The sequence below is a fragment of the Saccopteryx leptura genome, chromosome 5 (genome assembly GCF_036850995.1).
Source record: "Saccopteryx leptura isolate mSacLep1 chromosome 5, mSacLep1_pri_phased_curated, whole genome shotgun sequence".
In the NCBI taxonomy this organism is placed as follows: Eukaryota; Metazoa; Chordata; class Mammalia; order Chiroptera; family Emballonuridae; genus Saccopteryx; species Saccopteryx leptura.
Window position 1 is genome coordinate 79,212,824 of NC_089507.1, and position 72,089 is coordinate 79,284,912.

General features: G+C 36.9%; 1 non-coding gene and 1 pseudogene across 1 annotated transcript; one reads left to right on the forward strand and one right to left on the reverse strand.

Annotated features, from left to right (window-relative positions):
• Positions 1-32,240: 32,240 nt before the first annotated feature.
• On the forward strand, positions 32,241-32,347 carry LOC136407268 (U6 spliceosomal RNA). The gene has a single exon (XR_010751825.1). It is a non-coding gene; the product is annotated as a U6 spliceosomal RNA (small nuclear RNA).
• Positions 32,348-49,277: 16,930 nt separating this feature from the next.
• LOC136406516 (small ribosomal subunit protein uS2-like) lies at positions 49,278-50,139 on the reverse strand (annotated as a pseudogene).
• Between the last annotated feature and the right edge of the window lie 21,950 nt (positions 50,140-72,089).

A 72,089-nucleotide genomic window follows, 5' to 3' on the forward strand; every position in this document is an offset into this window, starting at 1 on the left:
AGTAATGGCATAAATGGGAATTCATTTGGAATAGAATAATTCAGAGTGCTGAAAGTCAAAATGTTCCTATCTAAAGGGAAAAATAAGTTTTATTATAAAAAATAAATAATATATTAAACATTTTTAAATTCCTGTTTTCTTTTTTTGAAATAAAATGTCTTTTCTCTCAATGCAAAATATTATAAACCATTATTAATGAGTACTTCTAATTTATGCCTTATACTGATTTATACCTTTAGCTATAATTATCAGACATTTTGTATTTTCAAAATAATTTTATATTGGCACTGGCCAGTTGGCTCACTGGTAGAGCGTCAGCCTGGCATGCAAGAGTCCTGGGTTCGATTCCCAGTCAGGGCACACAGGAGAAGCGCCCATCTGCTTCTCCACCCCTCCCCCTCTCCTTCCTTTCTGTCTCTCTTTTCCCCTCCCGCAGCCGAGGCTCCACTGGAGCAAAGTTTGCCCGGGCGCTGAGGATGGCTCTGTGGCCTCTGCCTCAGGCACTAGAATGGCTCTGGTTGCTGCAGAGCGACGCCCCAGATGGGCAGAACATCGCCCCCTGGTGGGCATGCCGGGTGGATCCCGATTGGGCACATGCAGGATTCTGTCTGACTGCCTCCCCGTTTCTAGCTTCAGAAAAATACAAAAATAATAATAATAATAATTTTATATAGAACTTTCTTATTATCTAGAAAACCACATATTGAATATAATACTATGGTACTTATGAAAATGTCATTTTCTTTTTTTTTAAACTTTTTTTTTTTAATTTTTATTTATTTATTTTTTTTTGTGGCAGACACAGAGAGACTCAGAGAGAGGGACTGATAGGGACAGACAGACAGGAAGGGAGAGAGATGAGAAACATCAATTCTTCGTTGCAGCTCCTTAGTTGTTCATTGATTGATTTCTCATATGTGCCTTGACCGGGAGGCTACAGCAGACCGAGTGACCCCTTGCTCAAGCCAGCGACCTTGGGCTCAAGCTGGTGAGCCCTGTTCAAACCAGATGAGCCTGTGCTCAAGCTGGCGACCTCGGGGTCTTGAACTTGGGTCCTCCACATCCCAGTTCGATGCTCTATCCACTGCGCCACCGCCTGGTCAGGCGAAAAATGTCATTTTCTTAAAGATAACTTCTATAGAAGAATAAATCTATAATTCAAAACTTTAAGAAAAAGTGTCAGTGGAAATTCAAACTAATTTTTTCTTACTATGATATGTAAAGATGCAAAATCATTAATTTTTTTGATTATGCACATGCCACAGATAGTTTTTTGAAAACTCAAATAGTATTATAGAGCAGTGGTCCCCAACCTTTTTTGGGCCATGGACCGGTTTAATGTCAGAAAATATTTTCAAGGACCGGCCTTTAGGGTGGGACGGATAAATGTATCACGTGACAGAGACAAGCGTCAAGAGTGAGTCTTAGATGGATGTAACAGAGGGAATCTGGTCATTTTTTAAAAATAAAACATCGTTCAGACTTAAATATAAATAAAACAGAAATAATGTAAGTTATTTATTCTTTCTCTGCGGACCGGTACCAAATGGCCCACGGACCGATACCGGTCCGTGGCCCGGGTGTTGGAGCCCACTGTCATAGAGGATAAAAACTTCTTTCTACCATATTAGATTCTATAAAGTTTCCTAAGAGTTTTAAATTAACATAGGCTAGATAAACAGAGGGAAGTATACAAATTTTATTTAATATATTTATTTATTCATAGTAGTCTTAAATTTTTTTTACTTTAAAAATATTTTGTTATGCAAATAGAAGTAAAAACAAGGAAGTACAGTTTTGCTAGTCAACAATTATTAATATTTGGCTAATAGTTCTAGTTCAGCTCATTGTCTGTTTACCTCTCAATAATATACATTTTATCTGACTGTTAGGCGGAGAACTTGTCCTGGCCTCTGGAAGCTGGTAGATACAGAATTGTGTGCCTGGCTCTGGAGTGGAAGTCTAGACTCTTGAAGAAGTTGTAGAATCAGAATAGAAAAAGGATAAAATATGAAACAGCCTTTTCTCTAGTCTGTGGTTTTTAAAGATGCAGTGTTTCTCCCATGTGCCCCAGATTAGACTGTAGGTTCAACAGAGATGGAGCTCTCTTGCAAAGAGTGTGTTGTCTGAGGGTCTGAAGCAAACTCAGACAGAAAGGTGCCATACAAGGGTACCATCAGAATGGAAACTAAAGGAAAGTCAGAAGATATCAAATGCATTGCACCCTTCAAAAGTAGATATGTGTTCCTGGGTATGGGTGTTGTGGGAGGTGGGAGAGAGGATGGTCACAAATGAACAAAGGAGAAAGAGCTCATCTTTTAATACATGCACACAAAGAGCCCTGATGATCAATTACAGGAACATTTGTCAGTAAAGACTTCATGCTTTTGTTTCCACTCTTGTTCCATTTACTTAGACAGAGTCAAGTAGAGCTTTTGAAAATTACTGGGGGAAGAAAAGTAAGGAGTTAAATAATCCAACAAAGATTTCCTTTCCCATGATATATAACTGAGTTTGAGTTAGGCCTTAGGAGAAGCTTCAAATTAAATGTGAGAAAATAATATTTGATTTAAGTCAGAGGGTACTTTTTAGTTGCTTGAGTAGTATGATAAATTCAATATATGTACAAGATGCATGAAAAGGTCAGGAGTCTGCTCTATCACATAGAAACTGAGAAGGGGTAGTAACAAGAAGTGGGAGGCAAAATAAAAGTATTTACTTCTGGCTCCATATCATATCCAGGCCTTTCAAAACACCTATTTTTATTTGACTCTGCATCCACACAGTTTTACACAAGGGCTCAACAGTTTACAGAAAATATAAAGGATATTTGAAAAATCTGGGGTTTTTTTGTTTGTTTTTTGAACCTACCCTGTTTTCTACACAGATGGCCACCTGAAAGCAAATAACTTCTTTTTCTGGGAAGACCCATTTTCAGAGCAAGATATGAATCTTGGAGTGACTGTATTCAGGAAGAAAACTTAAAATATGTTTTGTCAAAAAAAATATGTTTTGTCATTTTTTATTGTGTTCCTATTTAGAAAATTATTTTAAATTTTAAAAATAACTGTTTATTTTCCTACTAGGGTGGTGATTTATAGTTTAAGATGGGTATCTATAACCAATTCTGAGCTGACTTCCACTGAAAATAAATGTAAAGTTCAGAAATAAAACCAAAACAAAAACAATACTCAACACTACAAACTAAGATAATGTGCTGATAGAGAGCAAAAGAATTTTTTTATAATTTCTAAATTTACAAAGTTTATTCATATGATTGCAATCTAAATGTCATTTTGATTTGTTTGCAATGCACCTACATTATTACTTACTTAATACATTTCTTGAAATAAGATAGACTTTTTTATTTATCCTAACACTAAACAATAATATTTTTGTTACTGTTTTTCTTCTATCAAGAGATTCAAGTCTCTATCAAAATGTTTAGTGAAGTGTATATAATATAAATTAAACAACCATATAAGACAGCATACATCCTTAATTTATTTTCATTTCTTTTTAAAATCTTATGTTTTTGCTCTTTTGAGACACAAGACAAGCATCTTCCTATAGGGGGTAAGTTATCAGCAAAAATCATAAGACATCTGTTTAATTTCTCTAGTGAAAGACTATTGGCAATAGTCTTTCTACAAGAGAAAAACTTTTCAAACCTAAGAAAAGTCTATTATTTACAATTTCTCTGGTACTTAAACTAAACATTTAGGCCATTTGCTCTTCACTAGTTTTGTTATGCCTTCTTCTTCTGTTCTCATTTTAAGTGCACAAGTATGTCCATGAATATACATGTATATAATGGATTTCTTTCTTCCCTCATTCTCACTCCTCATTTGTAAACAGATATTATTACTACATCTGAGAATGCTTAAAAGAAGTTCCAGGAAGTATGATTAAATATACAGATTGACAAGTTTATTTCACTAAATTTGAGCTCTTTAAAATGTTTTTATATAACGTACTGTGATAAAGTCTAAATATTTTTTCAGCCAATGTTTATTACTTTTTTCTTTTTTAATTTATTGGATGACATTGGTTAATAAAATTATATAGGTTTCAGGTGTGCAATTCAAGGACCATACAATTTCACTTATATGTAGAATTTAATGAACAAAGTAAACTAACAAACAGATGCATCAAGAATAGACTGACAGCTGTCAGAAAGGAGGTAGCTGTGGGACTGGGTGAAAAAGGTAAAGGAATTAATCAAAACAAACAAACAAACGTAGACACAGACAATAGTGTGGTGATTACCAGTGAAAAAGGGAGCTGGAGGAAGTGGAAAGAGGTACAGGGGGGATAAATGGTGCCGGAAGGAGACACGACTTGGGTGGTGAATACAATACCATATACAGATGATGTGTTATAGAATATTTGTTACCTTTATTGAACATATCAAAATATTGTGTATCTGCCTTGTGCAAAATGTTATGCTTATGCAGTGGGAAATGTAATAATGAATAAATTCTGAAAACAATTCAACTATAAAAACTTGCTATTCATAGTAACAGATATATGAACATAGATGTAGGTGTAGGGGTTCTAATGAGTCACTCCACTCCAATATATTCCTTCAAAAGTAAGCTGATTGTTTTGAGCTAAAGGCAACTAAGACCTTGTGGGCTTAAATGAAAACCTAGCCCCCCACCCTTAACTACCTAGAATAATTTGAATTAAAGTATTTGTCCATAATAAGTGATTATCAGAGATACTTTTTTTTTTTTTACATATCTATAAGGATAGGGCAAATTTCTAGTTATTAATTATCTGTTTTTACTTCCCTTTAGTGACTTTCCTCCACTTTGAAGCCCCAAGGTGATCCTAAACTCAGAATGTCATACATATCACATTTCCCTTTTCTCATTTTTGAACCTCTGATTTATGTGGGGTCTCTGACTCTCTCATGTATTTGGGGTTTCCATACATATGTATGTAACTAGATTTGGTCATTTTCTCTGGTAATTTTGTCTCATGTCTATTTGATAATTATACCAGCCAAAAGAGCCTTGAAAGTAGAGATATGTTTCTTCTTTCCTCACATAGACATAAATATAGATAAATAAATTTTATAACATTAATTTTTTTCTTTTTTGTTTTTTTGTTTGTTTTTAGTGAGAGAGAGAAACAGACAGATAGGGAGGGAGAGAGATAAGAAGCATCAATTTTTAGTTGCAGCACTTTAGTTGTTCATCGATTGCTTTCTCCTATGTGCCTTCACCAGAGTGCTCCAGCGAAGCCAATGACCCCTTACTCAAGTGAGCGACCTTGGACTTTAAGCCAGCAGCATTTTGGGCTCAAGCCAATGACCTTTCGGCTCAAGTCGGCAACCATTAGGTCATGTCTATGGTCTCACACTCAAGCCAGGGACCCCACATGCAAACTTGTGAGCCCACACTCAAGCCTGTGACCTAGAGGTCAAACCTGGATCCTCCGTGTCGCAGGTCGACTGTCTATCCTCTGTGCCACTGCCAGGTCAAGCCATTAATTTGACTTTAAAAAACATGTTGATATACTAAGAAAATTATTTTCAAAACTCTAGAGACACAGAACTTATGAAAGCGTTATAAAAAGAGAGAGGTATAAAATATCTCTTTATTATTCAATGTCATCAAAAATTATTGCATATCATCTAGCTTCTTGGTACCAAAAATAACTGAAATTTAAAAAGTTTAATTCCTTTTTTTATATGCCCCTTTTTTTCTTCTCCAGGTATAATAGTTTGCTAATATTTTTCTTTTGTTAGATTTTTTTTTCCAGCCAAAGGTTCCTCTTAAAATTTGCTTAGATTTTCCAACAATAATGTGCAGAATCCAAAATACAATATCTGCTTATCATTAAAAAGTTATTTCTTAGAAATTATATTAGAAATATTCTCTATAAATGATTTTAAACTTATAAAATAGAAAGTATATTTTTATGAAATATAAATATCCACTAATTTTCTCTTCTTTCACAGAAATGTTTAATAAAACATAGCAAAGAAATACATTTATATAAATGTAAGGAAGGAAAATTACATCTATTGGAGATAAAGAGATAAAAAACATTTATTAAATCGGTTTGCTTTTTAAAGATTTATTGCTACTGTACAGACAAAATGCATTCATCATAACTGCAATTTTACTAACTGTTCATTAGGGTTATAAGCATATTTCAAAAAGAAAAAAACGAACAGTAAAACTACATATTCTCTTTTATTTAAATTTATCATGCTAAATAATATTAAACACTTTTCATCTAATTTGCTTTTTATTGATGTTATATTTCTAGCTTCATTCTAGTAGAAATATCTCAGAAAATGTTTCCAAATCTCCAGTTGTCTTCATAAATAAAAAGCCTAATATAACAATCAGCTAAATAATTTATATATATATAAACTATACTGCATATATAGTATCAAGTATATGTAATTATGTAACAAAATATAAATTTACAACATGTACTAAATCTAATTTTGAAAACTCCTGTTCATTACTCAGGTTTTAATGATCATTTGTGACCTGTTTTACCTCATACTGTTGCATTATAAAAACCAGAAAGCAGAGCTTCTTTATTTCAACTACTAAAAAGTTTTATCTCGCAGGTAGTAGAACATTCTCCAATGTATTTACAGATTAATTTAAAATAATTTAGAACTACTGTCTTCTGAGGACTCACATTAATCATCCACATGCTAATAATGCTTTTTAGAAGAATCTGTTAATGATGATTTTATGTGAAAAGAATTCTTGGTATATAAATGGCAGGAATGCAAACAATTTTTGTAGACTCAATTTAATTTCCACAAGTACAAGGAATGCACAGACATTCTTGTTCTTTGATTGTTGTTTATTATTTTTAAAAATATTTTTTGCTTCATGTAGTTTTTCATTAATCAGTTAGGAGTTCAAGAATTGAGACGGTCTAATACCCATTTCAAAACCTAACCCACATTTTTAATTATGAACATGTAGAAAGATTGAAAGAATAGTTAAATGAATCCCCATAAACACTTTAGCTAGATTCACCAAATATTACCATGTGCAGTATTCTCTCATTTTCTTTTTTTCCGTCCTGCTCTTCATATGTGTTTGTTTCTAAACCGTTTGAAATTAACTTGGAGACATCGTTATTCTTATACCCTAAATAGTGTAACATATGGAAACATACTGCTCTGTAAGGCCAACACCATAACCACACTTAATAAATAAAACATTGAACTTATATGATCAACTTTAATGCTAATGTAATATGAAGTTCACATTCAAAACTTTTTAATTATCTTGATAATGTTTCATTTGCTTAAATCTACAATCCTATCACAAATCATGCATGCCATTTTGTTATTTTACTTTTTAAGTTTCGTAAAGAACAGTTCCCCATCTCCTGTTGTCTTTCATAACATTGATAATGTGAACAAACAGTACTGGTCAGCTGTTTTACAGAATGTCTCTCTGATCATCTCCACATAAAGAGATTGAATTTAAATATTTTTGGTAAAAATATAGTATAAGTGAAATTCGACATATATACTTCTCATTGTGTCACATCAAGGACCAAGGACATATGATGTCTCTTTGTTCCATTGTTGAGAATGAGATTATGTCGGTATCTATCAAATCCTTCCATTATACAGGTACAGTTTTCCTTTGTAATTAATAAGTAATCTCAGTTCCAATGGCAGCCATTTAGGTTTTAGTAGGCATTCATGATAGTTGTTTGATTTAAATTTGTACTGGAAGTTGTAAATTCAAAATTTCTATATTTATTATTTCTTCCACATTTATAGCTCTCAAATTTTGTTAAGAAGAATTTTATTTTATACTTATTTTCTTGTTCTTTTGTATCTGTCTAGGCTCATGGATTATTTTTTATCCAAACTAGTATAATACACTACTGTTATTCTTCTTTTTTTAACTATTTAATTTGAAATAAATTTAGACTAAAAGAAAAGTTGAAAAATAACAGCATTCCTTTTTACTTCCAACTATATTTCCCTAATGTTAACATCTTCCCTAACCATAGAACAATGATCAAAACCAAAAAATTAACATTAGTACAGTACTCTTAACTAACATAGAGACTCTATGTGGATTGCAGTCTTTTCCCCCACTAATAGTCTTTTACTGTGATGGGACCTACTCCGGGATCCCACATTGACTTTTAGGCCTTTTTTATACTTTCCTTGCTTTTCATGAACTTAACACTTTGAAAGCACATTGGTCAGTTATTTTGTGGAATGCCTCTCAATTTGAGCTTGTGTAATGCATTTTCATGGTTAGATTATGCTTATGCATTTTGGGAAAGAATACTACAAAGTGATTTGTTCTTTTCAGTATTTAATCAGATGTTACATGATACGATGTTATCTTGTCCTGCAATTCAAAATTTGGTTAAAAGTTATTTTCATTGTTTCTCTACTATTATTATTTTTCTCTTTGTAATTAGCCAATATCTTGAAGATGATAGTTTTCTGTAGTGTGGTTTCCTAATGGTAACTTTTTATTTTCTTTACTGCTTCTATTTATAATAACTGGAATTAGGTATTTTTGTACCTGCACGTTAATATTTATTTGTCTTGTTTTAATAACTAGGAGTGGGATTGATGTGACATATACCTAGTGCTTGTTTTCAACAATGGCTATATCATTTTTCATTTTCATTAATAATGTATGGGAATTCCAGTTGTCCCACATACTCTTCAAGACCTGATATTAAAAATATATGTATATGATTTTAGTTATTTTAATAAGTTTATGTGCTATCATATTCTGTGTGTGTTTGAGTGTATGTTTTAATTCAGTGTAAACACTACCATAAACAAGATTTCTATTCCTCATTCAGCACCTCTTCCCCACACACATTAGCCCCTGGTGATCCATCACAGATCTGGAATAATATATAATATTTTGAGATGGGCTTCTTTCACTCAGAATTGGGCATTTGAGATTATGTATATGAATAGATAGATAATTGCTCATATAAAAATGTAGGTAGTATTGCATTATTAGAATGCACTATAGTTTGTCTATTCAGAAGTTGAGATACATTTAAGTTGTTTTCTCATTGAGGTTTTAATAACATAATTTGAAAATAGAGGTAGTTTTATTTCTTTCTTTCCAATATATATATATTCTTATTTTTTTATTTTATATTGTGCTGGCTGTGATTTCTGGAACCATTTGAATGAGAGTGGTGAGAAGAATATAACATGCTTTTATGTACTACCATTTTTTTGCTTTAGGTTTAATTGTTCTTATTTTACTTGTTCCTTAAAGAAAAGATTTAGGTTAAGATTTAAGATTATTATTCTCTTCTCATATAACTACCCAATACTTTAAATACCTAATAACTGTTTTAGCCACATCTTGTAAATTTTTATATGTTGTATATTTATTTTAATTCAGATCAAAATATTTGGTAATTTCCCTGAAGATTTCTTATTTGACCCCTGGGTTATTCATAAATATTTTATTTACTATCATGTTTAGATATTCTAGATTTATTTATGCTACTGATTTTAAATTTTATTCCATTTTGAGCCAAGAATATACTTTGATTTATATTTTTTTGTTTGTTCCACTTTGTTTAATGACCTAGAAATGGTTTATATCATTGAAAATTTCAAAGCCACTTGAGAAAATGTTTTTTCTACAATTGTCAAGTGAAGTTTAAATTTGATCAATTTGATTGATTATGTTGTTTAGTTCTTTTACAGCAAGGGTCGGGAGCCTTTTTAACTGAGAGATCCATGAACATCACATATTTTAAAATGTAATTCCATGAGAGGCATACAATATGTTTAACACTAAATACAAGTAAATGTGTGCATTTTATGTAAGACCAACACTTTTAAAGTACAATAAGTCTCTGAATTCTTTTTAATAATGTTGTTATGCTGTTGCTAACCAATGATGAATAAAGTAATTCTTACCATTAATGCAACTTCTGGTGATGACTTTGTAGTATGGTTGATATGTGGTGAGGTTAAACTTCATGGAGGCTTTGAGACTTCCATCCATTAAACGTATCGTAGGTTGGTCTTAATGTTCTTTAGATGTGAGAAAAAATGCTCACATGCATATGTAGTGCCAAACATTGTCAGTACAGCAACACTCACATGCTGCAGTGTGTGGTATGTGACAGGAAGCGCGTTCCAAGTTTTGACAATTAGCTGGTCCATGGGTTGAAGTTTTTTCATTTCTCCCCACTTGTGTTTGCTCACCAACTCTGCTTTCTGTCATGCAAGTCTTTCCAAATTTCATTCAGTGACTTGAACTTATTCACCCACATGTCTGAGGCCTTCAGGTCAGCAGCTTGTAGCTCATAATCTCTGATGGAGACACCAGGGTTGTAACTCAGGTCGGCGCTGTCCACTGCACACTCGTGTGGATGGGTGATGAACTTAAAAAGATGAGTGCACTCACAAAATTCTCCAAAGCACGCTTTGAATGACTGCAGGAGATTAGATGTGAAGCCTGCTAGCTGCTGGAGATCAAGATGTTGAGCAGGCTCACTTGCTGTGCATCCATCTATTAAGCTCCCAGTTTTTCAAAGTGTAGTAAATGACCTGTTTCAATATCAACAATGAAGAGTTCCAGCTTGTTTTCAAATGCAAACACTGCTTGTTGAAGGGATAAGATTGTATTTCCAATGCCTTGCATTTTCACATTGAGCTGGTTCAGATGTTCAGTCATGTCCACAGGATAGTAGAACTTCGGGAGCCACTCAGTGTTAGCTAACTCAGGATGCTCGATGTTTTTATTTCAAGAAAAGTTCAGATTTCACTCAAAGAAGCCTCAAAACAGCTGAGCACCTTCCCTCTTGACAACCAACGTACATTGCTGTGCAGAAGCAGACCAGGATAATTATTCCCAAGACTATACTTTCAGGGATCATTTCTATAGTTTGTTGATAATTATTCCCAACTTCATCCAGCAGTGTTTTAAACTGGCAATTATTTAAAGCTCAGGCAACAATAAAGTTGACCACCCGAATGACCAGCAACATCACCTCACCAAGCTGCTTGCCACACATCTCAGCACAAAGCACCTCCTAATGTAGGATGCAGTGAAAATTTACGATGGGTCTCTTCATGTTCCCAAAGCACCACTACAAATCCTCTGTTTTTCCCCACCATGCACGGAGCACCATCAGTACACACCAAAATAAGTTTATCCATCGGTAGATTTTTTCTTTAGCGAACTCAGTGAAAGACTTGAATAAATCCTCCTCTCTTGTCTCTTTCATAGGCCAAATAGCAAGATTTTCCTCATCTAGTGTGTCAGCAACAGCATACCTTGCAATCACGCTGAACTGGGATAAAAACGGCTTACGTCTGTTGACTCATCCAAAGCGAGAGAAAAGAATGGTGCTGCATTTATGTCCTTCACATGTGTTGCCTCAATTTGATTTGCCATATGATGGTATGATCGTGAACAGTTCTTGCCGACAGAGGCATGTCTTTTATTCATTTGATTATCTTGTCTTTATCCGAAAAGTTGTCAAAAAGTTCATTGACAACATCAAGCATGAATGTTTTGGCATACTCCCCATCTGTGAATGGCTTTCCATTTCTCACAATTGCTAAAGCACCAGCAAAGCTAGCCAAATTCCAGTCACCTTGTTGGGTCCAAACATGGAGCTGCTGCTGACTAGCTTGCACTCTATACAGTAGCTCTTGACATGTTTTCTTCCAGCTGTCCCCTGCTGGATATTTTGATGCAAATGTAGTATGGCGTGTGTCAAAGTGTTGCTTTATATGTGACCGTTTCATTGATGCAATTTTATCTTTGCATATTAGATACACTGCAGAACCTGCTCTCTCCACAAAGGCGAATTCCTGTGTCCATTCCTGTTGAAAAGTACGATACTCCGGCCCTGGCCGGTTGGCTCAGTGGTAGAGCGTTGGCCTGGCGTGCAGAGGTCCCGGGTTCGATTTCTGGCCAGGGCACACAGGAGAGACGCCCATCTGCTTCTCCACCCTTCCCCCTCTCCTTCCTTTCTATCTTTCTCTTCCCCTCCTGCAGCCAAGGCTCCATTAGGGCAGAGATGGCCTGGGCGCTGGGGATGGCTCCATGGCCTCTGCCTCAGGTGCTAGACTGGCTCTGGTCTCAACAGAGCGACACCCTGGATGGGCAGAGCATCACCCCCTGGTGGGCATGCCGGGTGGATCCCGGTCGGGCACATGCGGGAGTCTGTCTGACTGCCTCCCATTTCCAGCTTCAGAAATATACAAAAAAAAAAAAAAAAAAGTACCATACTCCTCATCTTTTAGCCACCTTCTTCATCAAAAGGGTTTCTGCAATTAGCTAGCTGACTACTTGATTAAAAGGAGGGAAGTTTACTTCCTGAGATTACAATGATCCGTGTACGTTATGCATTATCCAATAAAAATTTGGTGTTGTCCCAGAGTACAGCTGTGATTAGCTCCAGCCACCTGCAACCATGAACATGAGTGGTAGGAAATGAGTGGATTGTAATACATGAGAATGTTTTATATTTTTAACGTTATTATTTTTTTATTAAAGATTTGTGTTCAAACCAGATGCAGTCATCAAAAGATCCACATCTGGCTTGCAAGCCATAGGTTCCTGACCCCTGTTTTACAGCATTACTGATATTCTCTGTTTTCTATGATTTCTTAAAAAAGTAGTGTTTAACTCTCCAAATTCTTTTTATTTTATTACTCAGTGTTTATTGCTAGATATAGTGATTTTATTTCTTTACTTAAAGTATAGTTTCAAATGTTAAATTAATTTTAAAAGCTGTTCTTAAATTAGTATCCATATAATTATATAAATAATGTATTATTATAGTAACTAAATAGATTATGATATTATCTTTACTCTAAATAATCTAAATAGATTAAGCCTATCACTCTTGCGTCAAATAATTTCTAATTTTTGTTTTCCTTATATGTATATTAAAATACCTAAATTTAGACATAAATATATTTTCAAGAAAAGTTAATTATAACATGAGATGTTCTTTGTATGTTTAGTATGCTCTATTGAAAACCTTTTCAGTATATTTTGAAAATTGAAGCCTATTGTGTCTTCATTTATAGATATAAGTTCTATATCTAAACCAAATTTCAACTATGCTATCAACCCAATATACAAGTCCTAGAGTTCACAGAATCATGTGGTATTTAATTAAATTGACTTCATGATATATTACTGTATTATAAAAAACCCAATAAATCAATCCCATTTATAAATCAGAGCAGGGAATATTTACTATATTCTTCCATGTCTTAATGGTTGTATTATCATTCATTATTTTGGTTGCTTATATTACACAAAGAAAAAAACAAAAAAAAAAGACATTATTAAGAAAAGTAATACAAGTGACTCTGATTACTTTTCAGGTAAATTAATGTAATTCTAGTCTTCTTAGTGTTTATCATCAAAACAATTACAATGTTCCCAGTTATCTAAGTTCCAAGTCTATGTTAATTATTGTAAAGTGTATATATTTTAAATCCTTTAAAGGTGAGAATTATATTTGTGCAAAATATTATTAGAAATGAAAACACAAAAAGGTGATAAATATCACTTTTATTTTTAAATAAATCATCATAATAAATCAGTAAAAATCTTGACTCTGTTGAGGAAAGCAACAGTTCGATTTTTGAAATTATCAGTGGATCTTCTCCTCTGTTAGCCTAGAGATCTTTTATTTTGGATGTTCATACTGAGAAGAAGGCAATTCCCACAGAGAAATAGCCATTACTTCATTTTAACAGCTATACTAACAATCTCAAAATAATCTTAAATTCCACATCTGTATCCCTGCCAAACTGTGTGAGCATATCTCCTTTCAAGTGTTAACTTGCTCAGCAGGCTCTGGCCACCCAGAATGACTATTTCTTGATGACCAGTGCTCTCTCATTTAGGGCTTTCACACTTGTACTTTCCAGAATGTTCTACTCTAAAAAATCCTAAGACTTTTATCTTCCTCTTAGATCTCATTTTGTTTAAATATAAGCATATTATTTACCCTGCTTATTTTTTTTCATACACTTTTATTATGACATCACATACTATATATTTTTTTTATTCTAAATACCATTAACATTCAAGTTCCATGAAAATAAAACTGTTTTGTTTAATTCTGTATCTTAAGAGTCTAGAACTCTACTAGCAGGTAGTAGTCATTAAAGAAATACTATTTTGTGAATTTATTAGATGAAATAATGAGAAAATGCTCTAAACTGATGTATATAAACTTATACTACTATTAATTGTTCACCCACTTTTGTCTTGAGTATATATTTGTACACTGTTATTCATATGAACCTATACCATTTGAGTTGCAAAGCAAGGCAAAACAAATACAATTCAGAGGTGTTCACGTCTTTATCCATAATACTTTTTCAAAATATTCTAAATATGTAAATAGCCATGACAGAAGAATAATAGCACAATATATTAGCTAAACAGAAAGCACACATTAACTCATGTGTAGTCTTTAATATGTTAAAATATGTTACAATATTTCAGTGTTTTGAAGATTCTTTGAAAATATTATATGTATCTATGATATTTGATTCAAGCGCCTTTGAAACCCCTTGAAGTATCTTTACAGAACCATAAAACATCACAGAGCACGAATGGGAAAACTTTTTGGTGAAAAAACCTAGGTTACAAAAGAAATGACTTTCCATTTGACCAGATTAAAAAAGGAAGAATGCAAATTGTTTCGGTGAAGGCTATTTTTTATAATACAACTCTTTTTTTTTTCCTGTATTTTTCTGAAGCTGGAAATGGGGAGAGACAGACAGACTCCCGCATGCGCCCAACCGGGATCCACCCGGCATGCCCACCAGGGGGCGATGCTCTGCCCCTCAGGGGCGTCACTCTGTTGCGACCAGAGCCACTCTAACGCCTGGGGCAGAGGCCGAGGAGCCATCCCCAGCGCCCGGGCCATCTTTGCTCCAGTGGAGCCTTGGCTGCGGGAGGGGAAGAGAGAGACAGAGAGGAAGGAGAGGGGAAGGGGTGGAGAAGCAGATGGACGCTTCTCCTGTGTGCCCTGGCCAGGAATCGAACCCGGGACTTCTGCACGCCAGGCTGATGCTCTACCACTGAGCCAACCGGCCAGGGCTATAATACAACTCTTAAACATAAGTCACTGTCATAGAATGGGGCTATCATAAAACAAAAGGACTTCAGGAATGCCCTTTTGCCTTAAGGAGAGCCCAAAATCTAATGTCCACCTGTGCTACTAAACCATTTATGATTTCAAAGAGGAACCGATCATTTAGGTTTGAAAACTAGACCTCTTCTACTGACATTGGTACTTTAATCATTAAAAAGAGAGAAAGAAATTAGAAAAACAAAACAAAACAATTCAGTATTTATTGAATGTCTACTATATGCTAAATAAGGAGGCACAAGATTGGCTACAAAACAAATGACCAATTCATTCAATCAACATTAATTTGTTGAGTTTCAACTGTATGCTAGATATAGCTCAAGGCACACCGAAGAAAAAAATCTCTTTTCTTCTAAAGATTGGAGGAATTAGGGAAGATTTACTAAAGAATGGAAAACCGAAGGTATAATATTGTAAAGGGACATATATAGTACAGCTAGTGCTCGACTTACGACCACAATTGGTTCTGACAGACGGGTCATAACACATTTTGGTCGTAAGTTGAGTAAGCTATATGTACAGCACTGTGAAATGATGTTATAAAAATCTTTAAGTCCTATTTTATTATAATTTTCTTTCATTATTGTTATATATCATAATTTTTTTTGTTAATTTTATGCCATTTGTATCATCTCTATACCATTTTGTTTCTTATTTTTACATTTGCCAGGTTTAAGTAAAATACTGCATTACCAGTACAACTGGTTTAATATTTGCAAAGACAATTTCCCCTTGGTAGACATCTTGGGAGGGGTTTGATGAAAAATATCCAAGACACAAAACACAAATTGCTGTACCGAGTCTGGGATAACAGTTGAAATGGTGCATGCGGAGATGGTAGTGCTGCCGGAAGCTGGTCCGCACTGTCGTATGCATAGCTGGGCAACGCTTATGCTGCCAGATGTGGAGCAGTCGTGGCTAGCAATTGTGGTCGTAAAGTCGAATAGTCGTAGGTTGCATAAGTAGTAAGTCTGATCAATATTTGTAAGGGGTAATGTGATTAGAATAGTTTCTTAGAATAGTTCTGATTATTCATGTTGTCTGGAATGTAGGTGAGCAAGGGGAGATACCTACTGTCAGGGATCTCACTGTAGAGATGCAATATGGCTCCAGCAGCAGAGGTGTCTGGGAAGTGCTGCAGTAGCAGTGCTGTGCTCTCTGAGACTCTGCAACTCACGTTGGGCTCACTGCTCTGAAAGGTCAAATGCTGCTGCCCAAAGACAAACATCAAGTCTCAGGAGTGAGTTTAATAACTGTATAAAGTGTAACAACTGCTTCATGTTTTCTTTTAATGCAAAAATGCATTGTTTTGCTGGTGATCTACAAGACTACTCACCATGCGGTTTTACTATTAATCCGCTTAAAAAAGGTTATCTCATTTGGGAGGGGTGTGGATTTTGTCTGGTCTACCACTACTGGGAAAAAGGAGCTGGTCTGCCCATGTATGTAAGTTTCTTGTATTAAAGCTCTTATGAATTTGGATAAAACTTCATCAGTCCCTTGAAATTTTGACCACCTCAAGTCAAGTCTCCATCCATCACCATTTATTCCCCCTATACAAAAAGAGTGCACTAACGCAAATTGATATTATTTAAAAACATAAACTTTCCTACACTTTGTTTTCATTTCAAAGGCCCTATGGAGGATGAAAACTATTCTTCACAAGATACTAGAAAAAAAATAAAGCCAAAAATTAAAAATTTTATTTTTAGAATTTATGGCTTTTACAGTTCTTTTCTCCCTTCCTTCCTTCCTTCCTTCCTTCCTTCCTTCCTTCCTTCCTTCCTTCCTTCCCGCCCTCCCTCCCTCCCTCCTTCCCTCCCTCCTTCCTTCCCTCCCTTTCTTCCTCCCTTATTACTTTATTTCTTAAAAAAGATTAATGCAGGCAAAGAAATTACAACATTTTTGTAAGGAGAGTTACATACAGCTACTAGTTTACGATTGAGCTCTTTGACCTATTTATCATTTTGAAAGAAAATGAAATGGCTGCATCAGATGTAGAATGTACTCAGATCAACACAATGCCCAGTCTCTGTGCCATGATGAACAGCATATTTGGGTATTTATCATTTATATTCACTTCAACTCGTTTGCTCATTTTTCATTGTCAGTGGATATAGAGATGAAAGAAATAAGTTTTATTATTGATGACTTTAAATGCAGACAAGCTTGTTGAGAAATATAGACAAGTTTAGGGGGGGATGAAATCAGACAGATGCATGTTTTTCAAAATTAATGTTGCATTCAACTAATGCCTGCTAAAGAACACTAATTAAAATGGTGTTTTGCATGATGTCCTACATGTCACCTTCATTAGATTGTCATTTACTTATATCCATGTATGTTAAGTGTCCTTATAAAAAGTTCACACCAGTAAAATAAAATAGATAGTTTGACTGATACCACCTTTGTGTTTTGGTCACACAAACACATAGACAGTTTGAACAGCAGATTTACTTTGGGTAAAGGCCTGAAACCATTACCTATGACTCAGCTTGCCCTCTACTGTAGTATGCATTAATCTTTGGAGCTTTCTTAGGAGATAAGAAGCTTCACAATGAAAATATAAATGTGTTTGCTTACTAGCAGTTCCCCAGTAATTCATATTGTCAGGGACAGACAAACTTGCTGAATATTTTCTCCCGGTTACTTTTGTAACCTTTTGCTTGAGCAGAATAAAAGGAGAAAACTTCAAGTTTAAAATATTCCTATAAAAACTAATTTTAAAAACTTTTCTTCTAAACATAATGAAAGAACAATTAACTACAAAGAATTCTTAGCAATGCTAGTCAACTTCCTAAAAAACATAAGATGAAAACAATAGTTTGCCCTATATTAGCATTCTGGGTTGTTGTTTTTTTTTAACTGAGCCCCTAAAAGCAAATGACAAGAGCTTTATTTCACTAAAAAATTCTTTTGACCATTTCTACAAAACATACATTAAGTTGCTTTAGATGCCACTACTAACAACCTTGCCCTTTAGACCTCAGCTTGCAGAAATAATGAGATAGGGTTTGCTAAACATTTCATCTCTGCTTCAACCCCAGCATGGTCCATTTATTGAATGACCCAGTCTGGTAAAACATACCGTTCTTTCTTTATTCTCGTTACAGTTAGGAGGTAAAATCTCATTAGATATCTGACTGGAGAACTTTGTATGGTTAATTAAAATATGACCTATCAACTTGGAAGTTTTGCCCACTTTTTATCACTTTAACATTGTGAGGCAAACCAGGAGAATTAGGAACGTTTCAGTTGTTCTTCAGCAGGAAACTCATTTAACCCTTAGTAAATACTGTCTCTAGAAACAAAGTTTAAATTCATTGGATTCTCTTCCTGAAAGTTTTCTCAAAATATTCTTCTAGCCTGACCTGTGGTGGTGCAGTGGATAAAGTGTTGACCTGAAACACTGAGGTTGCCAGTTCAAAGCCCTGGGCTTGCTTGGTCCAGGCACATATGGGAGTTGATGCTTCCTGCTCCTCTCCTCCTTCTCTCACTCTCTCTCTCTTCTCTAAAATGAATAAAAATCTCTTTAAAAATATTCTTCTAATTCTAAAACACAAGTAGAGGAAAGAGGGAGCAGAAACTTAACCTATGAATCTTTTTATATAAATTTATTTTATTGAAACAGTGATAGCTAAAATTCAAGCTCTTTAAATACTGGGAAATATAAAATTTATTATCTCTTGTCTAGCTACTAATCACATTACAATTATTATGTATAGTAATTCCAATGATTCAGTTCAATCACTAGCAATCAACACATGACATTGGGCAGGTGAATCATTTATTCATTTATTCCTATAAAAACTAACTACGATATTATTGCTTCTTCCTACACTGGCCAAAGTACAGAGGAAAATAATACATGGGTTTAGAGGCATGAGAATAAGACCCAGGATGTAGACTCTGGTTAACAATGTAGACTGCAGAGGACGTCTTGCTCCCACACATTTCTGGGCTGCTTAACTCAGCTCTGTGTCCACGCCTTTCCGGGTCACCTGAATCAGCACCTACTATGTAAGCCATGACATCATGAACTGATGTAATGTGGGCACCATGACACTATTGTCCCTGAGCACTGTATCTACTGCTCCGGCACTGCCAGAATAGAAATAGAAGAAAATAGCATAGAATAAAGCATTGCAGCATGTCTCATATTACTCCAGCTTCCCATGTTTTCTTCACCTTTGGAATCTCACCACCTAAACCATCCCTTGCAGAGCAGTTGGGCTCCACATCAGGCATAGTCAACAGGATCCAATGAGTACCCCTTTAGCCCTAGCATCCCCAGAGGGTGACAACAACATGTGGCCGCTGGCTACTTTTGTCACCTGACAGTGGTGGTCCTGTTGACATGGGTGACTGATGGACTGGAAGACTGTGCAACCCACTCTGGAAGCCATGAGAAAGGCTTTAGAGGACTTGGAGATGTACTCCCCAAAGACAAATCTAGAGATAGCAGGACCAGTGCCCTGGCTGTTTTAATACTGGCAAAGAAGCAGCACCTCTGGTTTTTGGAGTAGACAGCTCAGATCAAGCAGCTTCAGCAAAAGGAGGAGGCCTTGGAGGAGAGGACACAGGTCCTCAAACAGCTGCAGTGGTTGGAGGAGGCCCTGGAGAAGAGGCTGGAAGCCTTGGAGGTGGCCCTCCATGTCTCAGGTTGGAAGTCACAGGTGAAGGCTCCACCTCCATGTCTAGTCCCCCTTTCTGGCCCCGACTCCCCCTATGGTGTTGCAGGTTCATCCATTGATCAAGAAGCAGATAGAAGCCCTTGCTGGTTGGCTAACTGGTAGAGCATCAGCCCGGTGTGGGAAGTCCTGGGTTCGATTCCTGGTCAGGGCACACAGGATAAATGCCCATCTACTTCTCCACCCTTTCCCTTCTTTTTTCTATCTCTCTCTTCCCCTCTGGCAGCCAAAGCTCCATTGAGTAAAGTTTTCCGGTGCGCTGAGGATGGCTCCATGGCCTCCACCTCAGGCACTAGAATGGCTCCTGCCACAACAGAGTGATGCCCTAGATGGGCAGAGCATCGCCCCCTGGTGGGTGTGCCAGGTGGATCCCCGTCGGACGCATGCGGGAGTCTGTCTGCCTGCCTCCCCACTTCTAACTTTGGAAAAATACAAAAGAAAAAAAAAGAGGCAGCTAGAGCATGATTAGCCCTTGACATGGGGAGGGGGTCAGCAGAGCCCCAGGCATTACACAGCACATGGTATTTATAAAATATTTTCCCTCAGAGCTCCAAGAACTGTGTAAACAATGTTGCCAGTTGGTTGGAGAAACTGTACTCAGCTAGCTGTTACACCTGTGGAATGACGGTACAGACAGCATAGAGTTGGCTCCTGAAGAGATGTGCCAACTGTCGGCGATAATGGTTTTACCATCTTTGCATCAGTGAATTCAGAACTGCCAGTGGCTGGCAGCTGGTGAGGGAAACAGGTCCCTGATTAACTGACTTATGTCAATTGCCCAACTAGTGTGGAGGAACCGAGGAGAGCTACCAGAAACTGTAAGTAAATAGAGCACATACATGGACTTGGTGTAAATCATATGAGAAATGGGTATGAAACAGATGATGTTTAAGGCACAGTACCAGAATCCGGATGAAGAGGTATTTACCACTTGTATGATAGACATGATATTCACTGCCGGCTCCTCTGGTGCCTTTGGGTCCATGGTGGCCATTCTGACCCTCTTCATAGACTGCCACATTCATGAATTGACCACTGCCATGACCAATTTAAGGGCCATAGAGGTTCAGTAGATGGACAGGGGACTACCAGTACACACCTTGGCCAGCGTGATCCATACAAAAAAGGGAAAGACAAAGGTGCGGGCCCCCCAGGAGACAATGAAAGTTTCTAGGCGCCAAACGTGGGTTGATTCGGTAGCTGCAGAGGTGGCCCTTGTCAAAATACATAGGCAACCAAATGATGTTTTGCTGGCCTTGTCGCGACAATTGTGCCCAGAGCAGCGCTTCCACAGCTGGCCTGGCCCGAGAGCCAAAGAACACCTGAGAGCTAAGGCTCCAAGATTTCTTGGGAAAAGTTTCCCTGCTGGACTGAGTTATTGGCTGAGGTGCCAGGTTTGCAGGGGAGGCCAGAGACTGGAGGCCACATGTGGAAGTAACGATCTACTGGTCCCTCTATAATGACTAGCGTGTCCTAGCTAGTGGTGGGATTCAGTCAGTTTGCACCAGTTCGGCAGAACCGTTGCCTATTTTTTTGTTGAATTTGGTAAACCGGTTGTTAAAATGGCACTTGTAATCAGGGTTTAATCTAAGACAGGTGCCTGGGCAGCTGCCCAATGTGAAAATCGCAATGTGGAATCCTTTTTTTTTTTAACATTCATCTGTGCGACAGTGCATTCAAAGAGCCTGTAGTAATGTTCATTCCCTCCCCAAACTGTAAAACCAATAGAAAGTTAGGATAAAAGCAAAGAAAATTGCAAGTGAGGGCACCAATCAAGAAGCAATATGGAAATATCTTAAGTTTTATTTAATATTTTTCATTAATATTTAAAAACTCATAACAATCCAGTTTTGTGTACTACTTTTATTGTTCTTATTTGAGTATTAAATGCATGAAATAATAACCTACCTTTCAGTATATCTTTTTTTATATATATATATATATATATATATACTTAAAACTGTCAGTAGGATAGAGAACTGGTTGTTAAATTATTTGAATCTCACTGCTGGTGAGACACTGGGGAAGACGACACCTTCTCTGTGGCAACCTAAAGGCCTGGTTTTGTTCCTTAAGGGATATGGACGCCAACAGATCAGAGTATGTAGGGCAATCTTGGTCTTGGGTATTGGCTGGGTACCCCCTGGAGCTTATGTTGTATATATTTTTCCCCTGCTAGAGTATATCATGGGCATTGATGTCCTTTGGGGCCTCATGGATCACATGACTCAGGAAGAGTTCAGATTGCAAGTGCAGGTCATTAAGACTGTTTTCTGAGGGCATGCATATCACGTCCCAGTGGTGTTGTCACAACCCTGATGTGTTGTGTGGGCACAACAATACCAGTTACCAGAGGACATAAGGAGACTGGGCAGACAGACTACCTTGAAATTGAAAGAAGTTGGGATTGTCTGACTAAGTCACAGCCCTTTCAACTCCCCACAATGGCCAGGACAGAAACCAGACAGAACTTGGCGTATGATGGTGGACTATTGAGAATTGAACAAGGTTACGCCATTGTTATACTCAGGAGTATCCTCTATTTTAGACTTGATGGACAAGCTCAGTGTGACTCCGGCAACTTATCATTATATGGTAGACTTGGCAAATGCTTTTTTCTCCATAGACATTGTTCCGGAAGGCCAGGAACAATTTGCCTTCACTTGGGAAGTTTGCCAATAAACATTTGTGGTCCTCCTGCACTGCAATTTGTATAGACCCATAATTTGTCAAGGCCTGGTGGCGTAAGACCTGGCCACCTGGCCAAAACCCCCTAGGGTATCACTGTTTCATTACATAGATGACTTGTTGCTAACCTCTGATTCTCTTACAGATCTAGAAACAGCCACAATGGGGTAATGGCAGGCTCAGCAAGACTAGGGGTGAGTAGTCAATGACAACAAGGTCCAGGGCATGGTTTATCTGTCAAGTTTTTGGGAGTTGTCTGGTCAGGTAATACCAATGTGATCCCTGAAGGAGTGATAAAGTTCAAGCCTATCCCTGACTGCAGACGGTTAAACAGTTACAGGCTCTGTAGGTCTCTTGGGGTATTGGTGTGTGTTCATTCCCCATCTAGCCAAAACCATTCACCCTCTGCACCAGCTGTGTCAGAAGGGGGCAGTCTGGGATTGGACTTCAGAAGAAGAGTAGGCCTTTAAGGATGCCAACCAGGCAGTGGCCCAGACACAGGCTCTATAAGTGTTTGATGCCAATAAGCCTTTCCATTAGATGTTACTGTAACCCCTGATGGTTTTGAATGGGGCTTATTACAGAAGTGAGGGGAAAGACACACCCAGATAGGCTTCTGGTTTCAATTATGGAAAGGATTTGACACTAGTTACTCCTTGGTGGAAAAACAGCTAGCAGCTGTCTATGCAGCCTTGCAGTCCTGAAAATCTATTACCTTGAAGGGGCAGGTGCAAGTCTGCACTGCCTACCCCATAGCTGTATGGGTGCACTCTTGGGGGTCTGTACCCTTGTCGGGCATAGCACCAACCCCTACTTTGGCTAAATGGGTGCTTATTTAAAACAAAGGGCTGTACTGAGTACCAGCCCTTTGACATAGGAGCTGCAACAAGTATTAGGCCTCATTACCTTTGCAGAGTGGCTGGACACTGTGCAGAAGGTTGATGTCACCCCCAGTCCCTATTGTGAAGGGATGCCTCACATACTACCAAATGCCTGGTATATGGATGGATCCAGTAGAGGGAATCCTCCCACCAGGACAGCAGCGGTGCCTGGCTGGACACAGATGACCTGTGGTATAAGACAGGGCTAAGCCAGAGCAGCCAGTGGGTAGAACTTCAGGCTGTCTGGCTAGTCTTAATGCCTGAGCATTAATTGCAAGTACGTGCTTGCACTGATAGCTGGGCAGTCTGTCATGGCCTTATTTTGTGTCTTCCTCATTAAGCTACCCACAGCGGACTGCTGAGGACTGACTACTCTGGGCCCGACCTATGTGAGAAGAGCTCCGGGAAAGAGGACAAGGGGAATGTGTGGTGATATACTATGTCCCTGAATACTGCCCTTTGCAAAATCCTGGAAATGATGAGGCAGATGCTTTAGCTAAACTTGAAAGTCTGGTTCTTCCCAGGGAAACCAGGCTGTGTGGCTCCACAAGAAAATGGGTCATGCAAACCCCCAGATCATGCAGGCCTTGGCTACGTGCTGGGGGCTAACTCTCAGTGCCACTTGCATATGGGCGGCAGTGCATAGATGCAAGGCCTGTGCCGAGCACTTTCTGCACTGCAGAAGACCACCGATGGCACAAGGACAGGTAGAGAGGGGCTCGCAGCCCTTATGAGACTGACAAGTGATTATATCAGCCCTCTGCCCACTGTACAAGGATTCAAATATGTTTTACTGCAGTTGATGCTGCCACAGGGTTGGGCTACGCTCATCCTGCCCTGTCAAGACATCATTCAAACCTTGGAGAACTTGTGTGCAGGATATGGTCGAACTGTCCTTGTTAGTAGTAATCAGGGAACCCATTTTACAGAGCAGAGGGTACAGACATGGGCCAAAGAACAAAACATTGAGGGGAGGTTTCATACTTTCTACTGGCTCTGGTAGGCTGGAATGGTAGAATGTTATAATAGCCTGTTAAAAGAAAAATTTTGACTGAATGGCCAGACTCCTGGTTGGGCCAGGTGGGCAACTCATCTCCCCCTGGAGGTCAGGTTGCTGAATAAGCAACCCCAGAAAACAAGTTGGTCACCCCTAGACTGACTGACACACAGATACCTTCAAGCCCTTCTGGTACGCATACCAAAGGGTGAGGATCCCCCCAAAACGTTTACCTTTTCCTAAGCAGGGAAGACTCTTATTACCTGCAGTTGAGGTCCTTGCTGAAGGACAGCAAAAACAGTGGAGCTGCTCATGTCACATATAAGCAGAGACACCCTGGATAGCCCTGTTAGAGCCTTGGGGCATAGGGTGGAATGACAAGAAACTATATGGCCAAAGGCTTATCACTGACCTGAACCACTCACTGTTGCCTTACGCTCTGAGGGTAAGGGGAGCATTTTATGAGGCATAGCATCCTATGCCTATGGCCTCTGTTCCTACTAACAATGCAAAATATCCTTTTATACACATCTCTGCCCTTGGAAGGAAAGGTTGGGTACCATAGGCCCAGAGCCGTACTGCTCCTGGTAACTCTCCTGTCTCAGGATGGAAAGGTGGCATGTATACTCCCAGATGGAAGAGACTTACCACTAATATGTCTCACTATCTCTCCTTTCTCTCTGACCAGCTTGAGTAGTGGAAACAGTTTGCTGTCCTGGACCCATACCTTCTCCCATGTACATAACATTTCCCATTGTTGGATGTGCATGGAACTACCCGTCAAAGCTGCAGCAGGGTTTTCATGGCAAATTGTTCTTGCCACCCTAGTTAATTGGACTGCATTGAAGAACTGGGATTAAATTAGCCAAAAGTGGAACCAAGGTTGATGGACTATAAAAGCCTGCCTTCGGTGCAAATATCATAATCCTGATCCTAGAATATGCAATTCACAACAACTGGGGTTGGTTGGGGAGCGTGTACAGTTAGAACATGTACCTTTATGTATAGAGCAGCATGACTCTACCCATAACCATATGGTAGGCTGGACCCCTCACAAATTATGTCTCAACACCTCTGTGGTTCATGATCCCACTACTTGGTGGGATGGTTGGAAACTGACCAGAATGAAACCTAGGGACTTTCTCCCAGCTGGATACTTATGAGTCTGCTACTATGCTTGTCTGGCCATGGGACCAGTCATTGTACTTGGGGTCACCCTTACATTTAAGGGTAGATTCTTGCTTCCTTACCCCAATAACCTCCAGTTAGGGTACCGAATAACACAGATGGCACCAGGAAAAATGAGCTGCATGGTGGTTTTACCCCTTAGCAATATTCCTTCTAGGTGGAGGAATAATATATGTATATATAGGTAAGGCTTTAGCAAAACACACTGCCCAAGGTTTGAACATTACTTGGCACGTCCTGACTCTCTTACTAGATGAAACTACACAAATGAAGAAGGTGGTGTTACAAACTAGAATGGTCTTAGACCTTCTAACTGCTTGCCAAGGAGGGACATGTACCTTACTACACATAGAATATTGTATACACATTTCTGATCACCAAGAGCAAGTGAAGGGAGCTCTAGCCGTAATGGAAGGGGAGGTCCTGTCTATACAGGCTCTACAGGACGACCCCTTAACAACCTTGTGGAACCACGTAGGGAAGCCCTGGAGATGGGTCTTCATCATGAGTGCCCTGGTTGCTGTTTGCTTGGTGGTGGGTTGTTGTACCCTGTATTGCTGCAATGGCCTCTGGGCCCAATGAGCTGCCTTATGAACCACAGTCCCCATCCTATAGAGGCGGAATGTGAGGACATGACAGTAAGATCCAGGATGTGGGCTCTGGTTAACAACATAAACAGCAGAAACCATCTGGCTCTCATACACTTTCGGGCTGCTTAACTCAACAACTGCTGTGTAAGCCATGGTATCATGCACTGGCGTAACATTGGTACCTATTTTTCCTGAGTGCTATACCCACCTCTCCAACACTGCTAGGATAGGAATAGTGGAACACAGCATGGAATAAAGCATTGCAGCTTGTCTCATATTCCTCTGGCTCCTTGTGTTTTCTTTACCTTGGGAATGTAACTGCCTAAACCACCTCTTGGAAAGCATGTGGGCTCCGATCTGAGCCATTTTTAAATTGAAGAGACAGAAAAATAGCCAATTATTGTAGTACTGTACCAAAGACTGTAACAGAAATAATAAGTACATATTTAAACATCCATAAATGTAGAGCACTCATAGTTGGAAGACTCATTAGAGATTTGCTTTATGATCGTTTGTTTTCATTAAAGGCGTTAGTATTCATATGTAATTGTAAGAGCATTAGAATTCTCACAATATGCATGAATTTCACACATTTTGTATTTCAATGCAAGCATTTGAATTCCTCCAAAATGTTTTCTAACAGTTTATTGCTCAAAGAGGTACCTGCAGCACAAAATGCCAGGCTTACATTTACCAGGGAAGATTTGGAGTGAAGCTATCATATGCCTGTCCCCAACCCTCACACAGATTGCTAAAACACACAATTTGTAGTAGGCATGTCCTTTTAATAAGCAGTTTTACATGGCTCTACAGTCTCAAGTCAAACCACAGACAGGTTGGCTCTGGTTTATCCTGAGGCATCTCTGGTTGTGCTTGGTTGTGTAAAGGCAGAGCCTTTGGTCAATTCATTAGGTTGATGTCTTCTCACCTTGGCTGCCTTCCACCATGATGGCTCAGTGGATGGGGACATTGCTCCCTACTCTGTTGTTGGGCACTCTTCTCTCTTCTCCAGGATACAGTGCTCATCTTAAACATTAATTTATATGTGTCAAGGACACATCTTCTCTTCTGGGAAAAGACCCTAAACTGCCTTACTGCAAGTCACTGTTTTAAGCTCTCCTGGAAATGCCTGCTATATCTAAACTTCCTCTCCTGTCTAGTTAAATTGCAACATTAGTCAAGCTGTACTCCCTTTCAGAAAAATCCATCTTTCTCAACTTTACTGTTAGTGGGGAAAAAAGCATATAAATATTCTTGCTTCTGTTGCTTGAGATTACAGGTGAAGGAGCTTATCCTTGATTTCTTCATATACATAAAGAAATAACCCTGAGTGATCACTATATTTTGTATTTTTTAACTAATAGAATTATACCACAGCCCAAGGATATAAATATTCATGAGGCTGGGCATACCGTCTTCCCTCTGAAGTTCTACACACAGTCAGTCCTTTCTGTATTAAGACCCATCTCTTTCTTTCCCTATTATTTCTTCAGCCTTTGCTGCTGGCTCTAGATGCCAGTGGAGCTTGCATTTTTGTTGCCTCCCATGAAAGTGTAATAATTGAGATCACATAGAAAGGAGCTCATACCCCTTACTGGTGCCCTATTTTTTGCAACTGTTGCAGGGGACATCTGAAATCACCTGGATCTGATGGTCATTGGGTTTAGACTCATGTATCCCATGGAACTGCAACCAATTGAAAAAGGGTTCCTTAATAGCTACTACCATCAGGGCACAGCAGAAAACAACTGATCCAAAAGTTAAGTCTTTCTGAGAAGGAGGTCTACTAGCTAATTATTATGACTGTCTCCTAAGGTCAACTTCTAATTAAAGAAGCATCTAAAAACTGACTGTAATCTATTCTAGAAGCTGTGGAGGGTGAGGCTATCTTCATACTCACCCTCTGCCATGCTTCAGAATAGTATTGTCTACTGTAAGGGAGTTGTACATATAACCATTGCCCTGAATTTTATGTCTGGTGACCCAGTTTCTGCAGCTGCCACACAAAGGACATCCATGATCATACAGTTTTGATAAGTAGGGTTTGTATTCCTGGGTCCCAGGGGATTGTAGCAATCAGAGATGGTTTTTAATAGGTTACCATCACTAAGCCACTTCACAGAAAGCAGAATAAGGCACACCCTTAAGTCCTTCTATGAAGGAGGGCTCTTTGCTTTTTCTGGAGTTTCAGCCTGAAGGGCAGCCTTCAGACTTGGCACACATTCAGTGGCCTCCAGAGTTGCTCTTAAGAAACATAGGCTAAAGGGCATCTTGGCACATTCTCTCTGTCTTGCAACAGTTTGTCAGTATCACTCAGCAAAGAGCTTATATAGTTGTTATAGCCCTGATTTTTATGACCTTTGTCCAGGGTATACCTCCAGATCACCTGGCTCTGGTGCTCAGTAGGGCTTAATCTTGCAGTCCCACAGTACTGTATATACTTTTGTTGCCAGAAGAAATAAGGTTTTTCCATGGAGTTGCAAGAAAAGCATTCCAGAGACCCATGTATAGGAGGATGATGTGTAGTGGTAAGATTTATTTGAGCTGGAGAAAACACAAAGGATGGTCTCCCGGTGCTCAGTGTCTCATCCATAACTGAGTGGCTCAGCTCCATCCTGCTAAGGAGTCCAGCCTGATCTTTACCAAGCCCAGAAAAAGGAGCAGGGTCCAGAGATGTTGTGCTATTACCCAGCATTAGCAGGATATCCTGAGATGCCATAGTTCAGTTTCGTTCATGTTAAAGCTTAGTCTAGCTCAGTCTTCTTCCCCGTCTGGTTAGCTTAGTGTCTGTGCCTGGCTGTACTTCAGCCAGCACTGCACTGCTGCACCCAGGCTGTGTTTGGAGTCACACTTGGAGCCAATGTTTGGGTCCATACAGCTGCCAGGTCAGCATGGTTGCTATGGAAAGAGAACACATGACCAAATGAGCAAGTATGCGAACTAACACATTATTAAGAGGGCTTTGCTAAGTTTTGATTTTATTATCTCAGGCTTGGGAAAGGGTAAACTTTCTTTCAAACTAATCATCTCTTTTCTGGCTCTTTGGGGGTTTCAATCCTTCATCCATTTCTATCGCTTTCTCAGATTAGATAACCTCCCCTTTATGGTTGCTACCTTGGTTCCTACTGCCCGTGAGCCAGCAGAGAAATTTCCCCTGGTGTTTATATCCCTCCTTCAGTAATCCTGGCTAATGACCTGTACCTAATATTCTTTCTCACTTTGAGGATTAGGTTCCCTTCACAGAGGATGCTAAGGTTACCTGGGGAGCTTGTGAATGCTGTGGTTTTCTAGTGAATGAAGCTTAATGTCCCATTCAGATCCCTAGTTTGTTAAGTTTAATGTCTAGTTTCTTTTTCTTTCTTAATAAGTACTTACCTACTCAATAAGGTAGCTCAAGATGTCCTTATAGTGCTGGGCAATGACACAACATCTCTGGCCCTTGGTCCTTTTTCTGAGTTTATTGAAGACAAAGGTGGATTTCTTCCACAGCATGAAAATGCTGTTATTTCCATAATTTTAAAAGCTTATGCCTGAGGGTCTGGATCCCAGTTAACCTAAATTTAGGTGCTGTAATCTTCTCCTTTCAGATACTGACAGGTCTTACATTCCTTAGTTATTGGGTGCTATTAAAATATAGTAAGCTTCCTCAAAAGCATAAAAGTGTGAGAGACAATAATAAACTGAGGCAGGGTTTAATGAGAAGATTAATTACTTATATGAGGCCACTCCTTCAGGACTGAGAGAGTTGGTTGTTTCATGTAGTGTATAAAAATCAACATAGGAAGTCAGTAAAATGAAGAAACAAAAGAATATGTTCCAAATAAAAAAACAAAATAAAATATCAGAAAAAAAGACTTTCATGAAACTAAGATAATTAATTTACCTGACAAAGTGTTCAAATTAATGTTCATAAAGATACTTACCAAACTGGAAAGAATAGACCAAAAAAATACTTCCAAAAATGGATGAAAAATATAATAAAGTACCAAATAAAAGTCACACAACTGAAGAATACAATGACTGAAAAAAGAAAATGCACTAGAGGGAATCAATAACAGACTAGATGGAACAGAAGAAACAATCAGTCAACTCAAACACAATGAAGTGGCATTCATCCTAGTAGAGAAGCAAAAGAAAAACATTTTTTTAAATGTGAAGATAGCTTAAGAGTTTTATGGGACAACATAAAACAGGCAAACATTCATATCACAGGGCTTCTAGAATGAGGAGAGAAAATGTCAGAAATTTTACTAGAAAAATATAGTTGAAAACTTTCTTAATGTGGGGAGGTACACAGACATAAAGATGAAGGAAGTCAGATAGCTCTAAATAAAAGAAACCCAAGAAAACCCTCAGCAAAACACATTATAATTCAAATGTCAAAGTTAAAGACAAGGATAGAATTTAAAACAGCAAGAGAAAAACAACTTGCTATGTACAAGGAACCCTCATAAGACTGTTAGCAGATTTTTCAGCAAAGACTTCACAGGACAGAAGGGTGTAGTATAATATATTTAAAGAGCTGAAAGAAAAAATATTTTCAATCAATAACACTCCAACCTGTAATGTTATCATTCAGAAGTGATAGAGATATAGAGGCTTCCAAAGAAGCAAAAGCTAATGGAGCTCATTATCACTAAACCAGAATTATAAAAAATGTTAAAGAGATGTTTTAAGAGAAAAGAAAGAACTCTAATTAATAAAAAGAACATATATTAAATAAATTTCACAGCCCTGGCTGGTTGGCTCAATGGTAGAGTATCAGCCTGGTGTGTGGATGTCCCAGGTTTGATTCCCAGTCAGGGCACACAGGAGAAGCGCCCATCTGCTTCTCCACCCTTCCCCCTCTCCCTCTCTGTCTCTCTTTTCTTTTCATGTAGCCATGCCTCAAATGGTTCAAGAAAGTTGCCACTGGGTGCTCCATGGCCTCATCTCAGGCGCTAAAACAGCTCGGTTACTGAGCAATGGAGCAATGCCCATGATGGGCAGAACATCACCCCATAGGGGGCTTGCTGGGTTGATTTCAGTCAGGGCACATGTGGGAGTCTGTCTCTCTGACTCCCCACTTCTCACTTAAGAGAAAAATAAATAATTTTTTCTAAAAAAAGTAAATATATAGTAAAGGTAGTGAGTTAATCACTTACCCATTATAAAGCTATTATGAAGGTTAAAAGACAATAGTAGGAAAAATAACTATGATAACAATAATTAGTTAAAGAAACACAGCATAAAAGATGGGAAATATGACATCAAAAGCATAAAAGTTGGGGAAAGAGTAATAAGTTTTAGAAGAAGATTAAGCTGCTATTAACATAATATATATATATATATGTGTGTATATATATATATATATATATATATATAACTTGTTCTATGTAAGTCTCATGGTAATCATAATGCAAAATCTTATAATAAATACACAAAAGAAAAAATTAAGTGTAAACATACCACTAAGAAAGTCGTAAAATCACAAGGGAAGAGAGTAATATAAGAAAAAGGGACAAAGTGTAATTACAAACAAAAAAAATACAACAGATAATAATTAACAAAATGGCAATAAACACATGCTTATCAATAATTACATGTACACAAACTAAACTCTTCAATCAAAAGTTATAGGGTCCTGGCCGATTGGTGCAGTGGTAGAGTGTTGGCCTGGCATATGGAACTCCTAGGTTCAATTCCCAGCCAGGGCACACAGGAGAAGTGCCCATCTGCTTCTCTACTCTTCCCCTTCTCCTTTCTCTCTATCTCTCTCTTCTCCTCCTGCAGCCAAGGCTCCATTGGAGCAAAGTTGGCCCAGGTGCTGAGGATGGCTCAATGGCCTCCACCTTAGGTGCTAGAATGACTCCAGTTGCAACAGAGCAATGGTCCAGATGGTCAGAACATCACCCTCTATAGGGCATGCCTAGAGGGATCCTGGTCAGGCACATGAGAGAGTCTGTCTCTCTGACTCCCCGCTTCACACTTCAGAAAAATACAAAAAAAAAATCTATAGTTTGCTTCAAAATGACAGACTAAAAGTGAAAGGGTCAAAAAGAATATTTATAGTGTACTCACTTTGGCAGCACATATACTGAAATTGGAATGATACAGAGAAGATTAGCATGGCCCCTGTGCAAGGATGACATGCAAATTCGTGAAGTGTTCCATATTTTTTATTAAAATTAATTTTTAAAAAGAGAGAGAAAGAGTAGAAGAAAGAGGGGGAGGGGTGAAGAAACAGATGGTCACTTCCCTTGTGTGCCCTGACTGGGAATCAAACCTGGGACATGCACATGCCAGCCTACGCTCTACCGCTGAGCAAACTGTTCAGGGTCTTAGCATGCCTTTAAAGTTCACACAGAGGGAGCTCCCTCCCCTGAATCAACTCAGGCTCCTCCCCTGGGACACACAGTTCTTCCCAGACACACCCTCCTCTCGTTCTGAGATCTTAATTGCTTCCTTTGTTGAATAAATGACGGGGAAAGAAAAAAAATAATATTTCTAGTAAATGGAAGCCAAAAGAAAGCTGGAGTAGTTATACTTACATCAGACAAATAGTACTTTGAAACAAAGACTATAATATGAGATAAAGAATGACATTACATAATGATTAAAAGGACAATCCAACAAGTACATATAACATTTGTAAATATATATGCACCCATAATAAGAGGACCTAAACGCATAAAGCAAATATTAACAGAAATAAAGGGAGAAATACACAGCTATACTATCATAGTAGGAGACATTAATATGCCACTTGCATCAGTGTATAGAACATTTAGACAGAAAATCAATAAGGGAGAGCAGTCTTAAAAACACTTCAAATTATATGCACTTAGATAATTACATTCCATTCCATACAAAAACAATAATATATATATATTTTATCAAGGGCACATAAACATTTTCACAAATGTGGTAGACAGTTAGACGAGCAGAGCAAAGAAAGTGGGTCAGGTACAGGTCATCAGGGTGGAAAGCCTTAAGTGCCTAATAATGGGCAAAATAGGGAAGACAAAGACCTCAGCTCCAGGGTCAGCTTTCCTCCCTTAGCTGGTCATGTGGTTTTAAATCCCCTGACCTTTCACATCACTGGTCATGTGGTTTGCACTTTCCTCTGACCTCTCCTCCCCTGGCATATGCCACTCATGTGGTTTTAGGCCCCCTTAAAGGAGGAACAACGGACAGGAGATTAGCCTCATATGACCCATAAGCAAGGCCTTGCACAACCACTCCCTTAAGTATTAATTCCTCAGAATAACATCTAGGCATCAGTTGTATTTTAGCTCCTGGTCCACAAAACCAGCAAAACCAGACAAGCAATACCACACTGACCTCAGGCCCGGCTGCACTGACTATTGACCCTCTGGTACCAACCAATCAGTGGAGACCATGACCCTGAAAGGGCACCCCTGGAGAGCTGACATATGCTATTGAGTTACTCCCCTGGAACCTCCCCTAAAATCTCCACTTTTAGAATTTTTTTCTTAATTTATTGATTTTAGCCAGGGAGAGTCAGGGAGGGAATGACAGAGAGGAACAGAGATCTGTTCCTGTATGTGCCCTGACCAGGGATTGAACCAGCAACCTCCGTGTTTCATTCGAAGCTCTAACAAACTGACATATCCGGCCAGGGCTAAAATCTCCACTTTTAAAAACCTTAAAATGAAAGACCCAGCAAGTGTTCCCTTCCAGGAGCACTCCTGAACCTTTCTCCTCCTTTGTCTCCTCCTCTTCCCTGGCAGGCACATTTTTCTTGCCTCTTTGTTTCTTTTAAGCTCTAAGGAACTCTGGAGACTCGCCACCAGGGGAGCAGCGGGCAGTGGCAGCTCAGCAGCTCATCCCAGGCTAATCCTCCGAACCTGTCTCCAAGGCCAGCTTTTCTCTGAATTTCCTTCTGCAAGGCCAATAAATATTTGCTTTACTTCCTGCACTTTGTCTCTTGACCGAATCGTTTTCTTTAAGAAGACATGGATCGATTGAGGTGATTTCTTTTTATTAGTACACAAATAGATCATATGTTAGGCCAAAAAACAAGTTTTAATTAATTTAGAAGGATAAAAATCATATCATATACTTTTTCAAAGCACAATGGTATAAAACCGGATGCTTGTTACACAAAGAAAACTAAAAAATTCACAATTATATACAAATTAAACAACAGGCTACTGAACAACCAATAGGCCAAATAAGAAATCAAAAAAGAAAAAAAATACCTTAAGATAAATGAAAATAGAAATATATTACACAAAATTTATGAGATGAGGCAAAACCATTTCCAAGAGAGCAATTCAAAGCAGTAAATGGCTACTTCAAGTAGAAAAGTATCGAATAAAAAAACCTAACTTTATACCTCAAAGAACTATAAAATAAAGAAGAAATTGAAAGAAACCAAAGTTTTCCACCCTTAAGCTGCCTTTTTGGAATATTTGTTCAACTTTTTTATTAAGAAACAAAAGCTTCAGAAAGAAATACTCGACTGTTATTCCTTTCCTGCCCAAGAAATTCAGATAGAAAAGCTTGCCGCAGGAAGGAAATTTTAGGATGTTTGCCTTAACCTAATTTAAATTGAGTGTGGTAAATAAGATGGTTATAGGCAGGAAACTGTTAGCTAGATATCCCATGTAACTAATTGTTTCTAAGTTGCCTAGAAAAAAATTCCTGTTGTGTGTATTGTGCTCTTCCTCAACTACCTGTCAATTGTCCATTCTCACTTCTGAAATCTAATATGCCATCCCCAATCCCTTTACCTCCTTTGTCTAAAATTTCATAGAAACCAAATGTTGCTTCACTATCTGCGGAATTTTCATGCTTATCTGAATTTCCTATACACTATATTAAAATTTTTATTTTCTCCTGGTAATGTGTCTTTGTTAATTTAATTATTAGCCTAGCTGGAAGAACTTAGAAAGTTGGAGGAAAAGAAGTAATATTTTTAGCACCCATAAGATAAAGCATAAAAAATTACAAATATTAGAGTAGAAATAAATAAATAGAAACTAAAAGACAGTAGAATTATTAATAAAACTAAAATCAGGTTCTTTAAAAAAGAAATTGATAAACATTAGCCATAAAAGAGACAAGACTCTAACAAATAAAATGAGAAATGAAAGAGGAGATGTTACAACTGATACCACAAAAATGAAAAAATCACGAGACTACTATAAATAGTGTTCACCAAAAAATTGAACAAAGTAGAAGAAATGTACAAATTACTAGAAACTTAAAACCCAGCAAGAGTAAATCATGATAAAAGATGAAATCTGAGCAGACTATTTACAGGTGAAAAAATTAAAACAGTAGTCAAAAATGTACCAAATGACAACAGTATAAGATCAAATGACTTTATTGATAAATTTGGTTAAACATTCAGAGAAAATTAATACCAATTGTGCTCACATTCTGTCAAAAAATAGAAGTGGGGGTAACTCTTTCAAACTAGTTTTACCAAAACTAAGTTGGATACCACAAGAAAAAGTACAGCTTAATATCTCTGGTAAACATAGATTCAAAATGTTCTGACAAAGTATTAGCACACTCAATTCAATAATACATTAAAAGAATCATGATCAAGTGGGACTTATTACAGAAATGCAAGGATTGTTCAACATCTGCAAATCAATCAATGCAATACACCACATTACCAAACTTAAGGATAAAAATCATCTATCAAATCTCAATAGATTCAGAAAAAGCATTTGACAAAATTTACATCTACTTATAAAAACTCTCAACAAAGCTGGAACATAAGGAATATACCTCAATATAATAAAGGTCATATATGACAAGCCCACAGCTAATATCACACTAAACAATAAAAAGCTCAAAGTTTTCATGTAAGATCTAAAAAGATTAATAAAACAAGGATGCCTACTTCCACCACTTCTATTCAATATCTTATTAGAAGTCCTAGCCAGAGCCAATTTAATAAAGTCACAGGGCACAAAACCAATACACAAAAATCTATCACATTTCTAGACACTATAATGAACTATCAGAAAAGGAAATTAAAACAACAATTCCAACTCTGGCTAGGTATAGCTCAGTTGGTTAGTGACAATCCCATATGCCAAGGTTATGGGTTTAATCCCTGATTAGATCTCATATAAAAGAATCAACAATGAATACATAATTAAGTAGAACAATAAATAATTCTCACTCTCTTTCTCTCTCTCTCTCAAATCAATAAATAAAGTTTTTTTTAAAAAAAGACAACAATTTAATTTACAACTGCATTGAAAGAATAAAATACCTAGAAAAAAAATTTAAGCAAGGAGGTAAACGACCTGTATATTAAAAGCAATAATGACTTAAAGAAAGAAACTTAAAATGACACAAATAAATGAAAAGGTTTTCCATGCTCATAGATGAAAAGAATTAATGTTTTTTAAAATGTCCATACTACCCAAAGAAATATACAGATTCAATGAAATACTTATAAAAATTCCAGTGGCATTTTTCACAGATATAAAACAAGCAATCCTAAACTTGGTATGGAACCATTAAATGCCCTGAGTAGCCAAAACAAATTTTGAGAAAAAAGAACAAAGCTGAAGGTATCACAGTTCCTGATTTCAAGTAATATTCCAAAGCTATAGTAATTAAAATAGTTTGGTGTTGGCATAAAACTAGAAACATGAATTAATGAAACATAATAGATAGCCCAGAAATAAACTTTTTTTTATTTATTTTCATTTTCCTGAAGTGAGAAGCAGGGAAGCAGAGACAGATTCCTGCATGCGCCCAACTGAGATCCACCTGGCATGCCCACTAGGATGCAATGCTCTGCCCATCTGGAGAAATGCTCTGTTGCAACCAGAGCCATTATAGAGCCTGAGGTAGAGGCCATGGAGCCATCCTCAGCACCCGGGCCAAATTTGCTCCAATGGAGCATTGGCTGTGGGAGGAGAAGAGAGAGATAGAGAGAAAGGAGAGGGGGAAGGATGGAGAAGCAGATGGACACTTCTCCTGTGTGCCCTGGCCAGGAATCAAACCCAGGACTTCCATATGCCAAGCTGACACTCTACCGCTGAGCCAATCAGCCTGGGCCAATCCAGAAATAAACTTACACATGTATGGTCAGTTAATCTACAACAAAGAAGCTAAACATACATACAATGGGGAAAAGACAGTCTCTTCAATACATAGTATTGCAAAAACTGGACAGCACATTCAAAGGAATGAAAATGGACCACTATACTCTACCATACACAAATATTTACACAAAACAGATTCAAGATTTGAGTGTAAAATCTAAAACTATAAAACTCATATAAAAAACATAGGTGGTAAACACCTTGACTTAGGCCTTGGTAATAACTTTTGAATCTAACACCAAAAGCAAAAGCAAAAATAAAGTGGGACTACATCAAGTTAAAAAGCTTTGAAACAATAAAGGAAACTATCAACAAAATGAAAAACAACCTACTGAATGAGAGAAAATATTTGCAAATTACATGTCTGATAGGGGACTAATATTCAAAATATATGAAGAATTCATACTGTTCCATAACAAACCAAAAACATCAAACAATCGAATTAAAAATGGCACAAGATATGAATAGACATGAATATTGTCCTCAAATCTTAATGGGACTTGAAATGAAATAATCATTCTAATTCTGACAATTATTAGTTATTTACTCAAGTTTGAGGTACGTAATTTCTCTTAATAAAATATATGTATTCAATAGTGGGCACATGTAAGTCCTGAAAATGTTACTTTTCTGCTTTTCTCTTTTATGGGTTCTTAGAATAAGTAATACCCACTTACAGATGAAAATATTACATAAAGTACACTATTCTTATCTTTAACATAGTCTATTTGGAAATAAATGGAAGTCTAAGCAAAAAACAAACAAAAAATATAAGTAGGAATTTTATTACAGCCAGTCAAGAAATACAGATATATACACACAAACACACATGCATTCATACACACAAAGTAAAAATGAAAGATTCTAAGTTTTTGTTTGTTTGTTTTTTTGTGGCAGAGACAGTCAGAGAGAGGGACAGACAGAGAGATGACAAACATCAATTCTTCATTGCAGTTCCTTAGTGGTTCATTAATTGATTTCTCATATGTGCCTTGAGGGGGGAGGGAGGCTACAGCAGAGCGAGCGACCCCTTGCTCGAGCTAGTGACTTTGGGCTCAAGCTGGTGAGCCTTGCTCAAACCAGATGAGCCCGCGCTCAAGCTGGCAACCTCAGGGTCTCGAACCTGGGTGCTTCACATCACAGTCCGAAGTTCTCTCCACTGAGCCACTGCCTGGTCAGGAAGATTCTAAGGGTTTTTTTTGTTTGTTTGTTTGTTTTTTGTGTTTTTCTGAAGTTGGAAATGGGGAGGCAGACAGACTCCCGCATGCACCTGGCCGAGATCCACCCAGCGTGCCCACCAGGGGGCGATGCTCTGCCCATCTGGGGCATTGCTCTGCCGCAATCAGAGCCATTCTAGCACCTGAGGCAAAGGCCACGGAGCCATCCTCAGCGCCCGGGCTAACTTTGCTCCAATGGAGCCTTGGCTGCAGGAGGGGAAGAGAGAGACAGAGAGGAAGGAGAGAGGGAGGGGTGGAGAAGCAGATGGGCGCTTCTCCTGTGTGCCCTGGCCAGGAATCGAACCCGGGACTCCTGCTTGCCAGGCCGACGCTCTACCACTGAGCCAACCAGCTAGGGCAGGATTCTAAGTTTTTTGACAACTCTTTAAGTGGGTCAAAATATCTTAAGTGGAATAAAAAAAAATCTGGACATAAAGATTGAGGTTCAAGACTCTTGAAATATAGAATAATTCTCTATGTACTTTTGTTTTCTGTATCTTTTTACTAGTTAAACCTAAATTCAATTATGTCCCTTTTTAATATGAAAAATATATTTTTTGAAAAGGATGAACTAATTATCAGAATTCAAGAATTTTTTTTTCACTATTACAGGATAAATTGTATAGATGAACAAAATAATTACTTTGGATAATATCTTTGATTCATAAAAGTTTTAAAAAATGATTGGTTATTTGGTGGTTAAAAATAATTTAGCAACATTTTGTCATCTATCCTCAAAAATAGTTATGTGCAAACCCTACTTTTATTGTGAACACCTCTTAAAAATTGACTCATCAAACTAGATCTTATTATAATTTGTTATTATCACAATTTTATTAATCTGTTATATATTATAAAGTCTATTATTATATCTTTATTATTAAAATTAATTTTAATTTTGACCCCATGAATCTTATAAATTTCAAAAATATATAAGAATTTAAATTTTCTCAACATGTGGAATCATAGACGATTCGGGGTATGATTTTTCCACTGTGCTTGTTCATTCAATGATATGGGGTCAGTTTTCACCCACATTTATATAACCTATTCAGAAATTTACCTTTGGTGAAGTTTAATTTTAAACTAAATTGTATTCATCAGGATATATTCTAAATAAGTGTATTTAGAAAAATCTTTTCAAAAAATCTTTGAGATAAGATTATATTCTTATTCCTACTTTATAAGTGGAGAAATCTACTACCTCATAGAACAGGGTTTGTTCCTAGACAGACTGGCTTTAGAGTCTGTATTCTTAAATGCTCTACTCTAGCTGACTCTCAGAGTATATTGACTGTTTGGTGCTCTGAACTGAATTGTGTCCTACCCAAATTCTAATGTCCTAACCCCCAGTACTTCAGAATGTGACTATATTTGGAGATTGAGCAGACCTTCCAAAAGATTAGGCAACATTTGATTTTATGGGTGAGTCCTAATTCAATATTACTGGAGTCCATATAAGAAGCAGAGATTAAGACACAGAAAATACAGTCTGAATGATGACCAAGTGAGGACACAGCAAAAGGCATTAATCTGTATGCCCAGGAGAGCTGCCTGAGAAGAAACTAAATGTGTTCACACCTTGAAATTGAACTTCTTGTTACAGAATTGTAAGAAAATAAATTTCTGTTGCTTAAATCACTCATTCTGCAATATTTTATAATAGCAGGCCTAACAGACTATTATATACAGTCACTTATAATCCTAACTGATAAAGTTTACATCAGCAATATCGCCCACATCTTTAATGTCTCAGACCATGATAACCAGACTCCTTTTACCTTCCATGCTGTGTGCCCTTGGAAAAATTATATGAACTCTCTCAGTCTTATTTTGTCTACTCAGTGGAAACAATGATTAAACTCCACAACTAGAAATGTTGTGAAAACGAAAGTCGATGAGGTGTGTAATACTTTTAGCGCATAGCATATCAGCTTGTAAGTGCACAATATATGTGGTCATATTTTAAAAATTATTAATTATAAAATAGACTATAAGTTATTTCTTAATCAGATTTAATTGCTAAACACGAACTCAGAAATTAAGTTGTATCTATTTAACCTCTAGTTTTAATGTTTATTTTTTTCCCTAGTGGCTCTCCATTTAATTTTTTTCTATATGAAGTAGAATAATATCTGCATTAAAATAAATGTTGTCAAAAATATTAAATTACTCCCACATAACATATAAAATAGCAAATAATTGATTGATATCAAGGGATTAGTAAACAGCATGTGTTTCTATCTCAAATAATAATAAAAAAAATTTTGATGTCTCTTACCTTCAAAAAAATCATCATCCACATATGATGCAAATTAAAATGGCTCTGGCTATACTGTACTTAATACAAGTAGAAAATATTAGTATATTGGCCCTGGCCAGTTGGCTCAGTGGTAGAGCGTCGGCCTGGCATGCAGGAGTCCCGGGTTTGATTCCAGGCCAAAGCACACAGAAGAAGCGCCCATCTGCTTCTCCACCCCTCCCCCTCTCCTTCCTCTCTGTCTCTCCCTTCCCCTCCAGCAACCAAGGCTCCATTGGAGCAAAGTTGGCCTGGGTGCTGAGGATGGCCCTGTGGCCTCTGCCTCAGGTGCTAGAATGGCTCTGGTTGCAACAGAGCAATGCCCCAGATGGGCAGAGCATCGTCCTCTGGTGGGCATGCTGGGTGGATCTTGGTCGGGCGCATGAGGGAGTCTGTCTGACTGCCTCCCCATTTCCAACTTCAGAAAAATACAAAAAAAAAGAAAATATTAATATATTTGACATGGATCCAAGGTTTTAGTGCCTTAATTATTGTTAACATTTAACAATTAGAATAGAATACATAATCCTAATATACCATTTGACTCAGCAAAGAATACTACTTACAGTCATGATGATTCAAAAGCACCTTAACAGTTGCAATTTTATAAAATCAACTTGTTGACAAAATATAGAAGACTAATTTATAAATGCTGAAGAGAGCCCTGGCCGGTTGGCTCAGCGGTAGAGCATCGGCCTAGCGTGCGGAGGACCCGGGTTCGATTCCCGGCCAGGGCACATAGGAGAAGCGCCCATTTGCTTCTCCACCCCTCCGCCGCGCTTTCCTCTCTGTCTCTCTCTTCCCCTCCCGCAGCCAAGACTCCATTGGAGCAAAGATGGCCCGGGCGCTGGGCATGGCTCTGTGGCCTCTGCCTCAGGCGCTAGAGTGGCTCTGGTCGCAATATGGCGACGCCCAGGATGGGCAGAGCATCGCCCCCTGGGGGGCAGAGCACCGCCCCTGGTGGGCGTGCCGGGTAGATCCCGGTCGGGCGCATGCGGGAGTCTGTCTGACTGTCTCTCCCTGTTTCCAGCTTCATAAAAATGAAAAAAAAAAAAAAAATTAATGCTGAAGAGAATATTAATATTCTCACACTTGATAATATAAAATTAAATGTATAGATTAATGAAGATGAAGTTAGAAGGAAGAGGAGAGACATGCCAATACCATCATCTACCATAGTGAGAAGTCAGGAAATGCTGTTTAACTTTGAAGGAAGAAGACAAAAACAGATATTTTCTTTTTTATTTTTTTATTTTTTCATGGAACTTCACATACACAGAATCAAGTTCATGACACAACATCAGCAACATTATGTCTAAAGTCTCCCTTTAATGTGTTTTAATTATACTTTATTTTTTTTTGTCCTCCTTCTTCTCCAGTCCCATTCCTTTCGCCTTTTATTACTATTTCTAGTATACTGAATGCATGGCTTTTCAATCCACTCCATTTACAATTTGCTTATTGAAATGTAAATGTATCCTTGAAAATGTATGGAGTGTTTTGTAAAATATATATATACATATATATATATGTATTATTTATTGTGCTAAGTCTTTTATTATATACTTTCACCACATTAAATTGATCACTTTTCACTGTAAGGGGCATTTAAATTGCCTATATTTCTTTGCTTCAGCTAGCAAAAATATTTTGAAGGTTCTTATAGGTCATCTTATGCACCTTGAGAGTTTCCTTATAACCATTCTGTGAAAGAAGCTTCTATCCAACTTTCTTCCCTTTCCACCTTCACTTAGGAGCACACTTCCTTTGTGGTCTGATGACTCCAGCATTCCCCAACTCCTACTCCATTTTCTTTTATAAGGTTTCTTATTAATGCACTTCTCCTATGGTGAATACCACCTAGGTTTTTTTTCCTCAAAGGGTATGGATTACACAAACTTTAATACATTGTTTTCTTTTTTCTTTTTAAGATTACATGGCTTTAATTTCAGGCATTTCTATCTGATATATTTTTAAAATTGTGCCACCTCTCATTAAATTCTTACTCTTTCCATTCATGTTTTAACTTCTATTTTTTTCACTATATCCTTCAATATACTAACTATAGTTATTCTTTCTTTCTTTCTTTCTTTCTTTCTTTCTTTCTTTCTTTCTTTCTTTCTTTCTTTCTTTCTTTCTTTCTTTTGTATTTCTTTTTCTTATTAAGTGAGAGGCAGGGAAACAGAGACAAACTCCCATATTCATCTGACTGGAATCCACCAGACAAGCCCCCTACTTGGTGATGCTCTGCTCATTTGGGACTGATGTTCTATTGTTCAGCAACCAAGCTATTTTAGTGCCTGAGCCTAGGACATGAAGCTATCCTCAATGCCCAGGGCCAACTTGCTCAAACCATTCAAGCCATGGCTTCAGGAGAAGGAGAGAGAGAGAGAGATAGAAAGAGAGAGAGAGAGATAGAGAGAGAGAGAGATAGAGAGAGAGAGAAAGAAGAAAGAGGAGGAAGGGTGAAGAAGCAGATGTTCACTTCTCCTGTGTTGCTCTGACCAGGAATCAAACCAGGACTTCCACACACCAGGCTGACACTCTAAAACCATTGAGCCAGTTGGCCAGGACAACCAAAATTATCTTAAAGCCATTGTCTGATAGTCCCAATATATGGATCATCAATCTCTTGTCTGATTCTATTAATTGATTTATTGATTATTAATGAATTATTTTGACAAGTAATTTCCTGATCTTGTAATTTTTGATAGATTTGAAAAATCTGTGTTAAAAAAATAGTAGATACCCTAGCTGGTTAGCACAGTCAGTTGAGCGCATCCTTCCAAAACAACAAAGTTGCAGATTCCATCCCCAGTCAGGGCACACATGGGAGGCAACTGATGAAAGCATGACAGAGTGGAACAACAAATGCTTTCTTTCCCCCTCCCCTCTCTCTCCTTTCCTCTATATCTCTCTCTAACAATAAATAAAAAAACAACAACTAAGACCTGGCTGGATAGCTTGGTTGGCTGGAGCATCATCTTGGAATACAGAGGTTGTCGGTTTGATTACCGGGCAAGGCACATACAGGAGCAGCTCGATGTTCTTCTCTCTCTCTCTCTCTCTCTCTCTCTCTCTCTCTCTGTGTGTGTGTGTGTGTGTGTCATAAAATAAAATAAAGAATAGTAAAGACTTAGATAAATATAAGTTATGCCTATAAGAAGATGCGTCTAATTCTTCTGCCTGGCTATTAACATAAGAGTTTGAATCAATCTAATTAGCAATTGGGTTTGGATTTTGTGTTGCCATAGTTACCTCAGTGCACCACAGAGTTTGAATAACTCCATTTGGAGAATAATGTGCTTAATGTTCTGTTTAATGTGGGGCTAGAATTCTGGAATTATCCTCAGTGTTCTTGCTCCACTCTTCAGGTTTCAGGAATACCTATGTAACTGCACCACATGTTTGGTCATTCTCCTCTCCCAGCAGCTAACTGCTGCTGCTTTTCACTTCACCCACAGGCCTGACAGAATAGATTTCTTGGTTCTTCTATTCTAGTCAGTCTTAGCCACATCTTGTTTACCTGCAACACAAAGCTTCTGCTCCTCTTCCTTATGGAAGTACAACTCTTCCTGTACTGGTAAAGAGTCCTGGGTATGAGCATGTATCCTGTTCTTTCCCTAGCAGCAGGCAATCTTTGCTTTGAACTAATGAAGTTTCCTCAACATTAGTGGGTTTCTGGCACTTTCTGTAGGATCAGAGCAAGATAGATGGCAGGGAAAGGAGGCTCCTCTCTTTCCCAAGCAGCTACTGATTTTGCTTGGGTCAGAGATATGGGCTGGTTTCTAGCTGTTCCATTAGTGCCAGAGGGTTTCTGCTTTTATCCTTCTCCCAGTGGTAGTGAATATTGTGTTGGGGCCAAAAAATGAAAGACTCTTCTTGTTTTCCCCCAAGAAAAAGATGGCTTTTGCTTTGCATGAGAGAAGATCACAGAACATGGACATTATTAGTTTATATTGCCACCTATAGGTAGGTCTACATGCACCTGTGTTCAAATCTATCGCTTCTTTCTACAGGCGTAATATTTAATAGATCCTCTATCTCCTCAAGGTGCTTGTTACCTTTTGGAATTCAGCTCACTTACTTACCTCACAATCTCAGCCTGAAAAAAGTTCTTATGCATTAAAAAATGTTTTAATTTTGTAATTTATATAGCTTTTATTGTTGATATGGAACCTTTTCTTCTTGTGGTTTTCTGAGTATAAAAAGGACTCAAGCTTATTTTTTAAATAAGATTTTATATATTGATTTTAGAGAGAGGATAGAGAGAAGAAGGTAAGGGGGGGATAAGAAGTATCAATTTATAGTAGTTGCTTCTTGTATGTGCCTTGACCAGGCAAGCACAGCGTTTCGAATCAACAACCTTTGTATTCCAGGTCAATACTTTATCACTGCACAACCAGAAGTCAGGCAAACATTTTTGATATTGTAAACTCTATAATTAAATGTGTCTCTCAACTTAACTAAGACAATGAAAGATCATTAAAAATGAATATTAATTATTGCTTATGCTTTTCAAACATCTGTTTCCTAAACAGAGGCATAAAAAGTTAGAATAATTTATCTACATTCTTGTTGACTTTTGGGTATAACTGAATTTGTAGCTCAACTAAATACAAGACTAGTGTTTGGGTATACTTTGAAAAATCTGTCAAATTGGGTGAGGTTGACACAAGGTCTCTTCACCTAAGGAGTTCAGAAGCCTTTTAGGAAAACACACTAGGAGAAGACACTAGACATTTTGGTACAGTAATAAAACTTTAGTCATTTGAGTTGGGGGCAATGAGAATTTAACATAGTGTTTGAAACTCAATTTTATCTTTAGACTCACTCTGTCATGGGGATAGGTGATTTCTCAAAACTCTCAGGCACTAGTCCAAGATTACTCTGAAGGGTGCAAGCACAAGCTATTAGAGCTGGTATATTTAAGAACCTAGACTTTGACAACTCCAATGTTTCACCTTTCCTGTTGTAAAAGTAGTAGCTACTGCCTTTATAGCTCTCTATAGCTTTATATTATATATAAATTTGGTATGTTTTTACCTTCCACTCAGTAGATTGTCAAAAAATGTTTATTGTATAATGAATGCATTAAATAACCTGTATATTTTCCAGTCATCTACCTCTGATAAGTATGTACCACATTACTCTAACACAACTTCCTCTTGATTTAGTTCTTGGATTACATATCCCTCAAGTAGAACACATTGTAGCACAACAATATACCTTTTTAAGCACAACAGGACATGCGCACTACACACTCATAAATTCTTATTCATCCTGTGCTTATGCCTTTTTTTCTATTTCTTTTCAATCGACTTAGAATCCAAGCACGTTTATCACAATAATTTATTTTTGCTTGCTCTTTTCTCACCACATCTATGATTCAGAGGCAAGGAGAAATGGTGTGTGTGTGTGTGTGTGTGTGTGTGTGTGTGTGTGTGTGTGTGTGTGTGAGTGAAGGCGACCTGAGCTACAAGTAAAAGCCAAAAAACCTTACTTCACAAAAGTTTTTGTACGATATTGCAGAATAAGCTAAGGCTTTTGGTGCCCTGAGAATAAAAACAACACTTAAACAGAGAAAGGATAACTGCACATAAATTGTTCACAAATTGACTTTGTCCAAGTAAAGACTTTAAAAAGCACAGATGAATAGTAGCAATTGTGGTACTCAGAGAAAGGCAATGGCAGCGAGGCATGGGAGGAACAGGACTCATTAGCATGGCCTCATGTATGGGCACCTAAGTGAGGACCAGCGGTTACCAGAGGCTGCCAGAGCACTGAAGATCAAGTGGAATGATAGGCCTCCACCTCAGGTGCTAGTGGTTCAGGCCACAACAGAGCAATGCCCCAGTTGGGCAGAGCATCAGCCCTTGGTGGGCATGCCGGGTGGATCCCTGTCAGGCGCATGTGGGACTCTGTTTAACTGCCTCCCCTCTTCCAGCTTCAGGAAAATAAAAAAGGAAAAAAAAATCACTTAATTCTTAGAAGTAGCAATAAGATTTTGTCTAATAAATAATTATTGAGAAGTCATTATTTTAGACTGAAATGGCATTAAAAAACATGATTCCATGAAAGTATAAAGAGTTTTAATTTAGATCATGGTGGATAGACATGGATACATTTTAAAAGCTACTTCTTATTTGTTTATAAACAAATAAATTAAAACTCTTCTCTAAGCCAGTATTGTGTGTGTGTTTGTGCGTATTTGTTTGGTATGACTCCAATTGCTAGAAAAACATATCATGAAATCAATCTCATGTTCTCCTTTATAGAAATATTATTATATATTCCAAATAATGATAATATGCGATATATAACCCACGGTCAAACTATATCTACTAGTTTATCTTATTGAGCTTTATATTTTCACTTTATTGAACTTCACTGCATGACAGATATTTTACTTTTAAAATTTATTATAAGTAAACTAGTCTTTTTTCCAGGCATTCTCTTGATCAGTAGTTATGGACTGTTCAACATCACTAAATATAATTTAAATGAAATTTTGAATTTCAAAAGGTTAAACTAAGTTAAACAGGGAAGAATCATACTACAATTTTATTTTACCAGAACTTTAAATTTCCTTTAAAGGAATACCCCAGAGTATTTGTACTTTCATAAAAATGTTAAGTATGTGAGTATGTTACTATTTTTTATAGCAGTCCTATATGCAAGAGTAAATTTGGAGATGCAAACAATGAGAAAGCATAAAGCCAATAAATAAACAAAAATTTATGACTGCTGGTGGCCATAAAAAAGCAGTATTCCAAGATCTAAGTCTTTTTTATCAGTTTTATCAGGGAAAAAAGAGAAAAAATTCAAGAAATAGGAAAATAATGCTAAGGCTGAAAAAAAAGTAAGAGCTATATAAAATATATTTAATAAATTAAAAAAATAATTAAATTAAAGATGAAGATGAAGCAGTCAATAAGAACTTCAAATCACCAAAAATATGGGAATAGTTTAAAATATGCATATATATATATATATATATATATATATACACACACACACACACACACACACACACTCAAATTCTATAATTTACCTGCCTTCGGTGTCAATCTTTCAGGTATATTTGATTATAAGCTTGTAAGTTGAGCAAAAAGTCACCAGTGGAAGCAGTACTATACCATGGATCTAATCATTTGTCTCTCTTAATAAGGTCCAATAAATACATGCACAATTTAAACTATCTAAGTAGATAATTAACTTTGAGAAACATGCAAAGACCAAATAAATACAGAAAATGCATAATTAGTATTGAGGAGAAACAACTTGGAATAATGCAGATGTTAGATATGATAGAGTTGAAGAGCTATACATTTCACATTCAGAGGGATTGAAACAGGTAATATGACTACTTCTGGGATATAGATAAAAATGTGAATGAAGCTACTGAACTAAATCCTGGAGTAAGATAAATACTCCAGAAGAAACAGATGCCAATTTGGACCATAACAGTGATTAGTGTAATTTTGTAAATGGAAAAAGACAACAAAGGCAGAATCTGAAATCTATATTCAGCTCCTGTGACAATGTTGATATTGATGAAATTAAGTTAAATTATTGACATATAACTGAATAAGTTGTATCATGAGGTATGACTCATCTAAACACATGCCAGTTAGTAAAGAAATTCAGAGTTTTGTTAACCATAAATTAAGACTTAATAGGAATCTGTAAACAACATTTGATCCCAGGAACACAGCTTTTTATTTTCTTAAGGAAGACTAATAGCATAAAATGGTATCCTGCCTCACTGGTTAAATAACAGAATGAGAAGACAGGGACTGTGAATTCTAATTTTGAATAATGATTCATCTCACATTAGGTGAAGCAATTAACTTTGGTTTCCTTGGGTATAAAATGGAACAAATAATACCCAATTATCTTGTGGAAATATTATAATGAGAAACTCAAGGTGCTTACTGATAAATAACCTCAAAAACATAAATTTCTAGATAACATAAATAATATTTTCAAATTCATTAGTCACATGCAAAATATATTGCTAGTTTTATGCAATGTGTTTGAGCTAGTAACATAAATGGTTTGTGAATGTGTTCAAGGTGTCTTCACATTTCTAGATAAAGTGGCTGAGACAAAATTAATTTTATTCAAAGAATGTTAAAGCTACAGACATGAAGATACAATAGCATTGGGCTTATAGATAGAAAAATTGACCACTGGCACAGCAAAGATTGCAAAAAGAGATCCACACATACAGGATGGGCAAAGGTAGGTTTACAGCTGTTCATATGGAAAATTACACAATAATTAAAATGATACAGAATAAACTCTGTGTCTTGTGTCCTCACAACCATAAACCTATTTTTGTCTCACCCTGTATACAGTGACTGAATATGTCAAAATAATTACTGTACTGCAGTGAGGAAAGAATATTGTTGTTGTTGTTGTTTTTTGAAGAAACTATTTTTTAATAATTTTATTTCTATTTTATGAGTTTGTAGAAGAACACCTTAAGACCACTCAGTGGTTGTTCCTACCCATTCAGTGGTCTGAGAAGCATGGGTTTCAGACCAGTCTCCAGTGGCGAGCTGAACCCCCCAGGCCTCAGGGACCTGCTGAATAGGCACCGTGGGCACCTGCACACCTTCAGACCAGAGTACACGTGACCTCAGGTTGAGGAGCCACTCGGGAGCAGGAACAGTCTATTCACTCTGAAATTCCTCCTTGGCCACAGCTTTTTCAGCAGCACCCTGCTCTTCCTTTTCAATCTCTCAAGATCTCTGCAGACATAGAGATCAGGCAAGACCTCCCTTGGGTGCTCACAGGAAATGGTGTCATGTATACATAGTACTTTCTCGGCCAGCATTCACCACACCAGACCTACTGAGTGAATCCCCCTGTTGTTGCAAGGGATGGCAGTGTCCACATAGTGCAGAGGAGAATGTGTTACACAGGGCAGTGGTAACCAGGTTGACATAAGCCACCTCTGTGAGAGGCCGGCAGTCAGCCCTGGGATCAGCAACCACTAGAAGTCTCAGCTCTTGGGTGACTGCCTGGATCTAGTTAGTGAAGCTTCCAAGAGTGAAGGGATCAATGGCAATGGCTCTAGTGGCAGCAGCAAATTTCAGCACAGCCCACTGACCAGTGATCCTGGACAATAAGACACTGACATCAGAGAGATTTTCAGTGACAACAGGGACACAAGCTGCTAGCAGAAGCTTCTCCCAGGTTCTCTTCAGATTTATAGTGTAGGCACCATCACTTTTTTTATTGTCCCATTTGAAATCCAAGGTTAGTGCCATGTAAGTAGGTTCCTGCTGCAGGAAATTTGAGGACATCCTCCTCCATCTGTTCCTTCATCAAGGGCTCCATACATTGTCAGTTTCCCTTTAAGTTATGCGGGAACCAAGGACAATGCTGTATGGGCCTCTCTCTGGACAGCACAGAAAGGCAAAAGAATGGCTTTTTCAATAAATAGTGCTGGACTACATTATGATTAAGGACCTCCATTTGGTTAAAGAATTTATTCAGAGAATAAAAAAGCCACAGAATTAATGAAAATCATTTTAAGTCACATCTCACAAAGGATTCATATCCAGAAATTTGAAAAACTCCTAAAATCAATAAAAAAAAATACAGTAGAAAAACTGGCAAAGCATTTAATCCTTCATTTTACAAAACAGCAAACCAAAACAACTGATAAATATGTAAAAGATACTTTACCTCATTGATCATTAGAAAAATGTAATTAGAACCATAGTGGAAACATTTCTACCAGGATGGTTAAAATTTAAGAGTACTGTTATGAGTTTAATTATGTCCTCCAAAATTCTTATGTTGAAGTCTTAACCCCAGTACCTTAAATATGACTATTTCAAAGTAGGGTTTTTAAGGAGGTAATTAAATTAAAATGATGATTAGGGTGAGCTATAATCCTTTGTGTTTTGTGTCTTTATAAAAAGTGGAGACTTAGACACAAACACTCACAGACAGAGGAGAGATCATGTGAGGACATGGAGAATTTGGCCATCTACAAGCCCAGGAGAAGAAATCAGCCCTAGGGACACCTTAGTTTCAGACTTCCAGGATACAGACCTATGATAAAATAATTTTCTATTGTGTAAATGACCTAGTCTGTGGTACTTTGTTATGGTTGCTTTAGCAAGCTAACACAATGACAATACCAGCTGTTGACAACGCTGTGGCAAAAACTACACCCTCATACACAGCTGATGGGAATATAAGCTGGTACAATCACTTTGAAAAACTTTTTGCAGTATCTATTGAATCTAAAACAGTCTATGATCTGTTTTACTCCTGGGGGTATAAATATATTCATTAAAGGACACATACATTAATATTCATAACATAAGTAGTCTTAATTGCCCAAATGGGTAACAACCTAAATCTTCATCAACAGTAGAAAGAATAAATGAATTATGGTACTTTTTACTACATCTGTTATTAAAACAATTAGAAGAGATAATTATTACAAACAAAAAGCCTGGATAAATCTTACAAACATAATGTTAAGCACCCCATTAGATAAGAGGAGGAAGGAAGTAGTAACTGCAAGGCGCGCTGGGGCAGTGGTTGCTCTGCATTACCTACATGATTTACCTTCTGATCTTGGTGATGGTGTGGACTTTGCAAAAATTAATTAAGCTGGAATCTTACAATTTACAAACTTTTCTCTCTATATATTATACTTCAATATATAGTTCATTTAAAAGCATTTCCAAAAATGTTTTAGGTGATTTTGAAGGGTTTGTTTTGTTTGTTTGTAGTTTAAAAAAATTTAGGGAAAGTACATCACTCCTCATTCAAAACACACCAAAGACTCAGACTCTCATTCAGAGAACAAGCTAAAGACCTTCCTTGGTTTACTTCATCCGTGCTTCTAATGCCTCTGGCTTAACCTCATACTGCATCACCTTTGCTCTCACTGGCCGGCCAGTCCTTTACGCTCCACATTAGCATTCACTTCAGGGTCTTTGCACACCTCATGGCTTGTTCCTCACTAACAGCAGGTCTCTGACCAGATACTATATTCTTGTGAGTTCTTCCCTGACCTCTTTATCTAACCTAGTAACATAGTATAGATTACATAACTAAATGTCTTTCTCAAAAACTAAAATTGTTTAAGCAATGTAATTTGAGGTCAGTTATTCAAATTAAAATCAACATAATCAACGGGACATATAAATCAGTGGAACACGATAGTTAGCTTTGGCCTTGCTTCTGCCATGTACAAGTGTTTAGTATGATTTCACTACTCTCTCCTCTTTATAGTCAAGACCAATGGGGTTTGAATTGCTTGACACATATTGCTGACCCCAATTTTATGTATTTTGTCCAAAGGAAGTCTTGTTTCTTCTGCAACTATATCATATACCACATTTGTTTTTTTAAAGATATCATAGATTGTCTTATTAACACAGACAAAAAATTTAAGTTGAGTGTAGAATTTCCCTTTTCTAAGGAATCCTATTAAAATGCTCTAGCCCAACCATTTGCTTCATGAGTTACTGTCCATAGGTAATTCTCATTTATAGCTGGCTGATGTGTTTCTTCATTATGAATGCTTCACCATTAGCACTCAGACTGTCCTTTTTCCCCTTGATCAGAATTAGTCCACAACCTTCTTGAAAGTATTTCCATGGAGCTAGAGATAAGCACAGCAGGTCACCTTCGACTGATTTATTATTTTTATTAGGATTTAAAATCATTACCATGGAAGAATGCCCATCAGGTTATTTTGTTAAATCATGATCAAGAGTTAACTCAGTAAGACACTCTTATCTGGTTCCCAATTTGTTAAACCTTTGTCATTTTCATCTGTTTTGTTTCTTTTGCACTTGTATCTCTAGCTCATAGTCTTTACCTCATTTCTTTTATTTCCTGTTCGTTCATCACTCCACCAAATTCTCTTACTTCTGTGAGTAGATCTTTTTTTCTCATATTGTCTTATAAATTTTGTTGCCGTGGTTGGTCTTTCAGGGTGTAAATGGCAATAGTCCAGAAGTATTGGCTATTTCTATGCTTCTATGTAAATTTTGTGAATCATAATGTATTAAGAGACTAGAAAACTAAGAGTTCATGATTTTAAGAAGCTAGTATCATGTTTAGCATAAGGCTGTCTCCCATACCATGAGCTTATGTGCACATGATTGTCTCTGTATTGTTACTAATGGTATGTCAGTGACACCTCAGTGCCTGTAGCATAGATGAATTTAATGTATGTTTGTAAATGGATTCTGTTTGCTTCTTTTTATTTGGCACTTGTATAGGTTATCTATATTTCAAATATCCATAGCTATCCATTTGCCTCTATTGATTAAATATGTCCTTTGAATGCTCTTCTGGTCAGAGTGTGGAACTTTAAATAATGGTATTCTACAAATTGATTTCCATTTAACCTGTATCTTTTCTTCTAAAATATAATTCCCAATAAAATAAAACACACCATTTTCTATTCATTATTTCAACATCTTAGACAAGAAAAAAATAATTCTCAAAGGGTTAATGACAATGGCGGAAATTATGGTGGAAAAAGTTAAGTTAAAAGAAAACTGCATATGTACACCTAAAACTGATATAAATTGATTAACAAATATCACTCCCATAAATTCAATAAAAAAAAAGTTAACAGAAGATAGCCAGATCAGCAATATGTCACATCCCTGTTTTAGCATTAATTTTGATTTCCTCACTCAAGGTTTACTAGGACAATGTGACAGCAAAAAGTGAATATCAGTGGAGGAAATGAACTTCATTTGTTACTAAATTTAAAAAAAAAACAAGAAAATTATTTTGTTCACATAGTATGTAATAAAAGCACTTGCAAATATAAAAGGTGTAGCACTAAAAAAACCCCAAAACACCAGGATCCTTTTTCATTAACTTAAAATGAAATGGTGCTTGCAACGACTAAACTTTAAATGACTTGCCAAATAGAACTCTTTCTATGTTCTTTGGGGAAAATTAACCTAGTCCAATAGTTAGTTTAAAAATATATATACAGAGAATTTTAAGATCTTTTAACTATCTCAGGCATTCATATATAAACAATATGAATTAGTTTTCTCCTTTAAGAAAAGCATTTCAACACAAAAGAAATAAAGAATGCAATAAAGAGCTTCAGAGGATTTATACTCACTCTGTCCTTTTTAGTTAATTAAATGACCTCAATAAAATGGAAGGCATCCATTTTTAAATCCCACAATCTAAATCAGAACAGTAGAGTCTGACCAGGCAGTGGCGCAGTGGATAGAACGTTGGACTGGGATGTGGAGGACCCAGGTTTGAGACCCCGAGGTTGCCAGCTTGAGTGTGGGATCATCTGGTTGAGCAAAGCTCACCAGCTTGGACCCAAGGTCGCTGGCTTGAGCAAGGGGTTACCTGGTCTGCTGTAACCCCAGGGTCAAGGCACATATGAGAAAGCAATCAATGAACAACTAAGATGTGGCAACAAAAAACTAATGATTGATGCTTCTTATCTCTCTCTGTTCCTGTCTTTCTGTCCCTATCTATTCCTCTCTCTGACTCTCTCTGTCTATGTAAAACAATAAATAAATAAGTAAATCAGAACAGTAGATTATATCTGAAAATAAAAACCCAAATGATGATCTCTGCTGTCAGGGGAAGGGCAAATTCATGGGTAGATTAATTTAGCTTTTTGTTTTATTTATTTATTTATTTATTTATTTATTTATTTATTTATTTATTTATTTATATCTTTACCACTTACTGCTTAATTTTCAGTTCTAATGAGAAAGAGAGAGAGTTTGAGAATGAGAATAAAGGAGAGAGATGACATACTAAACTCTTGGCTAAAATTAAGTTTTTAGATTATCTCTTCATTGTTTTTATGTTTTCTCTCCTGGTTGACTATTAGACTACAAAATAAATCAGTTGTTTTAGAATAAAAATTTTTGTTGCAATCATAGTATATATGAAAAGAAGATTATTCTAAAAAGCTAAAAGATAAGAAAACGTTTATTTAATTTTTTTTTTTTTATTTTGTCTTAAATGGAAAAGCAAGTGTCTTGCAAGCACATCTAAAGGACTGGCCAGAAACTGGCTTTCAGACAGAGCTGTGCTGCTGGGTCAGAAGGCTACCAAGAGCAGCTCCCAGCCGGGGACAGTTCTAGGTAATGCCAAGGAGAGGTCCATCACCAGGTCTGCAGAGATGTGAAGCCTGTTTCTTCAAAGCCTGCCGGAAGAAAGCTTGCTGAAATCTAAGGAGATCAGAAAGGAAGATAAGATTGGAAAAACTGAATAGGGACAGAAAGGATGAAAAGGTGTGGCACATGACAAGGTTGTGCAAAGATTGGTTCTGTAAATCATCTGTAAACCCAAATTTCTTAAGGGCCTTTATCCCATGGGTCCTAAGTGTATTTTTCAAAGAACTGAGTTAATATGGATGGATGTTCAATTATTATTATGTGAACGGCTTTGTTATATTTAACTTTATGTTGCCCTTAGTACCTATAGTGTTTTATAAATAAGTACTTATTCAATATTTGTTTAGTTTAATATGATTCAATTATATATAAGTAGAAACTCCTAGTAGCCATGAATCAAGCCAATAATAATTTTCTTTTCTTTTTACTTTAGAATTACATTGAACCTTTACTCTCATGAAGGGTAAGTTGACTTAAACAGCAAAGACATTTATTTAACCACTTAGTTAAATATAACAATAATAGTAAACTTTTTCGAATATAATTTTTTAAACTAATGTTTATATTTTTTGGCTTAGCTAATTTTGTTATTTAACTAATTTTATTAGGTTAATTATGATGGATAATTGATACTGATATAATAGCATTCATATATTTAAACAAAAACTTTAATTCTAGATAAAATGTTATCAGGCTTAAAAATATGATTCTGATAGCATTATTTATTTACTCGGAAACAAAGAATGATGTTCAATATTAGCTTTGGACATCTAAGAAAAAAATACTGTATATAAATATCAATGTCTCTAGCTATTTGACAATTTTATAGTACTGTGTCATATTTGCTGGAAAACATATTATTGATTCATTATGAGATTTTTGAAGGTTTTTAAGAAATCATTTGGTAGGGTGATAACAAGGGTATTGCTCTGCATGACACATGGAACACTGCTCTTTTACATACATCCAGATACTGGTAGACCTCAGCTTTATGTATATTTATCTTTTCTCAAACCCTGACCCAATGCACAAAAGTTATTTTTTTAGGTATCTATCACACAATTATACCATTTTATTGGAATATGGTAAAATCATAAATATAATATAAAACAAACATCAGATAAAAATTAAAAGATGTCACAAGAAATTTTGCAAAGGCTATCTCTCACTTATGACTGAATTATTTGTCAAAGGCTTAAATTAAAATAAATTGGTTCTAGAGAAACCTATTACAATTCATTTTCCAGAGAAGTGAGCATTGACTGAGAAAAATATTTTGTTTGGTTTCCACTTTGCTTTTGGGTTACCCTTCTACTTGCCCCACTTCCAGAAACATTAACTATTTAATGTATGTCATCATTTTGTTATTAGTAAGTAAAACACCCTTGATTGAATCAAAACTTGATTGATGTCAGCTGGGTGTAGGAATATGCATAATCTTTTTGGACATCAACATTTGGTCTTTGTTTTTCTTGTCTTTTGTTTATTAAAAGAAGTCAATCAATGCATGCTTTCCTGCCATATCCTCTCAGGTCTGAGTGCAGAGTTCCTCCTTCTTGTCTGTGAAGCAGAAAAGGATAGCTTTCTTTCTAATAAAAAGATCTCTTAAACAAAGAGAGAGTGAGAGAGACAGAGATGGAGGATAGCGAGGACAATTTTTATTGTGATTTGATCTATTTGTTCTTTTCCTTTCTTTTCTTGCCTTTCCTTTTCTCTATAAATAAAGGACTAATTTGAGAGTGGTACAGAAAAGAAGATGGGATCCCAAAGGTCAGAAATCACTGAGCCAAGGGGGCCCATGTAGTTCAAGGTTGGCCACTAGCAGGTTTTGTTTCAGTGCCTCAGAAACTTGCCAGATGAGTGGCAGGGCTACTGCTCAGGAGTGCCGGGACTTCATATTGCCACATAGCCTGCCCTCACCAGCTGACTGCTCTCCCACTTTCAGCATAGGAGAATATTAGATCCACATCTGTGATGATGCTTTCCAGCAACATGTCTCAAGGCGTCTGCAATAACAAAGTATACATTCCTTTCTCAGTAATCGTTTCTGCAAAAAAGGTTGTTGTTTGAGCCATGTGTGTAAAATAAAATCCACTTTGTGTGACCATGAACACAATTAATTACATCAAGATAAAATGTCTAACCAAACCGCAGTTATAGTTCCAGGTGAATATGAGAACTGCCACCAACTGGTGGTAAGAGTATGTCTCAATTAACTAAACTCTCTTGTGCAATATGAATGCTGGATGCCTGTAGGTAAAGTGGGTCCCTTAAACTCAGGTCATATCTCACATAACTGAGCTCCATTTAGGGTTCTCTATTGGAATTGGTTTACACTCAATTCTTGGATCTGATTTTAATGCACTGCCCATATTGCTAAGAAAGAGATGATTCCTGAAAACTTGGATCTTTAATGCCAGCATCAAGGTGGTATCTCTCTTTCTCTAACCCTTCTGCTTTCCTCTTCCCAATGGAATGGCTTTTCTGATTACATTAATCCCACCTGAATAATTCATAGTGAACTCTTTATTTTAAGGTCAGGTGATTAATAACCTTAATTTCATCTGTAACTTTAATTTCTCATTGCCACATCACGTATCACATTTACAGCTTCTAGGGATTAAGATGTCGACGGCTTGGAAAAACATTATTTTTCTTACCATAGATGGCTGTCTATGACAACTGAGATAACATTTCAAATTCATAAGAGGAGTTCTCATTTGTATGATACACAGATGACCGATGTTAGTCCTTCTAAACACCTGGTAGCTTGAGACACTAAGGCTAATTCTTTTTTTTTTTTTTTTTACAGAGACAGAGAGAGAGTCAGAGAGAGGGATAGACAGGGATAGACAGACAGGAACAGAGAGATGAGAAGCATCAATCATTAGTTTTTTGTTGCGCATTGCAACACCTTAATTGTTCATTGATTGCCTTCTCATACGTGCCTTGACCGCGGCCCTTCAGCAGACCATGTAACCCCTTGCTTGAGCCAGCAATCTTGGGCTTAAGCTGGTGAGCTTTTGCTCAGACCAGATGAGCCCTCGCTCAAGCTGGTGACCTCGGGGTCTCGAACCTGGGTCTTCCGCATCCCAGTCCCACACTCTATCCACTGCGCCACTGCCCAGTCAGGCACTAGGGCCAGTCATGCCATTGTACATATGACTTTTAACAGGTATTACACATAATGGCCCTAGGATTGGATGAGATTTGAACATCAGGGAGACAGTCTTCTGGTTTATAGCTGGACAGAGTCAGTAAATAACACTTTCTCATTAATAATTAGAAAATATCATCACCACCAATTTTATTTCTGTTTCCTTTTTTACTGAACAAATGCACACCATTGCTTTCTTACAGTTTTGCCTATCTCTTCAGGCTTATTTCATTCCTTTCAGAGGTATAGATGAGAACCCAAGTGATCTTAACTACTACTCGATTTAAAATGGAGGTTGAGAGATAAAGATGGAGATTGAAATGTGGACCTGAGCAATAAATGAAATGCTGTGTTCTCTTAGAAAATGATTTTTTGGATAAAAAATTTTATCACAATAATTAGTACATAATTCTCCAAACATCTTGGTGGACAGAGATCAAGAATATTAGGAAATTTTCAATTTCCAGAGCAGCATAAAATGTATTTTCCTATGTCCTGTATAAGTGTTTTATACACATTGTTTGTAACCCCCATAATAACTTGGCAAAGTAGCTATTATAAACCCCATTTACATACTGTATTATGATACTGAGGCTCAAAGAGGATAAATGACCCATCAAAATTCAAACTGAAGTCATTATGGTCTCCCATCTGAACTACTAAAGTTTCTACTCTGTCACACTGCTACAATTTTTAGGCACAAATTCTATTCTTTCTAAAATAATTTCTTTATTTTTTTATCTATTTTATATAAGATATTTTATGTACATTTTTTACCAATATAAATGGCTACTGCTAACATGCTATCCTCCCATCTTTTTATAATTAATTGTACTATATATAAATAAAATCTTTTCTTCATATACTTGTATTAAAAAATTCATAAATAATTAATGCAAAAAAATCTCTCTGCTTTAAAACAAAAACTAGTTTCCAAATATACTACTAATGATTCACTATTTAGTAGATATGGCATTAATAAAATTTTCACATGAATTTTTGCCTTTAATTTCTGAAGAACTAAAATGTTATAAATTAACTTCTAAATCTTTAGAGCATGATCACCTGAGCAAAAATATACATTTTGAATATATGGATGTGCCCCTACATTCAGGACTGTTTTATATATATTATAAATGCACACCTCCTTCTAATATTCCTTGCTAAAATATATCTTAACTTAATTTACACCTTTACTCTCAAAATTCAAAATTCTAGATATTTGCCATAACATGATATGGTTCTGGTAAATACAAATTTTTCCACATTATAACATTTAGGTTTCTCTAATATAAGAATGGATATGATTTAAAATTAATCAATGTACTTTGCTTTTGAAAATTATCTGGTATTAAAACTTAAAATTCCATAGCATTTTTTAAATCTGATGTTGTTTTGACACAAGCAGTGAATCATTTTAGTACTTTAGTTATGTGGAGAGAGATGTTACACAAGGGAGTAAGAGAAGAGAAGTAAGTGACCACTGCTACTGTACTCTTGAGCCTTTCTGCTCAATGACCTCTAAACATGCATTTCTTTCCTTCTTTCCTTACTTTCTTCCTTCTATCTATCCTTCTTAGCTTCCTTCCTTTCCTCCTTCCTTGCCTTCTCTCTCTTCTTTTTTTCTTGACCCTATTTGATAAGCAGTTATCAAGATGGATGTTTAATGATGATGGCACTCTGGGATTTGTGCCCAAGAAGAAAAACTTCTTTCTTTTTTTCCATGCACTAGGAAATGTCCAGTTAATTTACTTCTTTGATTTTTCCCCCCTGGTCTTATTGCAATTTTATTTGCTGTATTGGTGACAAGCCGGTGCCACTTCCACTGGCAGCACCGTAAGTGGTATTTATACTTGCTCATGAATGTTCAGCAGTGACCTTCAAGCACAGAACATTTCCATCTTCTCAGAAATTTTCTTTGTTTCTGTATTAAAGGATGCCCCATGTCTACACCACCTGTATCTGATGCTATTTGATCATTTGTTTCTAAATTTATCCGTTTGAATTTTGTTTTAAGTCTTGCAGTCTGAGAGCTGAAAGAATGTTTCTTTTATTTCTATATGTGAATGCAAACCATGCTCTCTAAATGCTGGCTCATGTGGAATGCCAAAGAACAGGTCTGTGCTCAATAATTCCATCCTCATACTGAGATTTGTTCATCCTTGGTTTTATTTCTACCTTTGTGATTGACTTTTGTTAAGGCATTAAACATCCACAAAATTTTTGTTAAAACTCATGTATTCTTTTTTTAAAGTAAAAATAATTCTTAATAAGTAATCTACCTCACTGCAGTTTAGTGTAAGATAAATACAGTGTTTCATTCATTGCCTGATTTTTGGTCATGATAAATTTTCCTCTCACATAGCCCCATTTAATTTCTTAGGGTAAAATGCTGAAAGTGTCATTTAAATATCTTCAGAAACACTAGGAGCCCATTCCTAGAATAGATAAGAATCCATTTTCTTTCTTCTTCCACATACATATTGCCATGCACCTACTGTGCAAAGCCACATACTGACTATGGGAGAATGTATTTGATAGGAGTTAAGTCTAATAACCTACTTGTTTCTCACTATTCTCTTCCAGTGACTAAAATATGGAGAATAGTAGCCAACATTTACTGAATGATGGCAGCATACTGTGTTTCATTTATTCTTCACAAAAATCCTAAGATTTATATTTTTATCTGAACTTTATGATTAATAAACTAAGAATTAGAGGTCTCACGGACTGATTGTCCAAAGTCCAATATACTCTAAATATCTCATTTTATTGAAACTCAATTTGATTTTGACCTCAAAGTTTGTATTTTAAATAGGCTCTACTTCCTTAACTTCACAAAACCACACTTACATAAATTACCACTAATCTTCCAAGTACTAGGTGCCCTACTCCAAGTACTAAGAAATAGCCTCTCTAGAGCCAAGCAAAATTTGGAAATCTCTAAATAAAATAATCAGAGATTCCCATTAGGCCACTGTCTCTTGGTTAGTTAGTTCTAATACTAAGGTTACCTTCTGATTTCTTATAACCTAACACTCAGTCACATATATCATTTTCATGATCTAAATTTGAAACTTGTTTCATGAACATAAACCCTTGACTGGCACTTTCTAGAACTCATATTTACTGAAATCTCATTCCTGATCTTTAGTTCCCAACTGGTCTATCTGTACAAAGCCATATCTTTCTAATCTCACTAAGCCATCCTAGACCACTGCCTAACCCTGGCTCTTTGACTCCCATGAGCCTTTTTACTTGGGGCCTCTTGCACTTATTTTACTCATATAATTGTGTCCTCTTAGACTTCAGAAACCAAATGGATTTTTCAAATCTTGGATACCTAGCCCTTCCAACTAAGTCTATTTCTAATATTTGTTAAGTTTTACAAATACGTATTCTATTATATTCCAGAAACAAGCTGAGTGTTAAGGATATAATGAAAATAGGAGGAAAAAATAAAAGCTGTTTCCTTTTAGGGAAAATAGTCCAGTGAGGGAGAAAAACAGAAATGTAAGAAATGAGAGAAAAAACACTTATTAGAAATTAACACAGTGTTCTGAAAGATTAAACAAGCAGGGTGCTCTGTTAAGGGAAAGTGGGGTTAGGTGGTTATTGATTTAAAAGTGTAGTTATGAAAGGCCTTTTTAAGGAAGTGGAATTTAAATGGGAGCATGAAAATATTTGAAATATATGTGAAGGATAAAGGAAGAATATTCCAAAGGGGATAACCTGTGTGCAGAAGGTATGTGGGTAGAAAGATCTCAGCAATATTCAGGGAACTGAAGGGCTGGTATGGTGCAGTGGTGAGTAGAGTTAAATGAGGTGAGAAAGGTAAATGAAAACCAGATCAAGTATATGCCATGGTATCAAGAAAGGTCAAATTATATATTTTTAAAACAGGGTGTAGACAAAAGCTGATTTGAGTTTAAGAAGATTTTTCTAGACGCTTTATTAAAAATAGATTGGAAATAACAGGTACAACCGTGATGTGACCATTAGAAAGCTGTTCCCATTTTGTAGGCAATAAAATTTGGTGGCTTGGGATTGGGTGATGAAGATATGTAGAGTGTCATACACACACACACACATATGTTTGTGTGATAAAAATTTATAAAATGAGCTAGGGGTGAAGTAGTAAGACAAAAGGTGATAAATACCAAGATTCTTACTTAAAAAATCAGGTAGGCAGGAATGCCATTTCATTAAACGAAGAAACTAAGGGGATTAGGATGGCCTTGGGAAGTCAAATCAATAGTTCAAATTTAGAAAATTCAATTTGAGATGTATATAAAATGTCCAGGTAAATGTCATTTAATAATTTCATGTATGAGTCTATAGTTCAGAGGACAGGTCTAGACAATAGGTAGAAGTTTGAGAATTCCAGCACATTCCATGAGAATAAATGACAACCTGGAAGTATGAAAAGGAAGGAAAAAGAACCTGAAACCGACCTCTAACTAATTCCAACTTTTGAAGAGGAGGAGAAAGTACTGAAGAAGCAGCAGAAGTGGCCAAGGAAGTAGAAGAAAATCTGAATGTGCCTGAAGCCAGACGTGAGTAGAAAGATGGGAGCAACAGTACCAAAGAGGCGGAGTAAAAGGATGATGTTGTTAGTTTCCAATTCTAATAACCTCACTATGCCAATATTGAATCAGTATTCAATTAAAAAAACATTAAATTATTTTAATTGTGTCCAGATCTCAGAGAAATTTTCCTGAGAGGGAGGAACTGGGTTAAATATGTGATTATCAAGCATGCATATTTAATCTGAGAGTGTTACTAAACTTTGAAGTACATATATAGGGTGGGAAAAAGTAGGTTTACAGTTGTTTATATAGAAAATAATACAATAATTAATAAACAATAATAAACTCTGTGGTTCATGTACTTACAACTATAAACCTACTTTTTTTTTTTTTTTTTTTTTTGTATTTTTCTGAAGCTGGAAACGGGGAGAGATAGACAGACTCCCACATGCGCCCACCAGGGGCGAAGCTCTGCCCACCAGGGGGCGATGCTCTGCCGCAACCAGAGCCACTCTAGCGCCTGGGGCAGAGGCCAAGGAGCCATCCCCAGCACCAGGGCCATCTTTGCTCCAATGGAGCCTTGGCTGCGGGAGGGGAAGAGAGAGACAGAGAGGAAGGAGGGGTGGGGGTGGAGAAGCAAATGGGTGCTTCTCCTATGTGCCCTGGCCGGGAATCGAATCCGGGTCCCCCGCATGCCAGGCCGACGCTCTACCGCTGAGCCAACCGGCAGGGCCTATAAACCTACTTTTGCTATACCCTTTATTCTCAAATGTTTTTACTGATATGCTTCTTCATTGTTTACATTTAAAAAAGTAAACAGAATTCGGTCATACTAAAAAAATTTTTTTTTGTATTAAAACAATGTTTCTACCATATCAGTTCTGGCAACCCATCTAGATTTTGTAATATTAGTGTTCACTGAATTTTGACATATTGATTGATTATCCCTTAACTAGTGATAAAATCTTCTTTCACTATTTGGATTTTCTGCCATGTTTTACTGCCATCAGGAATAATTATTCAAAAGATCTAAGATTGTCATAATATATTACATTTTACCTGGATTTACTTCTTGCTTATTTTTTAGACTGGCATATCTCCCAACTGAGAAATCTATTCCTTGTTAAGGTAATAATTATCATTAAATCTATTATTTGATATTGTGCATAGTATTGAAGAAAAATATAATTATTTTTCTGTCAATGGACAGGATCTTGAAATTTACATTTAAAAGTAAAAAGAACATAAAACTATTTCAACTAATATATCTCAATTCAAGTTATGCTCTACAAAATAAATCACAATAACAGAAATACTTTGGTGCATATGGCTTAAAGAGTATTCATATCTGCAGTACACTTCACCTTTTAAAGGTTTTATTTTTATTTTTTTATTCATTTTTAGAGAGGAGAGAGAAAGGGAGAGAGAGAGACAGAGAGGGAGAGAGAGAGGAGAGAGAGACAGAGAAGGTAGGGAGGAGCTGGAAGCATCAACTCCCATATGTGCCTTGACCAGGCAAGCCCAGGGTTTTGAACCGGTGAACCCAGCATTTCCACGTCAATGCTTTATCCACTGCACCACCACAGGTCAGGCCACTTCACCTTTTAAAGTAAACTATTAGTTCTACTGATACATTCAGTGTTCTTTCTCTCCATGACCTCCATAAAGTTAGGTGTTATATCTGTTATTCACTGCAACAACACCATGCCTGTTACATTGAAGCTTCTCAGTAAATATTTGAGAAAAAGTGAGTTAAAAATAAATGCAAACTTTGGTCCCTTCATTCTAATATTTCATTTACCACTTATTTTTACACTGCTTGGATATCATCCCCATGAAGCTGGTTGTATTGAGCCATAAGATTTCTCATTAATAAAGTCAAATGCATTTACTACACATGTTAAAGAAAAAGAGAAAGAGAGAGAAAAGAGAGAGAGAGAGAGAGAGAGAGAAAGAAAGAAAAGAAAGAAAGAAAGGAAGAAAGAAAGAAAGAAAGAAAGAAAGAAAGAAAGAAAGAAAGAAAGAAAGAAAGAAAGAAGAAAGAACTGAATGAGGGAAGGAGGCAAGATGAAAAAATTATCAGAACTTACTTCCTTTTCTTCATTATTTCAGATATTCAAAAAGATCCATATACATCAGAATGGCTAACACTAAATTATAGCATGATTGCAAAGTAATTGGATCAGTTATATATTACTGGTGGGAATGTAACATGGTAAAGCCACTCTGAAAAAAAGTTGGACTCTTTCATACAAAACTAGACATGTTAAGTATTATATGATACAACAATTTTACACTTGAGCATTCATCCCAGAAAAGTAGAAACTTATGTTCACATAAAAATCTACACACAGATGTTCACAACAGTTGTCTTTATAATAGCCCAAAGCTAGAAATGACCAGATGCTCCTCAATAGACAAATGCTAAACAAACTATGTCATATCCATATATGAAATATTAGACAGTAATAAAAAGAATAAACTATAAAAACATCCAACAACTTGAATGAATCATCAGCAAATTAAATATGCTTTGTAAAAAAGGACAACCCTAAAACGGAGTAAGTATACAGTACTGTGTAATTTAGATATTTAATGTTAAAAGCAACAATACATATGGCCTTTTCTCACTACCATTACACACTATGTTGGGCATTTTAAAACCAAGTCAAGGTATAATACTGAATTAACAAAATAACAAAATAAGAAAAAGAAAAATGAATAGAGCCTTTTGAGATTCTCACTATATTGTTCTTATTTTTATTTTTTTAAACTATTTTTATTTTATTTCATTCATTTTAGAGAAGAAAGACAGAGAGAGAGAGAGAGAGAGAGAGAGAGAGAGAGAGAAGGGGGGACGAGCAGGAAGCATCAACTTCCATATGTGCCTTGACTGGGCAAGCCCAGGATTTTGAACCGGCGACTTCAGCATTTCAGGTCGACACTTGATTCACTGTGCCACCACAAGTCAGGCTTTATTTTTCTTATTTTGATTAGCCCAATACTAACCCATGTATATGCTTTTGAATACTGCTAGTTTGGAAAAATGCATTATCTAGAAATTCCAAAATCCAACATACTATTGTCCCAAGCCTAAATTTATGAGCATATGAGTACCAAAACAATCTTAATCTTGGCTTTATTTTTCACTGTGTACGGAGACTGATAACTCTCTCCCTAAATCTATTCTACACCCTTTCTTCACCTATCCTCATTCTCCCTTTTTTTCTTTATCTCCTCTTCTCCTTCTTCCCTTCCTTCTAAATCTTCTACATGCCTCGCCCTGAAAGCTCCTCTTCATCTTCTGCTTCAGTAAGAAAAACACTGGTTTGTGGGTGGGCAGAAAACCATATACACAGATAGATGTGTCATATATCTAAACTCTTAACAGTGAGATGGAAATGGAAGTAGTGTGCGTAACCTTGGAGATGTCCTCAAAAAGACAAGTTATAATCTTGCATCACCTTATCCTCTTTCTTGCAGATTAGAATGTAGACAGCAAGCCAGAGGTAGGAGAAACCATGTTGGACAATGAGGTACTAGCCACAATTTGAATGATGGGTTTCTAAAATAGAGCAAGTTTAAGACTATGATGATCACAGATTAACCATGCTAATTTGAATTACCTGCATTAATGTGATCTAGAAATAAACTATATACACATTGTTTAAAGTTCTGCTATGACTTACCAATAAACCTAAACCAAACAAATACAATATGGTTCACATGTTTTGAGTTTATTAAAAATTGGGAATGTTGCACCTGTGTTGTACATTACAAACAAATCAAGTAAACTATTAAGTAAATCCTCTCTATTATGATATGCATTTATTACAATGTTCTTATGTACATTGTAATTATAAAGTTATAACATAGCTATCTTCTACAGCTATAACTTAAAATATATAAATTACATACATAATTTATTTTTCATCATCTTGAAAGCAAATGAAAAACATTATGTACAGCAGGAGGAATGTTAGATATGTCTTGCTATCTATTATATAATTTCCTGTTTCTTCAGTTCTTTTGGCTATCAATTTATATAAACATAAGAATGGCATCCATAATAAATGGGTAATTTACACCTCAAAGTAGAAGCTCTTTATTTTTTTACAGTAAGACTGAGACAAAGATGTAAAATATCTATAACACATGATAAAACACAGACAGTGCCCTGACAGTGGTGCCATGGGAGTTTCCAGGGAGCATTTTCTTCTTTTTGGGAGAAGCAGGGGGAAGTGAGGACAGTTGAGCTCATCACTCATTAGCTCAGGGCCTTGCAGACCTGTGAGGCAGGAGCAATCCCAGCAGAAACAACCACAAGGGCCCTTTGGCAAGGTTTAGATGAAGCTGTTTCGAAGATGAATAGGAGGATTTAAGGTCAGGGGAAGGAAAATGCCTAGGCAGCTATTTTGAAGGGAAAAGAAGACATTTGGAGAATTATTTTAAGAGTGAAATTCCTGTGAATTTGTGTATTTACTTAACAAATTATTATTCATTTGGGATGGCCTCAGATACTTATTTTTTTTCCTATTAATGTGTTCAAAAGTAGAAGAGAAAGTGGCATTTGCACATAGCAGGGATTTTTTTTTTTTTTTCAGGAATAAAATGGAAACTATAGGAGATACTGTAACCCTGATAAAACTGAATGATGATGCATTATCAGCTCTAGGAAAGCTAGCAGACGGGCTTTGGGAGATAGACACCAGGGACACAGGGAAAAAGGTAATGACTTCTGAGTCACATCCCTGTGACTGAGCATTGTCCAGGAATCTGAGTATAAGAAGTTAGTAAAGAGTTTCCAGGTATCGGTGATGAATGGCAGTAGGGAGTGTGGGCAGCATCCTTGCTAAACTAGACTCAATCTGTGCAAAAGGTCCCAGAGTTGACCCTACAAATGCAGAAGCAGCACGGCTGGCAGTTGGGTGCCAAGAGTCACTCGGGGCTATAAAAAAGTAGAAGTTAGTGAGGAAAATAGAAAAAAATATGGAGGAGAATAAAGATGATGATTTTATGTAGTAGTAGAAAAAAATACTACAGTGGAAGAAAATGTTAAAAAATAAGAAACAACTGCCTGAAGAAGTCAGATCTGCTCTAGAAGTAAACAATTTTGTTTGAGATTTTTGAGGAGAGTATAGTGAGGAAGAATATTATAACTAAGTGACAGTGGTTTGAGAAACAAACAAAAAAACAACAACAGGGCCATTATAAAAACTGAGAAATTCTAAAATAAGGAAATATGAAGAGAATAAATGAAAAGGAAAAATTCAGACCATTGAGAAATAAATGAGGATTAAAAATGTTTTAAGAAAAAAGATAATAATAAAAGATAACATCTGTAGAAGACTTAGTCTGTGCAAAACAGTGTTCTGAGTAATTTGTGCATGTCAACATTCTCATTCCAACCATAATGTTAAGAGTGGAAACTCCTCATATAATACATAGAAAAACTGAGAAACAGAAAATATCCCAGTAAAAGCTGAAATTTCAAACCAAGCAGTTTAGCTCCATTATATTTTTAACCACTAACGATGGTTAAGAAATTTGACTTTGGGTGATAAACACATAATGCAATATATAGATTATTTATCATAGAATTGTACACATGAAACCTATGTAATTTTATTAACTTATGTCACCCCAATAACTTTAAGAAATGAAATAAGAAGAATAAGAAAATAATATTTCATACAAAAAAACCCCACCACTGCTTCTAACCATAATGAGATATCCCTTCACACTCACTAGGATAGCCTTTATAAAATAACTGCAAAAACAACAACAATAACAGAAAGCAAATGTTGGAGAGGATGAGGAAATTGGAATCCTTGTGAATTGCTGGCAGGATTGTAAAGGGTGCAGCCATTATGGATAACAGTATTGAGGTTCCTCAAAATATTATACATAGAATTAGTGTATGATCCAGCAGTTCCATTTCAGGGTCCATATCCAAAAGAATCAGAAGTAGGTACTAAATAGATATTGCACACCCATGTTCATAGCAAAATTATTATCCACCCGGCATGCCCACCAGGGGGCGACGCTCTGCCTACCAGGGGGCGATGCTCTGCCCCTCCAGGGCGTCGCTCTGTTGCAACCAGAGCCACTCTAGCGCCTGGGGTAGAGGCCAAGGAGCCATCTCCAGCACCCGGGCCATTTTTGCTCCAATGGAGCCTTGGCTGCTGGAGGGGAAGAGAGAGACAGAGAGGAAGGATATGGGGAGGGGTGGAGAAGCAGATGGGCGCTTCTCCTGTGTGCCCTGGCCGGGTATTGAACCCGGGACTTCCGCATGCCAGGCCGATGCTCTACCACTGAGCCAACCGGCCAGGGCCATAGCAAAATTATTCTTAACAGCCAAATGTAGAAGCAACTCAAGGTCCATGGACTGATGAAAGGAAGAAAATTCTAACATATACCACAAAATGGATAAAACTTAATGACATTATGCAAATTAAGATAAGCCAGTTGCAAAAGAAAAAATAAATATTGTGTGATACCATTTATACATTACCTAGGGTAGTCAAATTCATAGACAGGAAGTAGAAAGGTAGGTGCTGGGGGCTGGAGGAAGGGGGAAATGAGTAATTCGTGTTTAACAGGTACAGAGTTGGTTTTACAAGATAAAAAAAGTTCTGAAAATGGATGGCCATGACATTTCACAACAATGTGAATGAACTTAATGTGAGAACTGTCGATTTAAAAATGCTTAGAATGGTAAATTTTTGTTATATATATTTAAGCACAATGAAAAATATTATATTGCCTTTCTCTGAATTGAACTGAGTGCTTTGAGGACTTAAAAATTAAAAGACAAAATAATAAGGACTAAAGAAAACAGACAAGTACAGGAGGACCCAAAGGAATAAAATGTGTTTTTCCTGTACATGTGGGAATCATATATATGTTGTTTCCAATTTCATTTTTAGTCTGTTACTACGTTATGAAAGGATAACAAATACTGAATGAATGATTTTTAAGTAAATCTGGCAGAAATAAGTAGAATAAATGTGTATAAAACCTTTTGAATAAAGGTGCAAATACTATAAAGTGGTATAAGGGGAACACTCCTGAAATAAATGTTAAGTAAATAGAAGAGGCATTTGCTGTCTGTCTTTCAGCCATCTTCATACTCTCAGTAGGAATTACTGAACTGAGGAATAATGACACCTCATTTTTAGTAATTCTGTAGTTATTATGTCATGTATTATTTAAATTTTATATTCATCATCTTTTGTCAACAAATTAAGGATAGAATACACCATAAAGCAAATAAAACCTTTATAGTATTAGCCCTCAATTTTAACATAAAACAGATGTCAGAAAAATTAGAAATTAGTCTAACATGCTTATTATACTCTCTTCTTATGTTCCCTATAACTGAAAATTTGGAACATCTCCATTGACATTTAACACTTTGTTTTTGTTTATAATTGTTTATGATACAAGAAATTAGAATTGGTGTGAAAGTCCAAATTTAATTGCTATTGCTTAATGTTTCAACTGTTTTAATATTCAAGTATAGAAAAAATTAATTTTCTGCTTTAGAAATTTTTTTCCAAAAAACTTGAAAAATTATTTAACATAGGTATCTCCAACTAGGAAGAAAATTAAAAAAATAAAATTTAGTTATTTAATTTTTCCATTTATTTTCTTTCTTTTAAATCTTAGGACAGGAGCCCTGGCTGGGTGGCTCAGCGGTAGAGCGTCGGCCTAGCGTGCGGAGGACCCGGGTTCGATTCCCGGCCGGGGCACACAGGAGAAGCGCCCATTTGCTTCTCCACCCCTCCGCCGCGCTTTCCTCTCTGTCTCTCTCTTCCCCTCCCGCAGCCAAGGCTCCATTGGAGCAGAGATGGCCCGGGCGCTGGGGATGGCTCCTTGGCCTCTGCCCCAGGCGCTAGAGTGGCTCTGGTCGCAATATGGCGATGCCCAGGATGGGCAGAGCATCGCCCCCTGGTGGGCAGAGCGTCGCCCCTGGTGGGCGTGCCGGGTGGATCCCGGTCGGGTGCATGCGGGAGTCTGTCTGACTGTCTCTCCCTGTTTCCAGCTTCAGAAAAATGAAAAAAAAATAAAAATAAATTAAATCTTAGGACACATATACATGTAAAAAGAAAATTTTATTGAAAACCAAAGTACCTTTTAACTAAATCAAGATATTTGCCAAGATGAATCATCTGCTTAATATTAAAGGTTTGAGACAAAAATCTAACCATCTTCAAAATGCTTATCTCTCATTTTTATAGTTTGGTTTCCTTTTATAATGTCATAGTAAGTGTTCTGATTTTAGAGTATTAACTTTTTGCAGTTTATAATAGTTTTCCTTTTAAAAGGCAGTCTTAAAGGAAAATTTAGAAAGCTCTAAAGCTTTAAAAGGATAAAGAGCATTCATTCTTTTACTGCACAGTATAATAGGTTTAAATCACTTCACATATGGAAATTCACATGTGAAGGCCAGTGAGTTGGAACTTTCTCCATGCATCACTATTACTACAACCCCTGGACCAAATTTCTTTGTGACGATGTACTGCAATGGCACAGTCAAGTGTTAAACGGCTTTCAGAATATCTTGTTCTTTACTCAGAATGCGACTTCCACTGAATAGTATTGCAATGCACTTCAAAAGCTTTACAGACTTTGATTTAATATAAACTCATTTAGTTTTAAATGTTACTCATAGAAAGAACCACCTATGCATCTGCATTTATAAATTGATATTTCTTTTTACTCTCTGCTTTTTTTTATTTTTTGCAAGAGAGACAGAAGACAGAGAGAGGGATAGACAGGAGCAAACAGGAGGAAGAGAGATAAGAAGCATCAATTCTTTGTTGTGGCACTTCAGTTGTTCAGTGATTGCCTTTCATATGTGCCTTGACGGGGTGGTAGTGCTCCAGCTGAGCCAATGACCCTTTGCTCAAGCCAGCAACTTTGAGCTTCAAGCCAGTGACCATGGGTCAAGTCTATGATCCCACGCTCAAGCTGGCAACCCTGCGCTCAAGCTGGATGAGCCTGCAGTGACCTCAGGCTTTTGAACCTGGATCCTCAGTGTCCCAGGTTGATGCTCTCTCTACCCACTGCAACACTACCTGGTCAGGCTGACTTTCTGCTTTTATCTAAAGTGCAACCTTTACCTGGAGTACAGGATATACACTGCTCACAAAAATTAGGGGGTAGTTTATAGCTTCATATTCATTTTGAAATATCCCCTAGTTTTTGTGAGCAGTATATTAATTATGAAAGTACATATAAATTTAGTTTATGGAATGGTAATAGAAGAGAACTTCAGGCATTTCATTTTAACCTAGAGCAGTCTAAAGCCAAACTAGAGACAAGGAATGAAGACATAAGGTCTGAAATGATACCATTTATTTGTCCTTGTTAATTATACACATATCATAGCTGAAGTGTACACAGTACTTAATATGTGCCAAGTACTTTTTTAAACATTTCACA